At 41.5% G+C, this 70,464-nt stretch overlaps 7 protein-coding genes across 8 annotated transcripts; 4 read left to right on the forward strand and 3 right to left on the reverse strand.

Annotated features, from left to right (window-relative positions):
• The first annotated feature begins 3,830 nt into the window (after positions 1–3,830).
• adgre5a (adhesion G protein-coupled receptor E5a) lies at positions 3,831–22,405 on the forward strand. Of its 2 annotated transcripts, XM_080044177.1 has the most exons (19): positions 3,831–4,114; positions 7,586–7,666; positions 7,958–8,128; positions 8,244–8,396; positions 8,722–8,868; positions 9,699–9,821; positions 9,945–9,988; positions 10,083–10,187; positions 10,414–10,567; positions 10,829–10,951; positions 11,063–11,253; positions 11,345–11,509; positions 11,619–11,813; positions 19,864–20,081; positions 20,190–20,250; positions 20,343–20,434; positions 20,831–20,999; positions 21,084–21,173; positions 21,493–22,405. In XM_080044177.1, the coding sequence occupies exons 1-19, from the start codon at positions 4,084–4,086 to the stop codon at positions 21,532–21,534; spliced, it is 2,355 nt and encodes a 784-aa protein (XP_079900303.1). In that variant the 5' UTR covers positions 3,831–4,083; the 3' UTR covers positions 21,535–22,405. The 2 variants fall into 2 exon arrangements, with proteins under 2 accessions (XP_079900303.1, XP_079900304.1); XM_080044178.1 differs by lacking the exon at positions 3,831–4,114 and having other exon boundaries at positions 7,611–7,666; positions 8,046–8,128.
• Positions 22,406–25,061: 2,656 nt separating this feature from the next.
• Positions 25,062–26,421, forward strand: ptger1c (prostaglandin E receptor 1c (subtype EP1); the record flags this gene model as incomplete). The annotated part of the gene is made up of 3 exons (XM_080044635.1): positions 25,062–25,940; positions 26,052–26,234; positions 26,365–26,421. The coding sequence occupies 3 exons, from the start codon at positions 25,062–25,064 to the stop codon at positions 26,419–26,421; spliced, it is 1,119 nt and encodes a 372-aa protein (XP_079900761.1).
• A 249-nt stretch (positions 26,422–26,670) lies between these two features.
• On the forward strand, positions 26,671–40,294 carry slc27a1a (solute carrier family 27 member 1a). The gene is made up of 14 exons (XM_080043744.1): positions 26,671–26,719; positions 26,904–27,056; positions 27,383–27,550; positions 27,649–28,043; positions 28,685–28,852; positions 29,156–29,225; positions 29,319–29,410; positions 29,502–29,611; positions 29,732–29,941; positions 30,021–30,147; positions 30,251–30,388; positions 32,293–32,457; positions 32,583–32,729; positions 39,351–40,294. The coding sequence occupies exons 3-14, from the start codon at positions 27,384–27,386 to the stop codon at positions 39,506–39,508; spliced, it is 1,947 nt and encodes a 648-aa protein (XP_079899870.1). The 5' UTR covers positions 26,671–26,719; positions 26,904–27,056; position 27,383; the 3' UTR covers positions 39,509–40,294.
• Positions 40,295–40,402: 108 nt separating this feature from the next.
• On the reverse strand, positions 40,403–43,481 carry trim35-13 (tripartite motif containing 35-13; the record flags this gene model as incomplete). The annotated part of the gene is made up of 6 exons (XM_080043745.1): positions 40,403–41,011; positions 41,101–41,219; positions 41,321–41,343; positions 41,420–41,650; positions 41,740–41,835; positions 43,080–43,481. 6 exons carry the CDS (start codon positions 43,479–43,481, stop codon positions 40,473–40,475), a joined length of 1,410 nt encoding a protein of 469 aa, XP_079899871.1. The 3' UTR covers positions 40,403–40,472.
• Positions 43,482–49,038: 5,557 nt separating this feature from the next.
• On the reverse strand, positions 49,039–52,366 carry vac14 (vac14 homolog). Its single transcript, XM_080044154.1, has one exon. The coding sequence runs from the start codon at positions 52,181–52,183 to the stop codon at positions 49,820–49,822; it is 2,364 nt and encodes a 787-aa protein (XP_079900280.1). The 5' UTR covers positions 52,184–52,366; the 3' UTR covers positions 49,039–49,819.
• A 9-nt stretch (positions 52,367–52,375) lies between these two features.
• On the forward strand, positions 52,376–55,750 carry LOC307263101 (uncharacterized protein). Its single transcript, XM_080044155.1, has 4 exons — positions 52,376–52,791; positions 52,895–53,010; positions 53,554–53,656; positions 53,748–55,750. The coding sequence occupies exons 1-4, from the start codon at positions 52,521–52,523 to the stop codon at positions 54,557–54,559; spliced, it is 1,302 nt and encodes a 433-aa protein (XP_079900281.1). The 5' UTR covers positions 52,376–52,520; the 3' UTR covers positions 54,560–55,750.
• An 11-nt stretch (positions 55,751–55,761) lies between these two features.
• On the reverse strand, positions 55,762–62,151 carry LOC307263489 (uncharacterized protein; the record flags this gene model as incomplete). The annotated part of the gene is made up of 4 exons (XM_080044636.1): positions 55,762–56,462; positions 56,560–56,662; positions 56,774–56,910; positions 61,890–62,151. 4 exons carry the CDS (start codon positions 62,149–62,151, stop codon positions 55,843–55,845), a joined length of 1,122 nt encoding a protein of 373 aa, XP_079900762.1. The 3' UTR covers positions 55,762–55,842.
• Positions 62,152–70,464: the final 8,313 nt, after the last annotated feature.

The raw sequence follows: 70,464 nt of genomic DNA on the forward strand, positions 1-70,464 counted from the left end.
ACTCTTGGGGTTAATGGCAGCCACGGTGCACATCGTGCCCCTGGTCCTTCTGAACATGCACCCGGTGCAGCATTGCCTCCTGAGCCTGGGACTTTGTCCACAGAGAGATCTGCATGCCAGGTGTCACGCATACTGCGCATAGCTCTCCACAGGTGGGAGGAACCAGCCTATTTGGCACAGTGGCCAATGGCACGGACCCTGGTTGACACGGCACAGCAATCAGTCGGAATTGCAGGCTATCCATTAGCTCTTTTGCACTTCCTGCCAGAGCTGGGAAACCGCCATGTACTGGTAAGACAGACAGTACAGCAGCAGCGGCATACATAAACAGGCAGGGGGGCCTGGGTTCCCCGCGCCTTTGCAGATTGGCTCAGATAATATGGGAGTGGGCGTATCCGCGGGCAAGTCCCTCGGGGCGAGGTACGTGCCAGGTCAGGGAAGAGCACGGTCCCCTCTTTTTTCTCGCAAGAGTGAAAAGGGACGATCCTCCCTTGGGCACGGATGCCATGGCACACCAGTGGCCACAGGGCCTCCTGTATGCCTTCCCTCCCTTCACCCTCCTTCATCCACTTCTACAGAGAGTTCAGGTGGAAGAGGTGAGCCTCATCCTGGTGGCCCCCAAAGAGGCTGGCCCCAGATGATCTGGTTCTCAGTGATTGGGAAAAAGAAGAAGAGAGGCACGGATGCCATGGCACACCAGTGGCCACTGGGCCTCCTGTATGCCTTCCCTCCCTTCACCCTCCTTCATCCACTTCTACAGAGAGTTCAGGTGGAAGAGGTGAGCCTCATCCTGGTGGCCCCCAAGAAGGCTGGCCCCAGATGATCTGGTTCTCAGCGATTGGGAAAAAGAAGAAGAGAGGCACGGATGCCATGGCACACCAGTGGCCACTGGGCCTCCTGTATGCCTTCCCTCCCTTCACCCTCCTTCATCCACTTCTACAGAGAGTTCAGGTGGAAGAGGTGAGCCTCATCCTGGTGGCCCCCAAGAAGGCTGGCCCCAGATGATCTGGTTCTCAGCGATTGCACCCCTCCTTCAGGGACACCCGTGGGAGTGCCCCAGTCGGTGGTTAGCGCTCTACAAGGAGCCCGGGCTCCATCAACGAGGGCGGCATACGCTTATCGTTGGGGAGTGTTTCAATCATGGTGCAATTCGAGACAGGTGGATCCCCTCGCCTGCACGGCCCATAACATTTTCCAGTTCCTCCAGGAAATGTTGGAGGTGGGCAAATCTCCCTCGACATTGAGGGAATAGGGGCAGCCATAAGGCAGCCCGTGTTGGACCTTGGGAGCTGGCAGAAGGCTGTTGCTACCTTATTGCTCAGTTTCTTAGAGGTGCTCGTAGGGTTACTCCACATCGCAGAAGGCCAGCTGTCCCCCCATGGGATTTGGAGGTGGTGCTGTTGGCCTTGCAGAATGAGCCATTCGAGCCCCTGGATACAGCTAGGCTACAATGGTTTTCTCTCAAGACAGCGTTTTTGAGCTCGCAATTGTGTCTGAGAATGGGAGAGCGGCATGCTCTTTCAGTGCATGAGGGCTGCAGCCGCTCTTGTCAGGTGGTACTGGGGGGGTGTTGCGCCCGAACCCTACATTCCACCCTAAAGTCTGGTCTGAGTCCCACACCGGTCGATCTATTGAGCTGCACCCCTTCCACCCTCCAGGGAGGTGAAGCAGGGTGGAGTAGGCGGTCACTACTGTGCCCAGACAGGGCCCTAGCAGTGTATCTGCATCGGACATGTGGCCGTAGGGCAACGGACCAGCTCTTTGTCTGTTACAAGCCTAACCGTCTTGGACAGCCAGTCTCCAAGGCCAGGCTTTCCCACTGGGAAGGATGCTATCCAGCAGGCATATGAGAGGGCAGGCAAGCCAACCCTAGTAGGGGTGCGGGCGCACTCCACACGGGCATGGCTACGTCAGGGGCCCTATGGCGAGGTGCCCCTCTATCGGAGATTTGTACGGCGGCCTCTTGGTCGATCCCGTCCATTTTTATCCGGTTCTACTGCATGAATGTGGCAGCCAGCACCCCATTCTCGGAGCGAGTGCTGGGCTCAATGCAGCAGGACGGTGCGCGTTTGGGCTAGGCCATCTACCCATTCAGGGCTGGCCTTGGCATCTTGCAGGGCCAGCTTAGCCTTGGTAGCGTCTGGCGCCTGGCGATAAGTGTGTACATAATGTATAATTGTAAATAGTTCCTTTATACTGGGCACATGGGTGAACACTCTGGTGGTGGTGACGTTTCATTCGAACTCAACTGCCTTTTTTTATTTAGGCTCCCGCAGGAGCAGCTACGTCTGCTTGGTTTCCTCGCGGTGTGTCTTACAGAAGTCCCCGTACATATGGAATATGTAGGGTGGAGAGATAGTCTTGACACGATAGAGAATGGTTGGTTACGTTGTAACCTAGGTTCTCTGAGTGGAGAGACTATCTCTCCAGCCAAGATGCCGCTCAGAAACGCGTTCCAATCAAGGTTAACCGAAGAGGCCACGCATGCGCGTGGCTTATATAGCCAGGCTGGCCAATCATGCGTGGCCGCCACAAGTGGTGTGTCTTAAAGAGTATCCACGTCAACTGCCCCTGTGGGGGTCAGTCCCCGTACATATGGAATATGTAGGGTGGAGAGATAGTCTCTCCACTCAGAGAACCTAGGTTACAACGTAACCAACCGTTCCCAGGCCCACAAAGCCCAAAGCCCACCTCATTGTTTCCAAATATTGAATAAAACACCCTGTCTGTCAGCGAGTCGTGGGACAGCGAGGTCAGACCTAAAAATGCCCTTGCCACTGTGAGCTCAAAGCCATAAAAAGTTGCTGAGAATTGAACAATTTGTTTTGTTCATAAGGTTGCTGCTCTTAAAAAAGCTAACAGAATTTTGGTATTTCCTCCGATCAAGTCAGCTCAAACCACAGAAAAACCCATATCCGTAAACAAAAGTATAGTCATGTATGAAGAGATGGCACCTTGGCCTATAGTGCACATGAAAAATGTGTGCTGTGTCAAGGATATGATGTCATACAACAAGGCCTCTCACAATTGAATTTCCGTTTTACTGACACTGCATTCATTTGACACACACACTTTCTTATACACATTATAAGGAACTTGCTTCTAGATTACAGTTTGAACTTGTTTTTGTTCTTCAGTGAACATTAACCCATGACTAAAGTCATTTGCTTTATCTGCCCTTTTTTTATTTTCTTTAAAAAGTACAGTCTGCCCTAACGGAAAGGGGAATGACATACATTCTACTCTGTTCTTTGTTCACTTTTTTCCAAATAAAGCTCAAACATTGTTACTATTGTTGCATTGTCTCAAGCAGATGCACTCAGATTCATAAGCTATATATGTGTCATCGCCATAGTTTGAAGGCTGCGTGCTGAAACTCCTATGTGAGAGTATGCCCACCAGCTGGACTTTGGGAAACAATGGCTAGTCCCATAGTTTAAACTCCACTTGACCCTCTGCAGGCCCCTGATCAACGCAGTGGAAATACTGCAGATATACGGCAGATGAGAAAAGGCAGGAAGAGGAGAAAGAATGGTGAAAACCTGTACACAACACACTGTTCATCTATACATTCTGTTTTGGAAGACTATCGAGATAGTCGAGAGATCTGGGTTAGCAACTTCCTCTAAATATCAACCTGTTTCATCAACCGCAGAAGTTCCTGGTAAGTCACTCTTGGCTAAACGCCCCTGAAAACTACAGTGTCAGAGGCATGATTCAGAAGGGGAGAGAGAGAGAGGGAGAGAGAGAGAGAGAGAGAGAGAGAGAGAGAGAGACCCCACCCTAGAAAATCTAGTGTTACCTCAGTAGTGAGAGCACATGAAAATAAAAAGGGCAGAAAGGCAGGACGAGTGAGTAAAATATTAGAATGAGATGAGGGTTTACTGATTTTATATAGATTTGATTTGCCGGTATCACCATATACTGTAGCTACTTTTTTTTCCTGTGCATCCACTTGGATGCAGAACAGAGGAGAAAATATTCTTTGAAGAAGGGCTCGTGTCTCAATGTGGAGAGTTCCCTGCTTTATGTTTTGGTTTTAGCTTTCCTTCTACAGACCCGGACAGTGTTTCCCTCTTCACCATGGCGGGCAGGTGGAACCTCCTGATACTGGGTGAGTCACATACTGTATGTCATCCATTAGCTGGGATGGAAAATCATATGTTGAGAAAGTTTAAAAAGATCTCTGTGCTCTAAGGATGAGAACTAATGTAGTATTGGCCTAAAACATTTTTTAGAGGAGTCAATAACTGTCTTATAATAATTCAGTCAAGTCAGGTGTTGACCAAAGTGCTTTACAGAGGAATATTAAATACAACTCCATTAAATAAAACTTAAATAAATGTATACATTGAAACATCATTTTATACAATTGTTATTCCTAAATTCCATGTTTTATTTTTTTAACAACTTTCAAATCTCACTGAAATCTCACTAATGAGAAACTAAACTGTCCCAGGCAAGTGATGCCAGACACAGCAACTTTTGTTTCAAACAAAACACTATCTAGGCCCCACTGCACATAGGACATCTGTTCTTCTGCTTTTAAAGGGATATTTATACATTATGACATCACCACACAGCACCCACATTACTTCTCGCCTCATATTGACCACAGTATTTGCCTTCAGAAAAAGTAAAGAGTTGCCTTGAGTATTTCTTACATCATGATGGCAATCTTAGCATGCCTCACACTAATTTAATGTTATCCTGTCCCCAGATATTAAGACAATCTTAATGTACATGGTGTCAGCTGACCAGAAAAAGAGGAACTGCTTAAAACCTTTAAGACGGATATTTCTATCATAAGTTCCCTCTTAAGTCCCTAATGGTGTATTCACACTGGGAAAGTCCGCTAGTTCACTTGCTTTGGTCCAGACCAAATAGAATATAGATTTTTTTTTTTTTTGGTGGGGTCCACTTTCATATTGCCCCTTTTGCAAGTGAACCAGCATTAAGAAGTAAAACCACACGTCATCTGAGGTCATTCATTCACAATGTGAAAACTGCGAAATATATAATTGATATAATATGGGGTTAAAAATAATAAATAAATAGGCCTACATCTAGCCTATAAATAAATTAGAAAAACATAAAATTATTGTTGTTTCATATGGTTATAATATGTAGCCTACGTCAAGGCTACGTTAAGTGGCTTGTAGCCTACGATGTGAAACATAATTTTTACTGTATTTTTGCTGCTGGACGTGCAGCAAAAAGAATTTGCTCAAGCTGAAACAGCTGATTTGTGTGTTGGCTGTGTGTTGGCTGTGTGTCGGCGCAGCTCAGCTCCAAACTGACACGGGGTAGTATTGACGGTTCTTGCAAAGCGCAGCGTGAATCTGTTGGCACTGTGCGGGAGACATTCACCTTTCCTCAGTGGCGAACTTAGCCATTGTGGGGCTCCAGGCGAACAGTCATTTGGGGGCCCTTGCATCTAATGTACCTTATATCGCGCACACTGAGATACTCGATACAAGGGATGAACAAAAGTCACTAGCTTTTTTAAATTTTGGATGAGACTACTCAGGTACGTGTCAGAGGCTTTCTTAGCTTGGATTGGTCTAAGAGGATCCCACATCACAGGGTCAAACTGAGCCATTAACTGAACCTGACCCATGACATGTCCATTGCCTAGTCCTAGTTCATTAAGTGTGTCAGAGGGGCCACACAGAGGAAGCTTTCTCTCTGACAGGAAGTTGATGATTGCCACTAACCTGGATAAAATTCTAGAGACCAATATGACTTTGCTTTCAATTAAATGTGTTGTTTTATTTTTTAAATACACAGTGAATTACAAAATAGCCTGTGTCCACAGAGTCTAGGCCTATTTGAAATAAAATCTTCAAATATAAAAAAAATAAATTAGGTTATAACCCTGCCTTCTTTAAGCATGGATAGTAGTGACTAAATGTGCAGGGGAGAGAGAAATATACACAGATAGAGGGAGGAAGAGATAGCTTTATTTTGCTTTTTTACTTAAATTGATCATTGATGGCTTTAGACTGGCAAGCCTATCAGCTGTTGTTCTGAACAGCTGTTACACACGGAGGTGAAAACGAAATTGAAACTTAACTATCGCCTGGCTGGGCTGACTTAAAGTGGAGCAGCCAAATATAGCCTAAACTAATAGGCCTAAATATTGTTACAAAAATACAGGCAATGTGTTGTGTGATTTTTGTCAGTAGCCTACAGTAGACCTAGAGGCTGGCCCCGATCGCCACTAACTGTTCTGTAATACACGATCGCCGATCACGTGAACACACAGGCGTCTTATATGCATCCAATCCGCGGTTCACGTGGGTCCCAAACCGTGAGGGTTGGTCCGAATGGACCACGGATCAACCGTGATCCGTTGCACCATTAATTATCTCCATCAGTTTGTTGACACACATTCACGTCATTAGCATAGCTGCTGGCTGAGCCACCTGTTGGATTGACAGTAGGAGCTGGAACGTTACCGGTTAATGATGTAGACAGCTGTTCTTCCGTCTAAGGTCCCGCTGCCACCGCGCTGGGTGCTGTAAAAAAGCTTAATAGCTTCGGCAGCTTTGATATTATTTTTATAAAAAAAAAATAGATATGGGGCAAAATATAAAGAGGGCATTTTGGGGGCCCCAAAGGGGCCGGGGCTCCAGGCAATTGCCTGGTTTGCCTCAATGGACGGCCCGCCCCTGCCTTTCCTTCATGTGATCGCTGAACACATCAGCATTTTTACGCGTCCTCTCTATCAAATGTAATACATTCGCACGGGGCTCCCGGTCAAACCACAAATAATCTTCCTAACAATGGCGACAACAACACTTTACCATAGCGATTTATTTAAAAAGAAAATAATGAAAAGGTGCAGTGCTTCCTGCAAGGTCGGATCGAGTCCGGCCAAATTCACACCTCAAACGAAAGCCAGCAGAGTGCGTTTGGAGGCGCACGCGCACCTAGACCATCTCTTCAGCTGGGTCTCGGATCGCTTGTTTGGTCCGCCCCATTTAATAAAAATACACACACAAACATAGCCTACGTGCCCCGAACAACCGAACAAATTATTTATATAATTATGCTATTAATATTGTTATGTTTATTAGTGTTTATGTTTCACGGTCTTGGTTGGTATTATCTAGTTCATGTCATGCGTTCTCCCTTTATTTCGAAAGATAAAAATAATGAATAATAAAACATACACAGTCACAAAAAAAGGAAAAAAATAATGTCACTGGACTCTTTGTCCTGTTCCTCTATTCTGTATGTTACACCCATGTGTTGGTTTCTAGGGCAACCACGGAAGGCTGACTCTGCACCCTGACAGCTTGAGGATTTAATGCTTTTGTGTGCCTGTGCCATGCTCCCTCATGTTTCCTCCTTCATAGGAAGCAGAGTTCTGTCCATTTTGAATTATGTTGCAGATGTTGTGAAGAAAAAAAATCCTAGGAAATGAGGGTATTTACCATTTCTGCCTAGCCTATTTTAAAATGAATTTCATGTCTTGAAATATAGGAGATAGTGTAGATTATGCATGGGCTCCAGTGTAGTGGACATTGCATCAGTGTTCAGAGGGTCCTGAACTGATTGTCACCTTCTTGATTTTCAGCTCTGTACCTCTCCTTCGTCATGGTCCTGTCCAATACATCCTGCACTAAAGGCTTTTATCTTCGGAAGAAAATATGCATTGGTATGAAAAGCAAAACGACCTTCTCACATAACCAACATAGCAAAGAACAAGGATGTATCTTTGCATTTATCAATTAGAAACTAAGCATATACTTATGGAATGGTTTTCTAATCAATTTATGTGAATCTGACATGGATTATCACCTTACTTTCTTTTTTGTCGGCCTAAAAAGATATATTCAAATTTGCAAAAACACAAGACATAGTACTTAGTTTATTAATCAATTTCAAATATGTATTCTTTCGAGTGCTTATTAATGTGATATCCATCTTTTTTGTTTCCGTAATCAAGATGAGAATGAATGTGCTGATGATGAGAATGATCCTGATTACATTGGACCATGTGGAGACAATGCAATCTGTTTAAACACTATTGGCAGCTTCTACTGTCGGTGTGTAGATGGTTTCAGATCAACATCATTGACTACCAATTTTACCGCTGGAACATCTGCAACATGCAAAGGTATGTTCTCTTTGATATTGAATCAATGCAGTGGAAAGGGGGTAATCTGATTCACCTTTTACTGCTGCATCCGTCATCTAAAAATTGAAGTCATGTGTCTGCCCTTTGGTTTAAGATATCAACGAATGTGTGGAAGCCCAAGACATCTGTGGACCAAATGCAGAGTGTTTTAACACAATTCCAAATTATTCCTGCATTTGTGTTGTGGGATTCATTTCCACTACTGGAGTGGAAAGTTTCCACCACAGTGACGGTATAACATGTAGAGGTGAGATGCTTTTCAGTACCTTCACTATATGTAAAACCTTTGTTTATATATTGGCTATATTCAGTATGTGCTCCATGCTCTCTCTCTCTCTCTCTCTCTCTCTCTCTCTCTCTCTCTCTCTCTCTCTCTCTCTCTCTCTCTCTCTCTCTCTCTCTCTCTCTCTCTCTCTCTCTCTGTGTGTCTGTCTGTCTGTCTCACTCTCTCTCTCTCTGCTTAGTAATGTGATGTAAATGTGTTCTTTTCATATTTTTAAGGTGTGAAAATGGATGCCAAGTGACGGTTTCCTTTCTCTGCTATTGTGTGTGTCTTCACCCTGCTCATGTAGATATTGACGAATGTCAAGAGGACAAGGTTTGCGGACAGGATGCAACATGCCTCAACACTCCAGGCAGTTATCAATGTGTCTGTAATGCTGGCTATGGACTGAAATCTGGCAAATCTAACTCATCAGGGAATCAGGAGCAATGTGAAGGTGAGAGCCGTGGCAGGATCCAGCAAAATGCTGTGTAAAGGTCATTACAGTGAATGTTCTTTTCTTCTAGAAAATTGTCACACAAAAGTAATAAATTGATTGTATTTCTTGTGTGGTAATGGGTTAATACTATATTCTCGATATTAAGACTAGAATAAAGTAGTTGATTTTGTAGTATAGTTTATTTATCATGCACTTGGAAGTTTTAAAGGTGCCGTAAACGGAATGGTTCTTTTAGCTAACTCCCTGTCAGTTACTGCAGTTAGCGGTCCCCTCCCTCGTCCCTACGTCACCACATTAATGCACTGCGTTATCTAACATCATCTCAGATCCATAAGTCTGATAAAACATGATAAAAACCATCAAAACTGACATTGGAAAGGATTTTTACCTGCTCCGCCATTGTAGGCCCATAAACATTCACCCATCTATCGCTCTGGCGTGCATCGGCAGTGAGACCATGAGTGAGACGGGTGTCGCTTTGTAGCGTTCTCTCTTGTGATTGGATATTAATTTCGGGATCCCCCGAAAAGTTTATTTGCCGATTACATGCAAAGCAGCTGACTGAGAGATCGGCTTTATGAAACGTGCACATTATGTAAGTGATCACTGTATGAAAAAAGAGCGATTTAACACAAGTAGTCGGCTGGTTTAGACCTGTTGGTTTAGTGAATGGATGTGCTGTGTTTCAGTTCTGTCCGGTCCACTTTATGTTTGTGATGCATTATCTAGCAAATCCTATGGCGGGAAAAGGATATTTTACTGTTCCATGTGCGCTGCCTTAAACACACTGTAGCCATTGTCCCGTTCTTGATTTGTTTCCATTTTAGACATATGTCTGATTGATAAAACAATCTGCGGAAATGGAACCTGCCACCGTGGAGCCAGCGGTCATTACTGTGCATGCCACGCAGGCTTCACTGACTATGGCAACAAAGGCTCTCTCTGCACTGGTAGGAACACAACACAACTCATCTTTTTCCAACATCCATTGCTGAAGTAATATTTGTTCAGTAAATATATAAACAGAACGTTAAAAGGTATCCCCATAATATACTTGCTTCCTGTTTCCTCAGCGTTAAACTGTGATGTTTTCAAAGATTTGAACAATCTGAAAGAGGTAACGCTAAACCAGAAACAGTCTCATCACAGTTCAACATACACTCATAATGACTGTTGCCTCATACTTTGGTTTTATTCTCCCCAAATCCTAGCACTTCCTCGTTGCACACGATCTAGTGATGCAGTTGAAAAACAGCTGCCTGGCACTGACAGAAAGTGAGAATCCAACAGAGCTGGATGGAGAGGACATGCTAAAGGTATTTATTCACATAATTTAACTGAAATGGAAAAAAAAGGCTTCAGTCATTCACAACGGGCACAGAGAAAAAGGAAGTTCCACCCCCCTTCTAGCTCACATGGTGTTCAGATGTCTGTTTATGTCGGCCTGAGGTGGTATGCAGCCTGAAAGTCTGTCTCGGCCCTGACTGTGTCTGCTGTTTGTCCCTGCTCATGCTTATGTTGCTCCCTCTGCTTTGGCTGCAGAGACTGTTGGCTCTCATTGATGACATCTTGTCCGGTGGAGCCTTCAAGGATAACAGGAAAGTCTCCACCTTTCTGCACGTAGTGGAGAGCGCTCTGAGGCTCATAGGACCGTTCACTAAGCCCCCAGGGACAGCAAGGTCCTCCACTCACACAGGTTCAATAAAAATTATTTGATATATCGCAATCACAGCGATGCTGCTGAATAGGCTTTCCTTGATTTGTTTAATCGTTCAAAAAGATATGTATGATTCAGTCTTTGTTAATTTACTGAATGTGTTCCTTTAAGATTATTTACACTTATTTAGATGTATGTTTATTTTCAACAGCTGGTGAATTTATCTTTTGCTGAATTCATCTAAAGTATTAACAGTTACTGTTTGTTTTCTAAAAGACTTCTCTTTTTATCCACATCCAGAGCTGCAGCATCTGATACATAAGGAGGCCGACCTTCCCCAGGGACCTGTGACTGTAGAATCTACACAAGCTGACATGGCCATCCAGTGGGAGACTGCTGCTGGAGACCCTTCCTATTACCCTGGTAATGATGTTGTCTAACACGTTATAATAACCACTTTCTTTGAGACATACAGTAGGGGACTTACAAATGTAATGAATGTCCACTTAATCCAGTGTTGTACTATTGTGAAAGGCTTTACAACAGTGTCCTTGCTGAGCTATGAAAACCTGGAAGACTCAGCAGATGGCTTCTTTAATGGGATGGAATCACAAGAAGACCAAAGCTTCAAGATCAATTCTAAAGTCGTGACTGCCGTCGTCAGTAACAGAAACACAAGCCGCCTCAAAGAGCCAGTCAGGTTAACTTTCAAACACCTGAAACAGGTAGCATAACGTTTGCTATTAAAGATCATTACCGAACGCCACAGGAAAATGTTACCTCTATAATGGTCGTCATCTCTACTTGGTTTCACAGTCAAATGAGTCTAACCACACCTGTGTGTTCTGGGATTCTTCAATGTACGGAGGAACATGGTCTTCCCGTGGCTGCAGTGTGCTGCGGTCCAACCCTGAATACACTGTGTGTTCCTGCAACCATCTGAGCAGCTTCGCTGTGCTCATGGCGCTGTATGAGACGGAGGTTAGAACTCTGTTAAATGTTTGATGATACATGAAACAAAATTCAGATTTAATACTTTAAAGAGTGTTTGTGTTCTGTAAGGAAACCTTCTCCCTCTGTCTCCCAACAGGACAGATTTGAGTTGCAGCTGATCACCTGGGTTGGACTGTCGCTGTCACTCATTTGTCTGTTTATCTGCATCCTGACGTTCTCATTGATCCGATCCATACGCAGCACAAGAACCACCATCCATTTGCACCTCTGCATCAGCCTCTTCATTGCCACCATTATCTTCCTTGCAGGCATCTCTCATACAGGGAACCGGGTAAATACTACTGCAACAGCATGCACAGTCAAAATGCCTGCGTTTACATTAGTTATGAGTGTGTTGTTTTTACCAGTGTGTCCCTTAACATGAACAATGACGAGGCATGAATTGGTGCCAAAATATATCTTATTCATTGAAGATGACTAGATTAAAACCATTTTAAAAGAGGGATGCAATAGTAGCAGTCCCGGATTAACAGTTTACTCTCCTTGTGGTATAAAAAGGTCTGGTCCACACGTGCACGCTGAATAGCCACTGTGGAAGACAAAAGAAACGAAAGAACCTAAAGCCAACACCAAACAAAAGGGAAAACGCATGCAGTATCTACTAAATATGTAACACAAGAAGTAAATAATAAAATGTGCATTTAGCAATACATAAAGTGTCAAACCGTGCAGTCCCACCACAGAAAGCTTAGACATGTGTCGCCACGGGCCCAGCCTTGTACAGAGATCCCTGAAATGTAGAAGGAGATTAATCTGAGTTACACAATTCTAGTCATACCAAGAGCTAGTAAAATAGGCCTACAAAATAAAACAAACAAACATAAAGAAAATATAAAACAGTAGAAAACAGTGGCTGAACTGGGCCCAGTTCCCTCCGTTAAGAATGGGAATCTTGTATCTGTCTATCGCTGTGCAGAGGGGGAGAGACGAAGGGCACACAGAGAAATAGCAAGAGACAGTGTGTTAGCACAGATAGTATATAAACACTGGCAAACTTTTATGGCTTCCTGCCTATGCTTCCTGCCTAACTACGTGACATCATGGGCCGGTTTCACAGACAGGGCCTAGATTAAGCCAGGAGTAGGCCTTAATGTGGACTAGTTAAACTGGGACGTTTAAGTCACTTTCATGGATATGGTTTAAGTTTGGCTTAGTTAGTCTGAGACTATGAAGTCCAGGGGCCTATTGCATAAAACTAGGATAAGGGATTAACCTAGGATATTTCGGTTATCCTGGCTTGCGTTAGCCATGATCCGGTTGCATAAAAGCGGAGGGACAGAAGTTACCATGGAGATTTATCCTTTACATTTAGCCTGGTCCCGACCAGGCTAAACGTAAAGGATAAACTTATTCTGTTGCCTGATTGGCTCAGTCAGCTGTCACTCCGATCTGAAATCAAGGTGTTTAACAGTTATTCCATGATCTTCTGTGTACTGCTTTATTTTCATTAGCCTGTTTTAAGGTACCACATAAAAGACTGCATTGTCATTTAGTGAAATAGTTCTTCCTTTTTATTTATTTAACCTGAACCATTTATAATTAACTTAATTATAATTAGATTAAGATGCAATGATATAAATTATAATAATTGATGTTCAATATTGCAGGCTATATTTATACAATTGATTATCGATGGCAGATGACGTTGCAAGTGTGGGTCAAATAAATTCACTTTGTACTTATAACTATATCGAGGTGCATCTAAAACAAAATTCAATATCAATGAAAAATTCCTTTTTTCTGTAATTGAATTCAAAAAGTGAAACTTAAATATATTCTAGATTCATTACACATGAAGTGAAATTAATCTAGAATAAACATACTTTTCAGGAGGTCGACAGTTCTGTATTATAAATCCTTTTTCTGATTGGTTGTATGTAACATTCTAATATTTTGAGATACTGGATTTTTTATTCCATGATCTATCAATCATCCAAAAAAAGGCCTGACATATTTCACTTTGTGTAATGAATCTATGAAAGTTGCACTTTTTGAATGGACTTTCCATGATATAACATTTTTTAGATGCACCTGCAGACTGCTCACTGTCAACTATTTTATCATAAAACAATGCAGGGACATCAAGATCAGATGGCAGAGAATACATCTACTGTATGAAATGAACTGCCCCCTCACTTACGGTTTAAACTACTAGGCATTGTGGGAAAATGGGCCGTCTTTTCCATTTTTCCATCAGTAAATCTGTGTTCGATCTCTGGGTCTACTTCTGAAAGCTGTGGGCTGGCACTTAACAGAATAGGCTCGTTCGACCTAACTTTCAGCTCGTCTGGAAAGTAGACGAGAGTAGCCGAGTGCAGTCGGGGGAGTGACGAAAAAGCCTGACTGAAGCCGGACAGCTCCGAGTCGGAAGTAGCGTCCTTGTTGCGGATGCAGTTTGTTTTCTAGTTTTATTTTGAAGGCCTATTAGAAACATATTCGCAGGAGAGTCACACATGCTACAACCGATTAGAAGCAGAACACAACACAAAGACGAGTAAACACTTTAAAAGCGAGGGGCATTTTCAAAACAAGAAACGAGATATAATATCCCCATTCCCCACACATCTTTATCTTTCTTGTTACTTTACTAGAAAACCTAATTTTAAGTGATAAAGAATAATTTACTAATCCAAATAAAGGAGGTTTAGTATTTCTCCCTTCACATAACGAAGATGATCGGCCTAAATAAAGTTAAAGAAGGTCTAAGAAAAGATCCCTTATTATTATTGTAGAGATGGATATGATGAACTGTATTATGATGTGTAACAAACAACTACTTGTTGTAGTTTTGGTCTGGCTTTGCGACACTACATGTAAAATACAATTCCCAGACCATTTAGATCACTTGAAATAAGCCTATGATTTAATCTTAATGGTATAAAAATCACTTCACCAAGATCTTATGTGACTCAAGTTTGTGTTCACTTTTAAATCTATACAGGAGAGTTACACATCCAAATTATTTCTATGTCAAGGGTTCAGATCAGTGGAGGTTTAACTCTGATTAAGTAGGCTACATTTCTGCTTAAATGCATATTGTGGCGGCCTAATGATTAAACATAAATTAAAATCAAAAAGAATGGATCGTAATTTAATTTTGAGCGGTGATGTCAGACTTTTGCCTAACCAATTGGGGAAACGCATCGAAGGCACGGGGTTTAAACTCCCAATTAGCGCTCAGCTCCGCCTGTCAGCAAGACGTTTCCCATCAGACATTTCGCTCCCGCAGCCCGTGGGGAGCAACTGCAGCGACTTGCTCCAGTGTCTGTGTCCGTCTTGATACCGCGGGACTTCAAAGTCTCAAGCAGCCGAGCCGCAGCCAGCCGCGGGTGCAAGTGGGACAAAAAGTCTAACCATAATGCAGTGCGCTCAGCAAGACGAGCGTCATAATTGCGCAGGTCTTAGCAAGACGGCGATAGGTCGAACGAGCCTAATTACTTACACCTGGCTTGACAAAGCGGCCCCTTTACATCCTGGATTGGCGTTTATGCAACTGACTAATCCAAAGTGCCCAGGCTAGACTTTGTCAAGGCTGGCTTTATCAATCATCCTGGATGTCTTTATTCCACTTTTATGCAATAGGCCCCAGGGGCCTATTGCATAAAACTAGGATAAGGGATTAACCTAGGATATTTCGGTTATCCTGGCTTGCCATGATCCGGTTGCATAAAAGCGGAGGGACATAAATTACCATGGAGATTTATCCTTTACGTTTAGCCTGGTCCCGACCAGGCTAAACGTAAAGGATAAACTTATTCTGTTGCCTGATTGGCTCAGTCAGCTGTCACTCCGATCTGAAATCAAGGTGTTTAACAGTTATTCCATGATCTTCTGTGTATTGCTTTATTTTCATTAGCCTGTTTTAAGGTACCACATAAAAGACTGCATTGTCATTTAGTTAAATAGTTATTTTTTAAAATGTATTTAACCTGAACCATTTATAATTAGATTAAGATGCAATGATATAAATTATAATAATTTATGTTCAATATTGCAGGCTATATTTATACAATTGATTATCGATGGCAGATGACGTTGCAAGTGTGGGTCAAATAAATTCACTTTGCACTTATAACTATATCGAGGTGCATCTAAAAAAAAATTCAATATCAATGAAAAATTCCTTTTTTCTGTAATTGAATTCAAAAAGTGAAATTTAAATATATTCTAGAAATTCATTACACATAAAGTGAAATTAATCTAGAATAAACATACTTTTCAGAAGGTCGACATTTCTGTATTATAAATCCTTTTTCTGATTGGTTGTATGTAACATTCTAATATTTTGAGATACTGGATTTTTTTATTCCATGATCTATCAATCATCCAAAAAAAGGCCTGACATATTTCACTTTGTGTAATGAATCTATGAAAGTTTCACTTTTTGAATGGACTTTCCATGATATTCAATTTTTTAGATGCACCTGCAGACTGCTCACTGTCAACTATTTTATCATAAAACAATGCAGGGACATCAAGTGCAGTCTGTATGAAATGAACTGCCCCCTCACTTACGGTTTAAACTAGCAAGGCATTGTGGGAAAATGGGCCGTCTTTTTCATTTTTCCATCAGTAAATCTGTGTTCGATCTTTGGGTCTACTTCTGAAAGCTGTGGGCTGGCACTTAACAGAATTACTTACACCTGGCTTGACAAAGCAGCCCCTTTACATCCTGGATTGGCGTTTATGCAATTGACTAATCCAAAGTGCCCAGGCTAGACTTTGTCAAGGCTGGCTTTATCAATCATCCTGGATGTCTTTATTCCACTTTTATGCAATAGGCCCCTGGAGTAAGGTAAGTAAGCCTGATTGTAAACACCTGCCCATGAGCACATGCTGCTGTTCCAACAGTGATCATAAAAACCTGGAGTGGAGCAGAAACACCATTGCTTGTGAGAAAAAACAATAACAGAGGCTAAAAAAATCCTGTCAATAAACTTTAATGAATTTGAAAAAAATCTCTTAAAAAAATTAGTTTGAAACCATCCGGTTATAGAATCTAAACGCCATACTGCTGGGACTGAGCAAATACATAGTTGGGCCACAATTTGAAACAAATTCAATTCTAATGAAAATGTTACTAAGACAACAATACACCAACTTCAGGTTATCTTCATTATTATCCGTATTTCACAACTTTCTCATTTATAATTTTGACATTATATTTAATGATATCTGCACTGATAGACTGTAGAAAAACCTGAATCTTTAAAGAAGAGCTTGCCACAACCTTTCAACAAAGGACAAAAAAGATGACGTTACATGAAAGTTAGCCTGAGAATTCCATGAACAGAAAATGCAATATCTGAAGGAAGTATGACGTGAAAATTAAAATTCTACAGGTGGAATTGGACATGAAGTTGGAAGAGAGAGCTATGATTCAAACAAGATACAGTACTGAGACAATTGAGATTACTAATCACAGTGAAGATATAAGTAGAAATAAAAGGTGTTCATGTTGTGTTGTCATTTTGTTATTCATGTGTGTCAGTGTTTTAAATCACAACAACCACATTTGAAAACAGAATTGTTTTAGACACTCATTTTATTATGCTGAAATACATCGCCCTTAGCTCAGTTGGTAGGGTGCCCCCCCCCCCCCAGCAGCAGACCCGGGTTTGATTCCCGCCCGCGGTTGTTCTCTGCATGTCACTCCCCTCTCTGCCCCATTTCACCTCTGTCTCTCTGCACTGTCAATAAAGCATAAAAATGCCAAAAAAAAATCTTAAAAAAAAAAAAAAAAAGTTGTTATTTTCAGTGCATTTTCCATATTGAAAGTGGCCTCGAAATGTAAGTTCATCAAATAAATGTTTTGGATAAGACCTTTCCACAAGTACTCTTCTGGCTGGCCTCTGCAGTGGGATTTGGTCTTCATTTAGATATTCCAAATAGTCCATGGGCCAATCCGAATAGTCCAATCTCCTAACCTATAAGCCTCCTTTCCTATACCTTAACCCCTAAACGTCATCGGGGTTAAGGAGATATGAAAGGTGTTTCCTATCGAACATAGGAAAAGACAGCACTGTTTCAAATGAATTCGACTCCACTTTTCCTAACCGACGTCATTGCGCGACGGCGAGTATTGCTGACGTGAGTCACAAGCGTGAAACTACACTAGCCTATTCTCCGAAAATTGACTACAACAAGCGCTCGTTTGATCCATGCGTTCTTTTCATATTGATTTTAATCAGTTTGTCGCTAACAGAGTGAGAATCACTCGCATATATCCCAATTCACATGTGGAATAAAAAGAGCTACACTTATGTTGATGTTGAAATGAACTGCCCCCAGTAACTTCATTAAATGTGAAGTTGGTATTTAATTTTCTTATGGTGTAAATGATGTGCTACGAAAATAACTATTATGATGTTGGTCTTTTATGAGTTCTTTATTATCTTTATGGGGGAGGGGGGGGGGGTATTTTGTTTTAGCCGAGTTAAATATTCCTCTCTTCTCCTCTCTTCTGTTTTACCTCTCGTTCGTATTCGTGTAGAGTCGGTAAACTCCGGCGGTGGCCTGTTGCTTTAAATCTTGCCGCCGTAAAGGATTATGGGATACCACTATCTCCTTTCCTTTCGCATAGGTTGGTCCGGAGTAACCTATGCTAAAGGAGGGTTAAAGGATGAATCGAGGCTCCTTTCCTATGCCTTTCCTAAGCATTTTGAGAATTCGAATCACCTATCCGCCGAGTACTTCCGGGTCACCTCGATAGAAAAGGAAATTTCCTATGCAAAAAAGACTATTCGGATTGGCCCCATGCTCTCTCACAAACACCACTAAACTGAAGTTAAACCTGCCTCTTTGGAGGATTAATTTAAGATCAAATTTAGACCTAGAGTAGCTCTAGTCGTCCGTCTTGCAATTGGCTTTGTTTAATCCAGAATAGCTTTACAGTTTTTTTCGATCGCTAAACCACAGTGGGCACAACTGTAGCTCAATGTGCAAAACTCTAACTACAGTCTGCACTACCAACAGTCGTTGGAGCTGAACAGTTCACTTCACCTGCAAAACAGGTTCAGTGCAGCAAACACTATGAACCAGCCTCATTGAGATAACACACACTGTCACTCAGAACCTGCTCAGAGTATAAACACTAGCATCAAACCCCAATACACAAATTACAAACTTTTAATCTTTACAGTGTGAATAATATGAGTTATTTCACACAAATTACATAATATTTCTTTGATGAAAGGGTGAAATTCTTTCACATGAAATTGTTTATTTTATAACATACCATTTTTTTTAGGAAAACAAAAATAAATGAAAATCAGAAGTTTGCTTCAATAGATACACATTTTGTATACTTTATTGAAAACATTTCCAAATGTAGTATTTATCTGTTTAAATATTCTATAATTGTAATACAGAAATCAATTCCTGTAATGTTGTCATTTACTGTAAGGATGCAACTCTAAGCTGTTTGTTTGCTGGAAAATTCGTATTACAGATGCAACTTTAGATTTTTGAATGTGTGGTTTACAGTTGTGGCAGCAGTGTGTTAGCATTTGAAAAAAGTGCTGGAAATCCACATTGTTGTGCAGGCTGTGGTTAAGCCATGAGATAGGTGTGTAGAGTTTTGAAAATTGTGTTTAAGCAATGAAAAACTAGCTACAGTTTGGTCCGAATGAACCGCTGCTCTGCATACTGTTGTTAGAGTTTTGCACTTGTCGTTTCAGTTGTGCCCACTGTGGTTTAGCAATCGTAAAAAACTGTAGGTTCTGAGTGAATTTATTTCTGTATTACAATTATAGAATATTTAAACAGATAAATACTACATTTGGAAATGTTACCAATAAAGTATAAAATAAAAAGATGTACCTATTGAAGCAAACTTCTTATTTTAATTTATTTTTGTTTACCTAAACATAACTGGTATGTTATAAAATAAACAATTTCATGTGAATTATTATTTGTGTGAAGTAACTCAAATTATTCAAAACTATAAAGATTAAAAGTTTGTAATTTGTGTATTGGGGTTTGATGCTAGTGTTTATACTCTGAGTGTGTTCTGAGTGACAGTGTGTGTTATTTCAATGAGGGTGGTTCATAGTGTTTGCAGCACTGAGCCTATTTTGCAGGTGAAGTGAACTGTTCAGCTCCAGTGACTGTTGGTAGTGCAGACTGTAGTTAGAGTTTTGCACATTGAGCTACAGTTGTGCCCACTGTGGGTTAGCGATCGAAAAAAACTGTAAGTAAAACACAGCTGAATGATTTATGTGTGCCTGAAGATAGACAACAATTCTACAAGTACTTTCTCCCCATATATCAGGATGTTTGGTCCTTTTATTACTCAACTCATCCTAATGTCTCTCCTTTAGGTTGGCTGTGCAGTGATAGCAGGACTACTGCATTTCTTCTACCTGGCAGCATTTTGCTGGATGTGTCTGGAGGGCATACAACTCTTCAGGATGGTAGTTCTGGTCTTCAATACCAACTTCAAAACCCTCTACATGATGGCAGGTGGCTATGGAGTCCCAGCTGTGATTGTCGCTATCTCTGCCTTAGCTAATGCCCAGGGATATGGCTCTAAGAGGCAGTAAGTTCTCCATGTTGATGCTGATCTTGCTGTGTTTTTACTTAATACCAGAATCGCACGTTATGTTGACATACAGTCTGCTCAATCAGCTCTCAATTTGCATTGTAGTTGTTGGTTAAACCTGGAATCCATTTGGAGTTTCTTTGGCCCTGCTTGTGTCATCATATTGGTGAGTAAGGCTAAATAAAAATGATTGAGATGAATAAACCCTTAATTTGAACTTGCTGGTTTTTTTTTAATCCTCGTCTTTGTTTCCTACAGGCGAACGTTTTCTTCTTTCTCATCACTGTGTGGAAGTTGGCACAGAAGTTCTCAAGTTTAAACCCTGACTTGGATAAACTGCAGAAAATAAAGTGAGTCAGCACTAACCCACAAGCTGCCTGCAACAATCACACACACATACAGTAGCCTATGCTATATATGTGAGCATATACAGCTCCGTAAAAAATTAAGAGACCACTCCAAATGTTCAGTGTCTCTTGTTTTACTCTTCATATGTATATGTTTGAGTAAAATGAACATTTAGATTTTATAATATAAACTACTGACAACATTTCTACCAAAATTACAATAAAAATATTGTCATTTAGAGCATTTTCAATAAGTAATGTAGCGATAAAGATTTAGGAAAAATCCAGACTGGTCTCTTAATTTTTTCCGGGGCTGTATTTGCGATTCATGTTTTTTACTCAAGTGTGAAAGTGCCTCACTCAGATTTGACCTGTGTGTGTCTCTGTTGCCTCCTGCAGGGCATTCACCATTACTGCAGTGGCTCAGCTCTGTGTGTTGGGCACCATGTGGATCTTTGGTTGTTTCCAGTTTGGGAAGGGCACAACAGCCATGTCTTACCTGTTCACCATCTTAAACTGCCTTCAGGGGGTTATGCTCTTTGTCATGCACTGTCTGTTCTCTAAACAGGTCGGTCACACTCCTCTCTGAAATAAATAAAGGACATCTGCTGCTTTTTCTGGTGTCAAAAGTTAATTTGTATTGTGTTTGTAGGTGAGGGAAGAGTATGGAAATATCAGATCCAAATGCTGTGCACCAAGGAAGAAGCGCTACTCAGAGTTCAGTGACTCCAGCAAAGCTCAGGTAAACCATTCTTTATATTTCACCAAAATGTCTTATGGTGAGGGTAAACTGAATAATCAAATGATTTTCCATCCACATACACTTCATCAGAATATGACATAGCAGTGTGCTGAACTAAATGCAATACAGCATAATATGTATTTCCTTGTTGATTTGGCTCCCATTTTTATTTTCATTTGACACATATAATCGAAAGGAGGTTGGGAAACATGTGGATTTAGCCTACTCCTTGTTAAATAAAGGATGTCTGCTCAGCAAGCAACAGTGAAGTAATGGAGAAGTGTCTGTCATAAAATGTGCTTGTCTCTCCCCTCTTCAGGCATCCAAGAGCAACCAGGACACAGGAGAGTCTCGCATCTGAAGAACAAAACATCATGTGTCTTTTTATTTACGTGTATAGGCTGCCATTTCAGCCATAACTTACTGCTATTTGTAACCAATGCACCAGTTTGCTTTACTGTAAAATGTAACTAGTATCTTTCTTTATCATTTCTCTATTGAGTTTTTTTTCTTTGCATTTTAAGCTATTGAAATAGAACAGTTGATTGTTATAATTGAATACAAATTAAGGATTTCCTTTGAAATAAAAAAATCTAATTCGACATTGAATATTACAATACCACAGACGATCTTCAAAAATGTAATGTGTTGCTGTTTAATTGCAAAGCTGTTAATGTGAACCATGATTTAAGCACTTACTGTGTTTTAATCTCATGTCCACATCTATTTTATTTGAGTATTTATCAAATGTTAAATAATGTTGCTCACAGTGGGAAAATAAATCTCTTAATGTTTAGATTGTTTGTATGTGGAAAATCTTTTAGACCAAAATACCCAAATGAATGATGATATTATGAAAAGCTGTAATCAGGTCCATCTGATAATGCTTGTTATATAATCCAGGTACTTTACTCAACCAGGAAAAAACCTATCAAAGATACTTCTGGTGCACTTTGTTATCCACCATATTTAAATTGATATTATCTTAACACAACCAATAAAAAGGAGACGGAAATGTTTTTTTAAATATATGTGTGTGTATATATTGCTGGTCAACTGCTGTGCAGTACGTTAGTGACTGCATTCCTGCTCAATTTTGCATTCTGTAATATCTTAAATGTGTTGTATCAAAATATTTGATAAGATTTGTGTTATTTACCAAGTTTAGATGATACATATTTTTAAAGAAGACTTTTTTTATAATAGTATATTAGTTTTGAAAACTGTTTTAGCACAAGTTTGGACTTTGGTCAAAATATGTATCCCTTGTTTTGTATTTTCAATTTCTGTTTTAAAAGTTGTTTTAATAAAATGTTCAAGTGATTTTATACTTCTTATGCAAATGCTGGAAACATTGTATTAAACAGATGTTTTGATGCAGCTCATGCTTAAAGGACGTTAGAAGGGCGTCTCACCACTATTCGGAAATGATTGTATTCCAAATAGAATAAATGTGTTTTTAAATAGCTGAAAGGCAAAAACACTTTTTCTTTAAAGTTATTTAGGTAAAGCCCAGAATAATCAGAAATAGCAACAAAATATTAACAAAATAAGAGTGAAGTTAAGAATTTTGAGCTTTGCACCTTCCAGTCTGATATGCATATATTCATAGTTACATAACTAGCTGGCTGACTTCAAAGATACTAACTGTTAAACATACAGAGGAAATGGAACTTCCTCTCCACTTCTGTCCTGTTTACACAATGCTCTCAAAAAACAACTCTGGAGTCTCAAAGTTGGTACTTGAATTTTGATGAGCAGTTAGTTTAGCTGGTTTTAGGAGTCCTGAAAAAACATGTTTTTCCCTCTAACGAATAGGATTCCAAAAATGTACAAGAATCCCCTGAGGCACCTACTCATCAAGCTCTTTAAAACTCTTTTAATGTCTGTCTCTGTGGCAATGGGTGGTATTCATCATGGTACCAGGTGAATAGCAGAGTCAAATCCCTTTTTGTTTTGAGGGAATCAGACTTATCATTGCAATTTTGATATTGTAAAGCAATAGCTGCCTTTTTTACCTATTCAACTTTTACTGATGAATCCTACAAAATGAAGAGATTTTTGAGATCCCCTCAGGATCAGTCGGGGAGATAAAGAGATGGAAGGAGACTATCTAAAGGGGGAAACAAGGATGCAAAATGCAGGTCCAGCATGTGCAGATAACGTAGCCTTCAAGCCTCTGGAGAGGGAGACAGTAGGACCGGGGAGAAAGAGACACTTGAAGGCAAGCAGGAAAAGAGAATGAGAGGAGAAGGAGAACAACTGAATATGAAGAATATAGTGATAACTGAATGTGGCTAATCAGGCAGCTCTACAAACAAGAGAAACACATTGGCACTCTCTTTTTTTGTTAAACCATCCCAAACAATCCAGTCTTAATCTGGAGTCAACTAAAGGTAAGCCTCATTTATTGTGCATTAACATTTAATGGTTATAAAGATAAGATAAGACACCTTATTTTCTACAGTAGCAAATAAGTCAAAGTGAAGACAAGATACGCATTATGCACAATGTAAGGGATAAGAATAGCACATGATACTAAATGGTTGGAGCTCTAGAAAATTTGGATTCTTCCTCATTTAAATAAATCAGAGAAAAACTATAGGCGTTGCTTTATGATGTCTGAGTTGATGAAAAATGTTTGGTTTTGTTTAAAGAACACAGTGTTCAGTAAAAGAAGAATTAAACAGGAGATTAGGAGTAACATAAATGATACAGTATCCTATCCAACATGTGTCTGATGAATTCCCATGGTAGATTATATCATGACAAATTAATGTTGTTACTGATAACAGCCTCCCCAACCAGAATATAACCCCTGAATTCATTTTAACCATACAGTTCCTCTGTTATTTTACTCACACTCTCGGGGGAGATTGCTTTTCTCTGTCTCGGTACAATGACCATAGATGAATTAAGAGGGAGGAAACAGAAAGAAAAGCAAAAAGAAAATAATCTGTATTAAAAAAAGAAAAGAAAAAGACGATGGTAAAACAAATGGACTGCTTGATCAGCATCAACACAAGTTAAAGCAGTTTGTGTGGAGGTTACCAACCAAGCAGACAGTTAATGTTAATCAAAGGAGTCTAATGGTCGTACTTTACATTATCAAAAGATGCAAAAGAAGTAGAACAAATTTGGCTGAAGTTTTGACTACATTCTTCTAATATAAAGATGTGGAACTTTTTGCAAATCAAATCAAATCATTTTATTTGTATAGCCCAATATCACAAATAGACATTTGCCTCAGTGGGCTTTACATTCCATACAGTATGACACCCTGCCCTTAGACCCTTAGCTCGGCTGAGAAGAAACTCCCAGTAAAAACCCTTTATCGGGATTTTTTTTTTTTAAATAGAAATCTCAGGGAGAGTCGACAAAGAAAGGGATCCCTCTCCCAGGACGGACATACTGCAATAGATGTCATGAGTAGAGAAAAATCACGAAGGAGTGCAATGGAGGACTCTTCTAAGATGTCCATGTATATGTGACATAAAATCTATTGACATAATATTGCTATATTTCTATAAATGTTTTGGCTGTATGACTGTTTGATACAATCACAGAATTCAATCTGAATTTCAACCTGCTTTGGGACCGTTGTCATGTGCCTCATGAGTCATGACACATCTCTCCTCCACACTGGAGAAAGGCTCTGACAGGGGTTCATCCACTTCTCTGATTGGGCAGTACCGTAATAGCTTTTCTAATCAAGGTCTAAATCTTGTGGCTCAGTGAGGCATGTATCATAACATTCATTAGTAGGCCTATATCATTTTGCATTTAAGTATTTTTATTTTATTATTTTTTAACAAATGTTAAACTTTGTTGTTTAACTTTGCCTGTCATTTTCAGCAGATGACACTGAAGATGAGGACAGCATCTATAATGACTACTTTGTATTCTACGCCATCCATCCTCCACCCCAAGACCAACTCCTCTGAACTACTGAGTCCATGGCTGAACAGCAGCACCTGGTCAGCTGTCAGATGGTCAGGTTTAGGGATGTCCTGCTTCACTATGACATGTGGTGCTATCTCCAACCTCACAGCTCTGGTCATCCTGGCCAAGTCCTATGTCAGACTCCGCCGCCAATCCAAAGCAACCTTTCTGCTCCTAGCAATGGCTTTGCTTCTGGCTGACCTGGGAGGTCATGTGATCCCAGGGGCCTTTGCTTTGTATCTGCACATAGAGCAGATGTTTGAAGTAAAGACTGAGAAGCCCCACAAGTATTTCTGTCAGATCTTTGGTGCAAGTATGGTGTTTTTTGGCTTGTGCCCATTGCTGCTGGGTTGTGCCATGGCAGTAGAGCGCTGTATGGCCATCATCCAGCCCTTTTTCCATGCTGCTAGGATCACAATGGCTCATGTTCAGAGAGTTGTATTATTTTTGTCCTCTCTTGCACTTGTGCTGGCAGTTCTACCTTTATTTGATGTGGGGACTTACACTTCCCAGTCTCCTGGGACATGGTGTTTCTTGCCTATCCATAGTCCACAGTCAACAGCTGACACCAATCTGGCTTTGGCCTTCTCATGTCTGGGCCTCACTGCACTTACTCTTTCCCTACTCTGCAACATTGTCAGCTGTCTGGCATTGCTACAGGCCAGAAAGAAGTCCCACAGTGTTAACACAAAATCAGCAGCTCAATGTACTCGTCTTGCATCACCCGCATCCTCTACCTCCTTGTTTTGTTCGTTGGATGTGGAAATGATGGCTCAACTGGCAGTGATAACTGTGATTTCCTGTGTGTGCTGGAGTCCCTTTCTTGTGAGTAACATACCACTCGTTTAGATTGTAGAATTTGTTTGGTTAGGTACTTTTAAACTAGCCTATTGTAGGCTAATAGCTATCTGAGTGATTCTGTGCCTCTGATTACAGATTCACATTCTTGTGATGCAGTTCAACCAAAGCCCCAGGGACTCAATGAATGACGAGGATGGGTTCATTCTTCTGGGCTTACGGTTGGCCTCCTGGAATCAGATCCTGGACCCTTGGGTTTACATCTTACTGAGGAGGGCCGTGCTGAGAGTGTGCTGTTCTTTCTACAGACAGAGATCCACAGTGACAGACAACAGATACAGGCCTGCCTTCATTCTGCAATGACCATTTTGCTCTGACTGAAATAAATAATTTATTTGTGTGTGTTGTGACAAGTGTAAGAATGTAAACTGTGCTGTGGAACTTTCATCAGGCCTTTGTCGTGTTCATATTCAGCAAGCCAGGGTTTGTGGAGCAGCAGTGTGAATAGGGGGATGGGGAGAGACTTTCACTACATTTCTAAAGCTTTAGTTAGTAGTCTGTGCCGGCTCTATGATGAGTAGCAGCCACTTGCATCTCTAGTGGTTGGGCTATTGGGCGGGGCTTATCATTGGCCTATCACAATTGAGAAAAGTTTGACAAGCACCCAGTTTAACAAATGGCTTCGCTACTGGAGGAAGCTCATACCCGGGGTGGGCGGTACTTGTTTGGCAACGGTTCTGTCCAACATGGAGTACAGAAAATAGCCTGATTCACCCTGCGTTTCCCAGCTTTCTTTCACATTTTTGGTAACTTTTGAATGACGGGCACACATTATGAATTCTCCTCCGTAGATGATGACCTAGGCTACAGGACTCGCTCACGTAGGCCTACGTTTTATACTTGAATGTAAACTGTAAACTAGCTTAATCAACAATGACCGACATGACGAAGTTTTAAATGTAAAATAGTTAAAATAGTTGCTTTCCTCAGAAGTGCTACTTTTGTATTGCTTCTCGACGCTCTCAGCATCCAGAGGGAGATTTGAAAACTCAAGAGTTTCTGTTACCAAGTAGCCTAACAAGTTGTGCCCACGTCGGGGTTATCGGGTGAAAGGTGACATCGCTCCAGTCCATTGACTCGTAGGTAAGTTGTTAGCATTGCATAGCATGTCAGGCTAATGATAAGGTGTCGCGTTTAAGTTAACGACGATAGCCTGTAATGTGGAGTAATGTCTGTTTATGTTCACTGCTTAAATGTGATCAAATGAATGTGTAACAACTGCAATGCTAACTTTATCCGTGCTCAGGGGCTTGTATATGCTACAATTGTTTAAGGCCTATTTGTTTATTTATGTATGTATTTTAAGTAGGCCTGGTTCAAATGTCATTAAGAGAAAATCGAGAGGTAGCCTATTCTTGGACGTATGCCCGTTCTATCATCAAACCCATCTGCATTTCCTCCATGACAAGAATGCACAATGCGGCCAGTGTGTCAGCCTCTCTGGGGTCCTTGGGACTGTTGCGTCTCTTCGAAGTGTCCTGGTCCTGGAGCCTGGCTGCAGGCTTTGGGGTATATCTGGGCACAAGAAGCTGGAAGTACTTCTACATTGCAGCGCGCACTGCCAAGAGAGACCTCATGTAAGTTAAAGGATATCCATATTAAAAAACATGTTATGGGTCTTCATCTACTTGTAGGCCTACCTCATGTCTGCTTGTCTTCCTTCTCTCCTCACCAGTGGCCTGTATGTGCTGTTGAGAGTGAAGATGGCGTTGTGGCGCTACATGCGCAATGGGAGTAACATACCTTCCATATTCGCCCAGACAGTAAAACGCTACCCCAATAAACCAGCACTGATCTATGAGGCCACGGGGGAAACGTGGACCTTCACACAGCTGGACGAGCTGTCTAATGCCGTGGCCCACTGGGCAAGGGCTCAGGGCTGGGTGGCAGGGGATGTGGTGGCCCTGTTCATGGAAAGCAGGCCGTCACAGGTGGCGCTTTGGCTAGGCTTGGCCAAGGTTGGGGTGGAAGCTGCACTCATCAACTTCAACCTCCGCAATGATTCCCTCCTGCACTGTATTGGGGTGTCAGGGTCACGAGCTATTGTCTTTGGAGCTGAGCTTGCTGATGGTAATGATGTGTTTAACAGTATAGGACAAGCCCATTGAGATGTTAGCATGTAGCTTTTCATTCTGAATCTGCAGAGGGTTGTATTCTAAAGTGCCATAATTGGATAAAAGCTTGCCCCATATTTGGCAAATGAATAAGCCACGTTGGCATTGTAGGCAAAAGTCTTGGCATACTGATCAACCTCAGCAACATATTTCATGTTTAATTTTTTGTCTGGTGTGTTGGATTTTAATCTTTATTTTTGTGGTATCTCTTTTTTTAGTTTGTTAATGGTTTATTTGTTTTATTTTCTATTACAATATTAATAATTCAATCCTTTGGTTTCTGTGATAAGCTACGTACATGTGTGGGTGTTTTTTACCAAATGTTCTCATTCTTTGTTACATAATCCATGTTCCTCAGATGCTAGTTTTAACTGCTTTTGTCTTAGTGTTGTTGAATGACAGTTGGATAGGCAATGTGGGTTCATAAATAAGTAGTATTGGCCTGACCTAATATAAGAAAATGTCATAGTGGCAGTATATATTTTATGTTGCTCACCATATAAGACATGCATTTACAGTAATGTGTTATTAAAAATGGAGGGTTTGAACTGACCTGACTGTTCCCTTCTCCCTTTTGTTCCTCTTACTGAATGTCAGCCATGTTGGAAGTCAGTTCTTCCTTCAGCCAGTCCATGGTACGGTTCTGTAGCGGAGACCTCAGTGCAGAACATCTGGCCTCTCTGTGTGCTCGACCGCTGGACCCCATGTTAGCGTCTACATCTAGACATCCTCCTTCGCCTTGTGTTCCCCCCAAAGGCATGAATGGTGAGTACCTAATCTATCACTCAACTCAACTCTGATGCTATGTAAGGATAAAGGTGTGTGTTAATGAGTAGTTTGCTATTTTTAAGTCAGCGTGAGTGCAAGATATATTCTACATGACAAACTAGAGGTCTGTATTCTCAAGGAAAACATGTAGCAGAATGAAGCAGCAGCTATATTTTCGGTTTTATCATTCTTTTGGTTCCCGTCTCACATTCCAGCACTGATGGATGACTGCTGTGAAGAAACCTTAATGGACAGAACTGTTACTGTGTTATTGCTATGCTCTATTATTCTCTCCTGCAGACCGCCTATTTTATATTTACACCTCCGGCACCACAGGGATGCCCAAGGCTGCCATTGTGGTTCACAGTCGGTATGTTATTCACTAAAAAGGATCCGGAGTTGTTACAGTTGCTGCACAGCTACTGATAGATGTCTGACCATCTCTCCTGTGTCTCCACAACAGTTACTACAGAATCGCTGCTTTTGGGTATTTTGCCTTTCGCATGCACCCTGCAGACATCATTTATGACTGTCTGCCTCTCTATCACTCTGCAGGTAATGTGATGGTAGCCTCCATCTCTTGAATGAATACAGTTTATGGCTTTTTATTTGCATAACAGAATTGTTAGCTGCCTTTTATTACCAGGTAATATCATGGGAGTTGGTCAGTGTCTCATCCATGGTCTCACTGTGGTAGTGAAGAAGAAATTTTCAGCCAGCCGCTTCTGGGAAGATTGCATTAAGCACAACTGCACTGTAAGAGCTCCTGCTTAGAAAATATTGTAATGTGTCATATTTTATGAAAACTCTTCCCACAAAAAACATACATTTTGGAACAAATGCCAGCGCAATAACAAGACTGATTTGCCTTCGTAGGTGGTGCAGTACATCGGGGAAATCTGCCGCTACCTCCTGTCTCAGCCAATACGGCCATCGGAAAAAGGCCACAGAGTTCGGCTGGCAGTGGGAAACGGGTTGCGCCCCAGTGTGTGGGAGGCCTTCACACAGCGCTTTGGAGTGGCGCAGATTGGAGAGTTCTACGGAGCGACTGAGTGCAACTGTAGCATCGCCAACATGGATGGAAAGGTCAGCAATCATTGTCACCTGTATCTTCACTGAATACATGTGAATTTGATCTGAGTTGAGTTAATTCTTTTCATGCCAGGTGGGAGCCTGTGGATTCAACAGTCGCATTCTCCCCAACGTGTACCCCATTCGTCTGGTAAAGGTGGACGAGGACAGCATGGAGCTGGTTCGCGACAGCAGAGGCCTCTGTGTGCCTTGCCACCCTGGTAACTTATTCTAATGCTTCATAATGTCTTTGCTGTAGAAGTAGAGTGTGGCTCTTCACTTGGCCGATCTTGTGAAAGCATTAGACTCATGTTTGTGTTGTAGGTGAGCCTGGGCTTCTTGTGGGCCGCATCAACCAGCAGGACCCATTACGGCGCTTTGATGGCTACGCTAACCAGGATGCTACAAGGAAGAAGATAGCTCACAATGTCTTCAAGAAAAATGATTCTGCATATATATCAGGTAACAGAGGCTTTTTTATTTATATTCATAATCATTCAACACAGTTTGAAGTTCTCAATTTAGATATGTGCAATGATTATTTTAAAGTGCCTATGAGGAACTTTGGCGGCTGGCGGCCCCTTTGGACAAAAGTGTTAGTATTTTTACGTATTTTTAGTATTCTAGCATGTGCAGGCCGGTGCGAGTCTCAAATGATGAAGTGTGAGGGCACGGAATCTTTTCGGCTCTGTGAGAGTGGTTAGTGACACTGCATCAACTAATGCCAGTCAGTGCCACACACACCTGATTGCAATGAGTTGATGCAGTGTCACCTCTCACGGAGCTGAAATATTCCGTGTCCTCACAGAAAGCCATCAGCCAGTTTCTGTCCATACACAGCTAACAATCAAGCAACTCGTTTTGGCTAGTCTTGGCAACCTGTGCGTTTGACTGGTGATCGGCTAACTGACTATCTTAACAAGTTGCGAGTGAAGTTTCAGATTCATCAGAGCCCCTCAGAGCTGGCTTGTGTGCCCCACATAACTTAATACAGTCCACAATCCTTGACAGCCAATGTCTGTTTTTCTTTACCTGCTTGTTGTGTCTATGTATAGAGATGCGGTGGCCGTCATCCAGTTGACAGGCAATACACCTTTGTCCAACATCGACAGCTTAACAGTTTCCGATGTGACTTGCACTGCATTCATGTTTTCTTGATTTTAGACGATACATGTTTTAAATCCATAACCCCTTGTTGGGTCCAAGCCGTGTCTCCTCCAAACAGCACGCACGGGAAACAGAGAAGTGCGCTTTTAGCTATGCTAGCCGTTAGCCAGTCCTTCCTTTCAAACCAAGACACACAAAATGAACAATTTTATCGCGTGTCCTTTTGTTTTATTTGGACATCGTTTGGGCGATGTGCCCCTAGTCTCTTTCTTTATTTATTTATCTTCTTCCAAAGGCATCAACGAAAACGGGTGAGTCGGTAGATAGTCCACCATTGGCACCGGTTAGCACTCTCCATTGTTGATCAACACTCTTATCTCCCGCCTCCAACAGTGAGAGTCACTGTCACTGTTGGAGGCGGGCCTAAAGTCACTGTAGGCTACTGTGATTGGCGGAAAGTCAATGGTCTGGGCTAGATTACTTTAGTCCAAATGGTCTCTAAATCGGGGGGGGTATGTCATAACATATGTCAATCAAGATTGGACAACACCTATTGGATGCTGATTTTGCTAAGTGTGGTCTTAGAAAAGTCAGACCAGACAGATATATGTATCCTGCGTTTTTGTGATTATTTGGTGCTGTTGCTGCTCGCGTTGCACAAAATCAACCAATTCTAAGTGTTAGTAACTATTATATTTTAATAATTTCATTCATTTAATAATGTTCTCATGTTTATTGTAAAAGATAGGGAGGGCTTAGCCCCACTAGCCCATTGATACCAGCCGTCCCTGCCTGGAGGGATAGGCTACTCAAATCACTTTGCTGCGCTACACTGAAATCTGCGACCAATACGAATATGTGACTATAGAGCCTGCATGTGCAAGCCGAAAATCGGACTGGGTTTGCCACCAGATCAAATGCATTAATAAAAACTATATAAAAACGTCTTTCTTTGCACTGATGGTCTCGTTTGCTGTTAAAGATAATTTATGATTATCAGAGGGAAAATGAGGCTGTTTAAAAGATATTTAAAAGTTCCTCGTAGCCGCTTTAAGTGTACAGGATTGAAATAGTTATAGCTCCTAAACCTTGATTCAAGGTTTAGGAGCTATAACTATTCAACACATTTTCAGCATATGAACTTCAACTTGAAGTTCATATGCTGAAAATGTGTTGAATTGCCAAGCTCCCTTTCTCAGTGCTCAGTAAGTTAAAGTTCAGCCATACTTTGACTAGCTTTCTATATGTCTACCCTATAGGTGACGTGCTGGTGATGGATGACCTGGGCTACATGTACTTCCGTGACCGCAGTGGAGACACGTTCCGCTGGAAGGGAGAAAACGTCTCAACCACAGAGGTGGAAGGCATACTCAGCAGTCTTCTGGGTCAGACTGATGTTGCTGTGTATGGCGTGACAGTACCAGGTCATGGTTAACTTCATATACTTAGTGCTCTCATCAACACATTGAACCAGTATTGTTATTTCTCTTTAGCACGTAGCTTTTGACTATACTCACTACTTTGTGTTTATCTCCATGTTTCCTACTAGGTGTGGAAGGTAAGGCAGGCATGGCTGCTATTGCAGACACTTCAGGGAGTTTTGACTCCAATGGATTCTTGCAAAAAGTCCAGCAAGGTCTACCTCCATATGCTCGCCCTGTGTTTCTGCGAATCTCCCCAAATGTAGACACCACAGGTAAACTGTCCTAATACTGTGTCTTTCTTGAGTATAATGCTTCGTTTCCATCGTGCAGAGCGGCTCAGTTCGGTGTGGCTCAGTGCGCTTATTTTGGCTCATACATATAATAGGAGCGGCTGGTTTGACCAAGCAAACATTCACCAGATCTAGTGTAAGCAAGCTGAGCCGCTCTGCTCGTTGGAAACAAGGCATAAGGGCGCACTCACACTAGGCAAAGCTGCCCTGTGCCGTACTCAAGCACGATTGCCCCCCCTCCCCCGCTGGCCTGTACTCACACTGCTCCTAAAGATCTGGGCCTGGGCATGATTGCTCCTTGCTATAGGGAGAACAGGGTTATACAGTGCTGTGTGAAAGTTTGTGAACCCCTTGAGCCTTTTGGAATTTTATTTATTTTAACCATTATTAATTATTTTTTATCAATACCAGTATTTTATATGAAATAACAGATGTTTGTTTATCAATTCAACAGTTTTCTTTTCCAGAAATCAACTGTTAAAACAGATAAAACAAATTATTTGACAAATGTTGTATGTGCAAAAGTTTGTGAACCCTGAGCTGTATTGCTTAAATCGAGCAAGGTAAACACAATCAGGTGGGCCAAACTGATTGATGAAATAGACCAATGAGAGATCTTTAGGGAAGAAATTGGGCGGCACTAGATAAAACAGAGATCAAACCAGGTCAGTTTAGGCCCACCAAACTGAACCCATACAGGTCAGACATGCTCAAAGGGGAATCTCAGGAATAGAGTTTTGATGTTGCACATTTGTCTGGGGACAGCTATAAATTCATATAATAAAGTTTGAGCTCCATCGGTCCACCATGAGGCAAATCATCTACAAATGGAGAGCTTTAAGAGTGACTTAACATCTGCCTAGAAGTGGACTTCCTTCAACAATATCCTCAAGCGCCACAAGAAAAGGGATTTTTCAGGTAAAAACCAACCCAAACATTACATCTGGAGATTTCCAGACCATTTGCCACCACCGTTCTTCACTTAGGAGAAGGTTCTCTTGGTGGTAGGCAGAGTTGCGTTTTTGCCCAAACATGACGGTTTTGTTTGTGACCAAACAGTTCAATTTTGGAAAAATCTGTCCACAGAAAAGACTTCAGGTATCTCCAGGTGCTCTCTGGCAAAGTTGTGACAAGCAGTTTTGTTCTTTCTTGAGAGTAGAGGCTTCTTCAGCAACCCTCCCTTGAAAGCCATGTTGACTTATTCTTATTTTGGAACCATGCACATCTGTCCCAGATGCTGCAAGAGAGGTCTGCAAATCACTAGATGTAATGTTTGGGTTAGCTTTTAACTGAAAAATAACTTTTCTTGTGGTGCTTATGGATATTTTTGAAGGAAGTCTACTTATAGGCAGATGTTCAGTCACCCTTAAAGCTCTCCATTTGTAGATGATCTGCCTCACGGTGGACCGATGGAGCTCAAACTTTTTTTTAATTAATTTATAGCTGTCCCCAGACAAATCTGCAGCATCACAACTCTATTCCTGAGATTTGTTTCGCTTTTAGCATGTCTGACCTGTATGGGTTCACTTTGGTGAGCCTAAAGGCCAGGACACACCGGCCCGATAATCGCCGTCGTAGAGTCGGGAGGGGGCGGGGACACAAATCTGTTTGGTGTGTGCCGAGAAATCGGTCGTCGTAGATGTCTTCGGGCTTCTTTTGAGCCGATTGAACATGTTCAGCCGATTGTGTTGATGTTCAATCGGCGGCGGGCAGTCTTTCAGTTGGAGCAATTTGATTTGTGGAGGGCTAGCGAATCAGTGAAGCCCGGAAGTGAGGCGGGTAGCACAAACAGCTAACAACAGTTAGTTGACTGCTCGATACTCTCTGCTAAAAATGGTGCTCTTTATGGTCCATAAATATAAATACGTATTTCTATCTATTTTTATGGTCTAGAGAGCCGTCCCATAATTTCCGGCTTCCGTATTTCTGGAAAAGAACATTTTTGAATTGATAAACAAACATCTGTTATTTCATATAAAAAATACTGGTATTGATAAAAATGAATTAATAATGGTTAAAATAAATAAAATTCCAAAAGGCTCAAGGGGTTCACAAACTTTCACACAGCACTGTATGTCACACGGGTTGGTTGTCACAATCGTTATATCTTGGAACCAGAAGGCGCTGTCTGTGAAATTTTGGTATGTAAATATCCAGAATTGGGATCAGAGGTCACCTACATACAGTGCCTTGCAAAAGTATTCATACCCCTTGGAATTTTCCACATTTTGTCACATTAAAACCACACGCGTACATTTATTTTATTGGGATTTCATGTGATAGACCAACACACAGTGGTGCATCATTGTGAAGTGGAATGAAAATGAAATATGGTTTAAAAAAATGTTTAGAAATAAAAAAACTGAAAAGTGTGGCGTGCAAAAGTATTCGGCCCCCTGAGTCAATACTTTGTAGAACCACCTATCGCTGCAATTACAGCTGCAAGTCTATTGGGGTATGTCTCTGCCAGCTTTGTACATCTACAGACTGACATTTTTGCCCATTCTTCTTTGAAAATAGCTCAAGCTTCAGATTCAGCATCAGATTGAATGGAGAGCATCTGTCAACAGCAATTTTCAAGTCTTTCCAGATATTCTCAATTGTATTGAGGTCTGGACTTTGACTGGGCCATTCTAACACATGACTATGCTTTGATTTGAACCATTCCATAGTAGATCTGGCGGTATGTTTAGGGTATTTAACCTTCTGGAAGGTGAACCTCCACCCCAGTCTCAAGTCTTTTGCAGACTCTAACAGGTTGTTCTGCCCTGTATTTGGCTCCATCTATCTTCCCATCAACTCTGACCAGCTTCCCTATCCCTGCTGAAGAACAGGACCCCAACAGCATGATGCTGCCACCACCATGTTTCACGGTGGGGATGGTGTGTATAGGGTGATGTGCAGTGTTAGTTTTCTGCCACACATTGCACTTTGCGTTAAGGCCAAAAACTTCAATTTTGGTCTCATCTGACCAGAGCACCTTCCTCCAACACTTGCCACAAGCCATGCGGGGGACACAGCATATTCAGATGAGACCAAACTTGAAGTTTTTGGCCTGTATGCAAAATGCAATGTGTGGCGGAAACTAACATTGCACATCACCCTATACACACCATCCTCACCGTGAAACATGGTGGTGACAGCATCATGCTATGGGGTTGCTTTTCTTCAGCAAGGAAGAGGGAAGCTGTTTAGAGTTGATGGGAAGATGGATGGAGCCAAATACAGGACAGAAAACCTGTTAAGGCCAGGACACACCAGTCCGACTAGCCAAAAATGGAGTTTGCCGATTCAGGCAACTCCAGTCTTCCCGTCGCGGCCAAAAAAGTGCAAAGAACACACCAAGCCGAGTGCTGACTTTCCGTACGCTCTGCGCTTGCGTGGGACGTAATGTCTCCATAACAGCAGGCGGCGCTAATCTGTATTGTGGCCCGAAAAAATACGGAAGCCGGAAATGATGGGACGGCTCTCTAAAACATAGATAGAAATGCGTATTTATATTTATGGACCATAAAGAGCACCATTTTTAGCAGAGAGTGTCGAGCATGGTGTCGAGCAGTCAACAAGGGTTGATGCATGTGAGTACTCGCTGAACGAAACAAACAAACACATTAAAACAATGGCTAACTGTTGTTAGCTGTTTGTGCTACCCGCCTCACTTCCGGGCTTCACTGATTCGTTAGCCCTCCACAAATCAAATTGCTCCAACTGAAAGACTGCCCACCGCCAATTGAACATGTTCAATCGGCTCAAAAGAAGCCCGACGACATCTACGACGACCGATTTCACGGCACACGGCAAACAGATTCGTGTCCCCTCCCCCTCCAGACTCTACGACGGCGATTATCGGGCCGGTGTGTGCCTTAGAGTCTGCAAAAGACTTGAGACTGGGGTGGAGGTTCACCTTCCAGAGGGACAACTAGCCTAAAAATACAGCCAGATCTACTATGGAATGGTTTAGATCAAAATGGTTCAGACCTCAATACAATTGAGAATCTCTGGAAAGACTTGAAAAATGCTGTTCACAGACGCTCTCCATCCAATCTGATGCTAAATCTGAAGCTCAAGCTATTTTTTAAAGAAGAATGGGCAAAAATGTCAGTCTGTAGATGGGCAAAGCTGGTGGAGACAAACCCAAATAGATTTGCAGCTGTAATTGCAGCGATAGGTGGTTCTACAACGTATTGACTCAGGGGGCTGAATACTTTTGCACGCCAAACTTTTCAGTTTGTAAAACCACGTTTAATTTTCATTCCACTTCACAATTATGCGTCTATCACATAAAATCCCAATAAAATGAATGTTCGTGTGTGGTTATAACGTGACTAAATGTCGAAAATTTCGAGGGTATGAATACTTTTGCAAGGCACTGTATTCTTCCTTGGAGTTAGACTGCTGAATTTGAGGTGAGAGGACTGTTTGTGTTCATGTCAAATTGACAATATTTAGCTCCTCAGTATTTTTCTTCTCGGCTTTTACACAATGGGTTTATAATAGGGCCCGACCGATATATCGGCCGATTATAGCACATCTCCGAAGATAATGCATATTGCAATTAATAAAACGTTCCTGTAAACATATCGACAGTAAAAAGTATTTATATTTAAAGTGGACCTATTATACTTTTTGACTTTTATGACCTATAAATGTTGTTATAATGATTTATAGTCATGTTTAACCATACTAGCGTATCAAATAATTACGTACCTGCATTTACACGTATTCCCTGCTGACCGTCTGGGGTGACTGTGCAGAGCACTAAACACTAGGGCAGCCGGTCGAGGAATCACGTGACAAATCGGTTCAGAATTTCCTGATAATTTTGTCGTCACGAAAAGCGGATGTTTCCATGTATGGTAATGCTGCTCAGGCAAGCTCCGGCCATGCCCCCACCTTCCTGCTCTGAAATCTCTCCGCGCGCTGCTGAAAATGTTCCGGAAGGAAGGTAACCAATCACAACGGAGTGGAGTTTGCAGGAGGAGGGGGGGGGGGGAGGGGCGGAGAAGCACAAAGCTGAGTGTAGAGAGAGACTGCTGTGCTCGCTAGGGTGAGAGGAAGAGTGTCCCGAAAATCTACATGTTTTTTTGTGATGTGATTCGTGTCGGGTTGGTCTATAGCAGTTTTTAACAAGAAATTAAGACCAGAAAAGTAGTATAATAGGAGATCTTTAAGGGTTCAAAAAAGAAAGAAAATGTAATATATATTTTGGGGATTTATAAAAAAAATAATCGGCCGATTTAATCGCTATCGTAATTTTTCTCTGAAAATAATCGGCATCGGCACTCAAAAATCTATATGGGTCGAGCCCTAGTTTCTAACAAAACAATTGTTACCCTAAAAAAGAGTGAAGGGTAAGCTATAGTTTAGATTGTTGTTAGCAAGCTAATTAGTTGTCAGATGGTTGTTGGCCTTGATGCTAGCAAGAAATTCAAGTTGGGGTTGGTCGTCACATTTTTGGGGGGGCTGTTTGTCACATGTTATCCAAAGGCCAGAAAAGGAACCCAATAACGAAAGAAATTGTCAAGCTGTATCCTCACTGACACCCCAGTGAAGGAAAGAATAGAGCAGGAGAAGGCAGCTAGCATGCAAAAGAAAAAAGGGCAACAAAATCAAAACGACCCAGTGCATCCCAAACTAGACTAGCTGCCAAGGCTACTCTACCCGAGTGCACTTCTTCACCCCAGCTGGAGAAGAAGAAACAGTAAGTTATGTAGGCCTATTTGTCAACTTGACAGTGCAATTAAACTTTAAAATGTAGTTCTGCTTTCTTGCCTTCTTTTTAAGATTATTCCCATTAAGATAACATTGTGACAAACAACCCCATAGTGTGTGACAACCGACCCCTTGATGAGGTTGGTTGTCACAATGTGTTAGGGTGTCTTTGATTAATTTCTTCTTTATTACAATAAGTTAGAAACAGTGAGGGGTACACATTCCAAGCCAACACCTTAAGCTTCAATTTAATGTAGGAATGACTATTGAAAGATGTGTAGGTGATGAGCAATTCTCACTAGAGTAAAAAGTGTGCCTACTAGCCCCGGTCTCCCCTACTTCACCAGGTCTATGTGCGCATGGGTTTGGGATTTGGATCGAGGCTACTTGTAGGCTGTACGATTTTGAATATTTTCATCCGGCCAAATTTGCAGCAAACATTCCACTTCCACATCAGACCTCTCAGAATCATTCTGCAATTTTTTTTTAAATGTAGGCCTACGTTGGACGTATTGGGTTGCGGGGTAAAGGCTCATATAATTTGTAGAGATGCCTAGTCTATTAAAAAAAACTATGAGAAAGAAAATCAAGCACAATGATTGTTAACACTTTAGGAGCCCTTCAGCCTTAACAGTCTTCTAGATAATTACCAAGCCGTTATGCTTGTGCTTGTGTCGGCTCATTAGCATCTTTACTTTGGCCTGAGAACACCTCTCCCAAGTGTGCCAAGGCCAAGGAAGTGTACCGTGCTTGAGTACGGAACGGCACACTCACACTGGTCAAACGTACTAGATTTAGTGTGAGTGCACCCTATAAATGTTTACCATCACTATTTATTTTTTTAGTAATTGAATAATAATCTTCTAAATGTATCTCCACATTCCTGCGTAGGTACATTCAAAATTCAGAAAACCAGGCTACAGAGGGAGGGATACGACCCACGTCTCACCACTGACCAGATCTACTTTTTGAACAGCAGAGCTGCACGTTATGAGGCTGTAGATGAGGAACTACACAATGCTATAGTGGAGGGAAGATTGTCTCTATGACATGGATGCTATGGCAGGGCTGAACTGAGAGAGGCTAGCCGTTCAGGGAACAAGGTTAATAGGACTACTTACATAGGTGGAGTAAAGTTACAGACAAGGTTTTAACACTGAATGAGTAACACTCCAGGACTTAATATGAGGGTATTTATTCCATTAATAACTCCTTTTATTTTTTTAAATAAACACTTCAAAAAAGCCTTTGAACATCACATGGGATCTTCAAAGACCCATTTTGAATAGGATATTTGTTACAATAATGAGTTTGAACAGAAATGGGTAGTATCAAGTCAAACTTTGTTACATGTTGTCAACCCATTTAGGATATATGCTGCAAAAATAATTCCATGTAGGTATAAGCAACACTTGAGTTTGAAGTTTATGTTTTTTTGGGTTGAAAGACCACGCTGAAACACACTGTACATGTGGCTAATAGATCAAACACTAACCATAGTCTTTTTAATGCAATGAAAAACTAATATGACTTGTCATATTTGAACCTCTGAACAACAGTGGCATGGCATTGAGAATGCACAGAAGTTGTTATATGTGCCTTATGTGAAACCTCAGATCTGTGTTTCAATTTGTTTATGCTTTCTTTCTTGGAAAGCAGTTCAAAAGATGTGTATTTGAAGTAATACTGAATTCATGTTATGGAAAGTCATTTTATATTAGACATCTTGTCAGCGTAGTAATATATGGGTGTTAAAGGATGTAAAGCTATTTACAATTTCAGTTCTCCCAGACAATTTTTTTTTTTTGTAACTCAAAATAAATATTTTAAAACGTGTTTGTTTCATATAATTCATATAAAACTGATCACATTTATTGCTGTCTTACAAATATTTTATATATTATTTTTTGCAAATGAAGCAAAAGACAAAAAAAACTCAATTCAAGCTCGAGCAGCCCTTTCTTATATAATTTTTTTAACAAACGATGTTTGACAATACATCTCCCAAGTGAATTATGCGTCGGTTGACAAGATAATCCTTGAGGGTTGGATTTTCAGTGGATGCTCTTTGCAGGCAGTGCAAAAATAGGGAAAAGCTCTTGGTGTGACGACACCTGTGAAGGTGTAGAGAGGGGTTCTTTCTCCTGGGTCGTAAAAGGTTACTTTTCCTCGATCCATGTCTAAAACTACTCTTATAACTTGTGGCTTCTTAGTCATGTTCAGCGGCTGCCATGGTGCTGTGCAGGCCTTGTGCTCTCCATTGCGGAACCTTATACACCAGAATCCCTCTGCTGGTGTGAGCACATGCTTGCCCTTTCTGTTGATGGAATCACTAGCTATTCCCATGACCCAATAGGTGTTGTCCTTCACCTCAACATCCCAGCTGTGGCGTCCAGAAGAAAAGCCATCAGCAGCCAGCATCTCAGCACTGATGTCAAAACGTTCTGGGTTGTCTGGCAGCTTGAAGATCTGGGTGGAGTTCTGCACAACTGTGAGATCCTCTGAGAGGATGAAGCAGCTAGCTGCTGTGTTTGGATCCAGAATCACAGGATCTGCAAAGAAGAATCCATGTAGCAGTTATTAGTGTTGCAGGAAGCAGAAGATCAATAGAACCTGACAAGTTGGTGTTTTAGGAGCTTACAATATTTAACTATGTTCTTCATCTTCTCCCACACTTTATATTTCAGAGAGCCCACGTGTTTGGCCACGTCAATCAGAGAATCAAACATCATTTGTGGTTCAGGGGAAGTCCGCCAGGTTCTGTAAAGATACTGGAGCAGTTAGTTGTTGAGAATTGTGTCTGGAGCTTTTTTCATCCTAACAATAAGTTGAGCTGGTATCCTAGATGTGGTAACACTTACCTCTTTATTGTTTCTTTGTAATTCTGAAACCACAAAAAAGCATTTTAAAAACTAATATTTGGTATTAGAATTGTCTGAAGCAACAATTGTCTTTTCTACCTTAAGAAACGGGATGGCTTGAGAGTTCATCTCCTGCTCCACTAATCTTACGATGTTGGAGAGGCAATGCATTTCATTGCTTATCTCCTCAATCTTCTGGTTGAACATCCGATCCTTCTGATCTTCTTCATCCTTTAGAGCTGAAAGCCTGGCGGCCTCCTGCTCTCTCAGGAAACGGTGAAGAGCTTCAAACTCGTCTTTGATCTGTGTTTCGGTGTGTTCAGCTTGGTTCTGAAAAGAGACATGATTGATGGGTAATAATCATTGCCTCCACACACCTTGTTCAGAGTAACATGCTGTACTAGTGGAAGTGACAGTACCTTGACATGTAGTGCCATTCCCTCACAGTCCATCTTCACCTTCCTGTACAGCTGCAACTTGTCTTTCAAAGGCAGCAGAGCACTCTTCAGTTCCTCCTGTAAAGTCAATCACAGGGCATCCACACTTCAAAACAAGGTCATTTTGGCAAGTGGCCAAGCTGTCAGCACAAAGTGTGGCCTTCAGCTGCCACACACTCTTCCATGGCAGTATTATCTGAAACTGCAAAGCTGTTCAATACAACAGGATCAAAGTAAAGGGACAAATCTATGGAAAAGGGTCTAATGTCCTAGTCACATAAGCAACATTGAGTTCTTGTAACGGCAGGTACACAATTTGTCAACCATTATAATAATTTCACATTATTATTACTTAAGGGTTTTCCATTCTCCAGAGAACGCGGAGCAGAATGACCATCACAGAAACCTTGTGGGAGTCGAGTTTCAGTCCTCTCTCGACCCCAATGGCAACCAAAAATATAAATCTATAATTAGCTGATGTTAATGAACTCAACAAAGTCCTTCACACATATCAGCATATTGGGCTTTGAGAAAGCTCCAAAGTAGAAAGAAAATCCAACTAAAAAATGGTGAAAAAAAACAGTAAAATCATTTTTAGAATGCTAACAAGCTGAAAACAATGTCCAGGTACAATATACTTTTATACTTTTTTAATAACTAGCTTTTAAGAATTAATCTGTTAATTCTGCCAGATAATCAATCAAGCTAATCAGTTATTGTGTGATCGTTAGATTAATTCAGTCATCTTAAATTCATATTAATTAACCTTAGTAATTTTATAAGGACATACTTCAAATTCGGCATCCAAACAATGGGACAATTGTTCATCATCCAATCCAGCTGTAATCATTGTGTTTTACAACTGACAGTAATCGGTTGTAAACTTTTATATACTATCTATGGTTGTAAAACAGAGGGGAAAGTGTTTGGTCATGCAAGATTGCCTAAGCAGGTGATGCTGAAGATAAACAGCTCAGACAATAAAAATGTGTGCTGTCACCAACACTCGTTTTTTTTTAATACTTTATTTATGATTTTTTTAATGAACATACACACATAAAAAACACTGAAAAAAGGAATACAAAAATAAAAGATAAAAAATGAAGAACAAACATGGCACAGGTTTCTATGGCAAATCTCAAACTGTAAACAAAAGTTATTTGAGGTGTCATGTACATATATATATAGTCAAGGAAAGGCTGCCAAGTTTGTTTAAACTTCTTTGCTCTCCCTGAAATATATCTAATTTTCTCAATATATAAAGTACTGGAGAACTCTATGAGCCAGATGTCTTAACAGAGGGCTAATTTGAACTTGCCTACCTTACAGTCATGAGCTCCTTCCCCGATGGGATAGAGCCTGTGCCCAGTGTGTGCATCAGCTTTTTGACACAACACACAGATTGTCTCCAAGTCGTCCAGACAGAACAATGTGAGCTTTTCTCCATGCTCCTTACAAGCCTCTGGGTCAGTCTTGCTTCTGTTCTCCTTGAAAGTCTCACATGACTTCTGAAGCACAGCGCTCACCACTATTTGATCCATGGTAGATTCACTCCAGCAAAGAGGACAATAGTGTGGATCCTCCCTGCCTTGTGTCTCCCAGCTGCCTTTCAGACAGGCTTTACAGAACCTGTGCCTACAAGTGAGCACCACTGGCTGACAGAGAATATGTCCACAAAGTGGACAGGAAAGGTCGTCCTCAAGATGAATGCGTCTGGTGGCCATTCTTTTCCACAGGGCTTTAGTGACGAGTCAGGGTGCGTGGCCCCACCCATGTCTCTGGAAGGCTACCTCGTCTTGACCTCAGGGGCTAGTGTTAATGCCTCAGCTCCCAAAGGCATATCCCATGTTATGCTGCCTGTGTTGTGTTGAGCATGCACATTGCTCCTTCTCAAATAAACACAACGTCTCAGAATAACAAAAAATTGGCTTTACATTCAAGAGACTGTTCAGATTTCAGCAATTCAGTTGACTGCTTTTCCTCATTGCTGTGAAAGAAATAAAGAAAATAAGAGGAACTACATCAAACCAACAGACTGTTTGGATCAGTATGTTGATGATGGAATATCTGCCCTCAAGGTGATCTTTTTATTGCAGTTATGTTATGAGCATGCTATGGAAGTTATGTGAGAGCCCTGTTGAAACAAAATGTCACAGTCTATTGAAAGAGTTGACAGGGAAACAATGTCCAAAATAAGCCTGGGGGAGAGGATATAAATAGAAAGTAGTACCCCATTTGGACCGAAGTTATGTGGGTAAAGAAATATCCTCCTGCTGACCATTGGAACAGTGTTTTTCCACTGTCAAGTTTGGCTTTGGGAAACAGCTCTTTTAAAAATTGACATATAGTTATCTTTTTTAAATACATTGCGGTATAAAACACAAACATGTTATTTGTTTGAGTGTTTCAGAGGGTAGCTGGCATTTTAAAGCAATGTGTGCACACAGTAGCATGGTCATCTTTAAAGTTAATGTGTTCATTTCGAAAGTATTTCAAACTAAGCTGACTGTGTTTGTGCTGTGACCTGTATGTTGTAAGAGTTAGTTTACTAGAACACTGCACCAAAAATAGTGTCAAGAGTTTGTAGGTAGAAATGGAATACGATCCTGCCATTAGAAAACACGCTTTAGATCATTCTGCTGGAAGTCTTGTCTACACTACTGTATTGTAGCCCTACATGTCACACATGATGTGCAAGGGTTCACAGTCAGCTTGAAACCATGCAGATAGGAGGGTTATTTTAGAACACAGTTATTCACAGTAAACTATATCCACAGCTAGTTAGTTAAGTGGTTAAATACTGTACATCAGGCTTCATTCTGTATATTGGCTGGGCTTTAGATATATTATTAAGCATTTAGAAATCAAGTACAGGTATACTCATTTTCTATTGTTTACAGTCCCCCAAAAGCCTCCCAACAAATCACAGTAAAGCATACGTGTGTCAGCATTACAGAAACCATAAGTAAAAAGGACAATAAGTTGTAATTCTGTATAAAATAGTAAGTGAAAACCTTTCACTAACTACCCTTAGCAAAGAGCATGAAAGTTTGGTTTGTGTCTGTGCCAGGGCAGCAGTTCAGAGCCAATGATAGTCCCAGTCAACAGATCCCCACACACACATACAGTATGTAGGCTACATAAAATGGCCAGGTTACTACTGGCTCCTGTATGTTTTAAATATGTCATGACGACAATTTCTAATAATCAACAATAATTTATGTTTGAAAAGAAGTTTGGGTTAAAGTCCAATTTAACCAAATGTTTAGGAAAACAAAAATCACAAGGGGATAGTCATTCTGCAACAGTGCTTGGCCACTGGGTCACTCCAAGCTCAAGTTTTCTTGGACACATTTTTCACTGTAAGATTGTACAGATTTTTTAAAGTTCTATTTTTTTATTCCCAACATTTTGTATTTTTGTATTCCTAATGGAAAGCAGCAGGCATACTCTAAAGTTTCATGTTGAAGTATTTCCTGAATGCTGTAATCATATTTGGACAGAAATGTTTCTCATGCTTCAGTATAGGATTACTGAACTTGTAAAGAGTACTGCTCAACACTTTAAAAACTAAAAGAAATCGTTATAAAAAAAAATTATGAATTATGAAAATATTTTTTATTCAGCTTACCTTACAATCCTTGAAGGCCTCCCTTATGGGAAACACACTGTGATTGCTATGAAGGCCTGAGCTTTGGCACACACTGCAGACAGGTTCCAGATCAGCAACACAGAGTAGAAACAGTCTTTCTCCGTGAGTGCTACATGATTTTTTAGGAAGTCCAAGTTTGTCTTCAAAGCACAGAGGACACTCTCTAGAACCATGTTGTATCCAGAACTGCTCCAAACATGAGTCACAAAAGCTGCAATTGCAACTGATGCAGCAGAGGACCACTGGGGCCAGGAAGATCTCCCCACATAGAGTACAACAGGAACCGTCCACACCCTGGCATGAGATGTCCTCCATCGCTGAAACTCAAAGCAGCACTGATGGCCCTGGCAGCAGACCTACATCCCCTCTGCATGGACAGTATGTACCATGGGTGTTATAGTTACAGTCCTGTAACATGGGGGAGAGGAGAGACCCCCAGCTCCTCCAGTTTCACCACAAATAAACATTCACGTTAACTTTCAAGGCAGGTTTTCAGTTCTATGGTAATGAAGACTTGAAAGGACCCACGCAAATTCAGTGAACATGTTCACCTGGCACAAGTATATGAAAAAGATATAGAGCTATGAAATGAGCTAATGTGATTTTTTTAAAGGGGACATATTATGCAAAAACTCGGGTTTAAATGTGTATTTCCGAGGTCTACTAGAAAAGGTTTTAATGGTCTATTGTACAAAAAGCCCATTAGTTTTCTACCAATGCCCATTTCTTCATTGCCTTTTCAGGCCTTTTTTGGCCTCTCCCTAAAAAATTTGGTTTTGACATCTACCCCCCTCCTATCTACATGGGCGTGCATGCACCGCCCTGCTCATTTACTCTATACCTACCTATATGGGCATGGCACACGCCCAGCTGTCAGTTTTGTTTACTTTTGGCCAATGCAGCATGGAGATCGATGTTACCATGTTTACCTTCATTTCTACAGCAAATATCAGCACACTTATCACTTCTAAACCAAAAGCTTTACAACTGAACCTGGTCAGGCAGGAGTCTGAGCTGAAAACTGTGAAAATTGCATCAAGATTTCTGGTTTCCCTGACATTATCCTCAGGTAAATACAGTTTAAATATGTCACAGTCAGTAACAGAATATGAGCTAAGTATTTATGAATAAACTCTCTAAACTTGTAACATACAACGTTTTATGTATGTCTCTACAGGTTAAACTGGGGAATGATCTACAACCCAGTGGAGAGAAAAAGCTTTGGTTGTGATGCCATGCTGTAAATGTACAGTAACGTGGCAGGAAAGGAATGTATCATGTCAAGATCCACTGGAAAGACATTATCTTTTGTAAAAAAAAAAATATATAGAAACAATTACAGTCAGAGCTGCAAATTATCTGACACCCTTTCAATATCTAGTAGGTAATGTATCATTTGTATTGTGATCACTCATTTATAATAAAGTTTTACTGTTAAAACATGTATTGTGTTGCTTACTGTCACTGTTTGCTTCGTGTAGTAAAGGATTACTTGAAACTCACATTTTCATAGTCAGGATGTTGGACTAGTTTTCAGACCGATCTACATGCATTGACTTAGGCCTATACGTTTTTTAATTCAACCCTTTAACTCTCTGAAGATGTTTTCTTTGAAACAGTATCATTACATTTTAAAATGACCAAAACCATACTTAAAAATAAAGCAGTTTATTCATAGCCAGTGAAATGGAAATATAAAGTGTACACAATTCAAACAGAAGCAAAGCCATATTGTATGTAACTGTCCAGTTGTTGCTGGTGGGCCCTGAAGAAGACCACCTGTTCCACCCAGTGAACAGTCCTCTGATGGAACAGATAGTGTGACGGTCCTTGTGGGTCAACGCTCCGTCAGGTCACCCAGATAGCTGTAAAACATGGCACATTCAATGTTACATCATGTGTAGCCTACATACATGATACATCTGTAGTTATGGCAAAGCTACAAACTAATGAAAATATATTTTTTCTTCCATTATTAAATAAGATGGGCCACTAATAAGTTCAGTATAGCCCTTGCTCAAGAAGAAACGAGTTCTGAGTGATACTGTGTGCTTTTTGAAATATAATGGACAGGAAACAAACAGCAGCAGAGGCAACTTACAGTAGGCTATTCCTGTCTATGACACTGGAGATGTAATAGGCCTACTGCTGCATGTACCACGACTGCTTGCATAACTACACACTGTCAACAACAAACAAATACTCTTCAGTTTCCAACACACCATACGGTTTCACCGTCTGTTTTCACACAGGGGCTGTCACGGACAGACTCACAGATCTAACCGTTAGCATAAAAGCTAACGGGCGCTAACGCTAACGCTAACTACTTAACCCAGAGACATTCTCTCGTTTCAGTCGGCGTTGGTTATTATAGGAGGGATAAATTAAAGCACATTACACACATTGAACTCATAAACGGACAGATTTGTTTTTAAATAGGACTACTTACATTTCCAGAGGAGAGATGGTGTCTCTCTGTCTTCCAGGCACAATCTCCTCCACACTCCAGTATAACGGCAGATCACACTAGATTGCCAACCTTTGCTGGGCATAGCCAAACAAAAAATCCATTCAGCCCCGGTCTGCTTCGAGGCTGGGGTGTGATGGTAGCTTGAGGATGAGCTAACACTGCAGCTTGCTTCTCCTCTGTTGTTGCATGAGCGAGTGGAGGCTCAGCTGTGTGTGATTACCAACGGGGCGTCTTGATTTGCCAATCAACTACCGAGTTTCTGGTAAGCTTTCCCGTGGGAGTATTTATGGTAATGAAAAACGACCGGTTTCGTCACCAGTCTGTGTTTTTTGGAAGAAACCTTCAAATCCCCCTTTTTTCTAAAAAAGCATCCCTGAAGAAAATGACACATTTGTTTTTTTGAAGCTTGTGTGTGCTGGTAGAGACCCCAATAACCTAAAAGGGTGCCCAAACACCTGCAATGTTTTGTTTTTCATAATATGTCCCCTTTAAGCACTGAAGCATTAATTGATATCAAAGCAGATAATCTTGTAAATATAGTATTATTAAATAGTAGATTATTTCCCCTGATCCAAATATATGAAAAATGTATAGATATATCAAATGAGCCATATATTACTGTTATACAGTATTAATAATGTTATACAATTATTGTATGTCCTTTAATGGGGAAAGTGCATTTTTGTTAAATATACTAGTCTAAAATACAATTTTAATGTTCACATTTGTGTGTCAGTACAGTTAACACTTTGTATAGTCTATCTACAGTTTAAGACGCAGATACAATTCTTATTTCTATTTAATAGAAATAAGACAAGCTATATTCCAGATGAATATTCATTCAACTTCTGTCTGTACTACAAACTCAAAATCAAATGTATTATCGCACATATGGAGCTCGATGTATAATGAGGTTAATTATTATGAATCAAAAAAATAAACTAGACCATTTTTAAAAGGCTGCATCCACTATGTAACACAGTCAGGAGGTCAGTATGTGCATTCATGTGCTGCTTTCTTATGTACCACACACACACACACACACACACACACACACACACACACACACACACACACACACATTTTAAAGCAATATGTCTATTGGCACAGGTTTTGTTTCATAGTCATAAGGAAAGAAAAAGAAAATGTAATCACGTGGTCCACTTTATTGATTTTCACACAGGAATGACAAATGTATGCACTTTTTTTAACAGACGAACAACGTACAAAGCAAAATGTGTGTTAGCTGAAGAATATATAAGAAATAAATGGAATTAAAAGCTGGAGGTGTGTAAAGTGAAGTTGCTGATCAGTTGTGAAAACAAAATGGGTGTAACAACATGGGGCCTACCCAGCCTTTATACCAGAGTTCAGTCATCCATAGTTTAAAATCTCAGTTGACTCTACACATGAGATTCCTTACTTTTCTGGCAGACAAGAGATTAAGGCAATCCTGAACACATGCTCTATTCATTTTGCTCAACAGGATACACCATGCAAATTCTGTGGTTCAAATGGACAATGAATGACAGAACTGTACTATTTAACAATGAAATGCATGTAAGATTCACTTGGAACACTGTGTATTTAATTTAGCTGGAAAGAACCTCAGCTGCTGGCAGGGCATGAATGTAACGTGCGATATGGCTGTATTATCAACACAAGTTATGAGGTATGAGATGTTACGCATCTTCTTCAAACCTTTCAAAGAGGCGTCACTTTAATTTGTATAACATGTTATCTTTAAAATTCTTTAACATTGTCCTCATTATCAGCAAAGACATTTACAAACAAATCAGTTTTTAATCATACTTACTTAATACTTTTTGGCTTCAATATAATTTTAAGAATATTTTCCAGTACAATTATATATATTGTTCGTTTTTCTTTCCCCCTGCTCTCGCTGTCCTCAGGTGCCAGTGCTCATGGAGACAATGGCTTCACATCAGCTTCCTGTCGGGGTGATCAGAGGCGCGTCCGGAGCGCTGGTGGCGGACCTCCAGGTGTTTGCTCTGAACACGGTCAAAATGCTGCAGCAGCTCATTGTAATCCATCTGAATGTGAGAGGCACGTTTGGAGACCACATGCTTAGAGTCCATATACTTGGATTCGTCCACAGTCCTCATGAGCTCTGGGTTGGGCACACAGCGCAGGCGATGGGAGAGCAACTGGAAGGCCTGGCTCTGTGGCAGCAGCATCAGCAGGCCGTACAGCGCCTTAATCAGATACGGGTTGTTCTCAACATCCAGCAGCTGCAGGCGCAGGTAGGTGAAGATGGGGCTTTCGATGAGCTGGACCAGCTTGTCCACCTCCATCAGGAAGTCCACCGTCACCTCCAGATCTCCAAACTTCTGGATGAGATCGTAGGCGTGTCTGTAGTTCTGCGTGAGGAAGCAGAGGGACACTGTGGCCACGGGGTTGTGGCACCAGGAGCGATACAGGCAGCAGAACAACGCGCAGCTCTCCTGAGTGCGCAGGTCTTTCAACTGGTTGCGTAGCTGGAAGAGCTCGGCCGAGGTGAGCAGGATGGTGTTCAGAGTCTGCACCATGGTGGAGGCAAACTTGAGGTCCTCCTCTTTCAGCAGGATGACCGCCATGGAGTGGAAGATGTTCTCAGCGTGCAACAACAGACAGAGCTGTCTGATGATGAAGGCTCCCCTGTTCTCCAGGAGCTTCCTCTCCAGACTGAAGCGTTTCAGCAGGTTGATCATGAACTTGTAGAAGTAGGAATTCATACTGGGAGTGGAGGGGGACGAGTCCCCGGCTTTGGTGGAGCCTGCCGTGCCGGGCTTGGTGCTCTCTGGGACTTTGAGCTCCAGTTTGTTGTCGGTGCTGTCACAGGCGGCGCCTTGATCACTCTGGCCGGCGGGAGAGGAGGCTATCTCAGCCAGCACCTCCAGATCTTTCAGTATCACCTCGTCGGACTCATCGGAAAGCGTTTTCAGCAGCATGGGAAACAGGCTGTCTGTGTGGCGAAACATTTTGCGTGGCGTCTTGATGTAGAGGTGGTAGAGCCATTTGAGCACAGCTATGCGGGTCATCATGCCTGTGGAGGAGTCGTGGAGGTGCCGGTCCAACACCTGGACAATTCCATCCAGGTCCAGAGTCACCTGAGGCCTGTCAGCGCTCGCTGGAGTAAAGAAGCTGATGTTACTGAAACCAACAGATTCCTGCGATGCGTTGAGCATGTCGTTGCCGTCTGCCTCCGTCTTGGGCTGGCCTTCTTCCCTGGACGGCGAGCCCATTCTTCCACTCTTCTCCTCATCTTCCTCCTCATCATCCTCGGGAGTCACCAGCTTCATCAGGCTGTGGTTGCAGGCACTGGCTGCTTCTTTGGTGTTCTTCTTTCTGTCGTCGTAGGAGAGGCAAGGCAGCACTGCAGTCAGGATGCCAGAGGAGTAGGGCAGCACCACTCTGCCCGCTAGCTGGATGAACTCTCTCATCCACGTCATGGCGGTCAGCTGGATCAGGTCGTTGGTGAGTTTGGTTTCGTCAGCGACCTGGCAGTGGATGACGAGGATGTTGGCCATGTCTGCAAACTTCACGCTGGAAGGAGTCTTCTTAATCTCCTTGAGAAACTCCCCCAGCACCACCTCGCACGTCTTACGGATCTCCTTGCTGTTGTCTCCCAGGATCTGGAAGAGCCCGTCCAGGATTTCGGGGAGGTAGTCCAGCAGGTTGATGTCAGGCACAGACTCCAGAACATGGATCCAGGAGATGATAAACTGCCGCGCATATTGATTATTGGAGTAGATTCTCTCTCTGAGCAGGGGGACAAAGGCCACCAGGTCAAACTTGTGACTTTCTGTCACAATGTCTTTCAGCAGCCGGTCCAGGAGTTCAGATCCGCTTTTCACATTGGGGTCTGGGTCTGCTGCGAGCTTGCTGAGGCCATCAAAGAGTAGGTTGAAGTGGGGCAGCACCGCTCCCCTGGCAACCTTGACTATATTATATAGGGCCTCACAGGCATAATAGCGCAAGCGGCTGTCTGAGTCATTGAAACATGTGAGTACAGGCTCAATAAGCTCCTTCAGATACAGACCAGAGTCCTTGCCAAGGGCGATGGAGCAAGCTGCCAGTCCAATGAGACCCCCCTTCCGACTGTGGGGGTGCTGGGAAAGCGCAAACTCCGAGGCCAGGATCTGGATAACATGCCTGATTTGAGTGGAGTTGTTCTGAGCCACAAACTCCCGCACCAGTTTCTCAATCTCTAGCGCGGCCACTTTTCTCTTCTCGTACAGTTTGTCATTCAGAGCCCGGACAATGTTCGGCGTCAAAGGGGAAAAGTCCTTCTCCGGGTTCATGGTCGCAGCTGCGGTGTAAACGAGTCCCGTCTACTAAAATCTATGTCGATACGTGACAAAGCCGTCTGCATTTATGATAGAAAGCACATAAAGCACACCAGGAAACCAGGAAATCTTGTAATACAGCGCAGCTGACCGGTTACATCCGCCGGAAACACGTGACGGTTGCTACATTTGTTTGGGTCCCGCTTGTGCGAGCACCGTTAGCTCAAATGTGGCTATGTTTACAGTTGATCCGCCTGTTGTACTCATTAACTTACAGTTTTGCTTGCTAAATTTGATCCAGTCTTTTTTTTCCTTCAGCTGGTGGAGAAAGTGGTAACCGCCTGAATAAGCGATGGAGAGCCGCCGCTTGTTTCACTACCAGCTCTCCTCCATGATGGAGACGATGACCAGGAGCGTCCTGAGGGAAGTGTGCAAACTGGTGGATGATGACTCGGCTGAGCTGCGGTCGGAGTTGTCTCGGCTCCTCGAGGATAACTCAGCCCTGGCAGAGAAGGTGAACAGCTTGGAGTGCGAGCTGACGCTTGTGAGAGGCGACGTCCCAAAGTTGTGTACAAGTCGCCGCAGCGTCGGTGTGCAAACCGTCTATGACAGAGACGAGGATGGTAAGTTAACTACATCGTTGTTTCACAGCAACAACAAACAATGTAAAGATCTTTACCGACGCATTAATTCCTTGTTTTCATTTATTGTTTGACTTTTCCTCAGGGTCTGGGCCTCCCACCATAGAGGGGATCTTTGGAAAAGAATGGTGTATGAATCTGTGGACAGGCAGAGAGCCATGTAGTCTGGAGAGAGAGGACTCACCACAGTCACTTGAGGAAGTAAAACAAAAGTTTTAAATGTTTGCTTCAAAAAATCTTTAAAATCAGCACACAACATAATGAACTAGATAACATGGATAAGCACACGTCACAGTGAAGGCTTCCTCTAACAATATGTTTTATTATCAATTCATTCAATCAATAAATCATGTAAAGTATTTCAAAATACGTTGGTCTGTAAAACATTAAATTGTTATAAAAGAAATGTACTTTCACAATTTCCCAGGGCCCAACCTTTTACATACTATCTGTGGGCCCAACATGTCAATTTGACATTTCGGGTTCGAAGCCCAAAAACATTATCAAAGCTACAATGAAAAGTGGAGAAACGAATAACTACATTTGAAAGATGGAACCAGAGAATGTTTCAGTGTTCCTACATAGCTGACTTCAAGATTTGGTCAAATTGTTGTTGCTGATTACTTTTCTGCAGATTTGATTACTCCACTAAGCCTTTTCAGCTCCATTCTGGCAAAGCATTGCTGTCACAGAAAATGTTGCTGGATTGAACTACTGTTTAACATTTTGACTCTCTCTACTTAGCTGGATGTGGCGACGCAGTCTGACCAAATGACTGTGACTGAGATCAAAGGTGAGGATTGTGTGGAGGCCAGCGTCTGCCAGCAGCAAACACTTGGTGCCGAAGGTAAGGGAGTGACGGAGGGCTGACATTCGGAAATGCAAACTGCAGATGTTGCAACTTTAGCTGCTGTTTGACTTTGTGTTTTATGAAACAGAAGGCGAAGAAGGCCTTGCTGAGGAACAACTGTCAGTGGGTTACTGGCCAGATGTCAGCTCTGGCAGACTGTCATGTGACGGGGAAGGACAGCAGGATGGGTCTGCAGCTGAAGAAGCGTCAGTGCAGCTGATACCTATGGAGGACACAGAGGCAGCCTTCAGCACACACATCATCCCCATTGAAGAGGACAATGATATGGATGATGAGGATGATGATGTACAGTTTGTTGATGAGCAGGAGCCAGCGCAGTGTGGGCCATCTGCAGACAACTCTGAAGACAGCACTGCTCTGGAGGAAGATTCACACCATGACTGTAATACGCCTAATGTAGAAACCACCAGGGATCCAAACAAAGACAAATTGACTTGTCACATATGTAGCAGGACATTCTTCCACAAGGGCGCACTAACACACCACATGAAGTCACATGCGCCAAACTTTTCTTACCAGCATTTCCCTCACAGGAACAAGTTCAATTCACACAACTCTGTGGCTCCCTCTCCAGATGTCACCAGGTCATGTCCGGTGTGCGGGAAGACCTTTGCACACCTTTCGGCTCTGAGGATCCACTACCTTGTCCACACAGGAGAGAAGCCCCACATGTGCAGCTATTGTGGGAAAGGGTTCACCCAGAAAGGCAATCTGAAATGTCACCTGCGTATCCACACTGGGGATAGACCGTTCCGCTGTTATAAATGTGGGAAGACCTTCATCCAAAAAGTCAACCTCAACCATCATTTGACGGCGCACGGAAATCATGATGGTGTGGAAAAGTCTGAAGCTGAGACAACTTATACACTCAATGGCTGAAACCTGTCAGTGACCAATTGTGGCGCACTATCAGTTAGTAGCAATGCACCAGTTTACATAGTGAGAAACCAAAAAAGATGGGTAGAGCCGGTATCATGTCATGGCAAAGTGCCAAATATACTACTTATCACATCAGTTTAACAGTAGTTCATGTCATGTTAGTAACTATTGTTTAGCACAGTACCTAAATGATTTAGGAGTGTAGGGCAAAATAAATGTCCTGTTTTTGTCAGTTGTGTATTTGCACATTCATCACTTCAGTGTGTTGGTTCTGTCTTTACTATGATGAAACAGTCATGAATGTTCACATGTTGATTCAAATTGTATTTGATTAAACTCATTAAGTTCTTCTAATCCATTGTCAACTTGAAAAAGGTTTTATACAGGGTTTCTACATATTCAACAATCCACATCTGATGGGGGTGTTGTCAGAGGCATGCAGGTGTGAGTTGAGGTAGGGGGAACAGCATTCATTCAACTCGGGGTCAGTTTAATCTGTTGAGGGGAATCATGACAGACACAATAGGAGCATAGTATAGGTACTTGCTCTGTTTACAGCTGTGATGACAGTTCAGTACAGAATAAAAAATAAAAAAGAAGGTATTTCTTGAACAGAGAGGATTAACATTTTTATAAAACTAGTTTGGCTTAACTGCACACACTCATCTACAACCAGACATAATACATTTACATTTCAGAAGAGTAACATTTAGATCTGAAGCATTTTTTTTTCAGAGGTTTTTCTTCCATTTTGTGTCCAGTGAAATAACAATAAATGAGGCATGACATGAGTCTAAAAGCATTGAGTTGGTTTACTGCTACATTGTTGTGAAGAGGTAGTTTAAGGTTTATGTTACATGTGGGTGCAAAGGCTTGTCCAAAGTCATTATTGTGGCATATTTGACACAAGCCTTTCTGAGGTCTGAAATATGACACTGAGGTATGTGGAACATGTTACACCAACATGCAGTGAATGAAATACGTAAAATAAGTGCTGAAATATTGTTGTCATAGTTTGGAGAAAGGTTCTCTGTACCCTTGTTTGACTGCTGTGACATTTCTCTGTATTGAAGCTAAAAACACATCCAGACAAACTAAGATTGTAAAAAAGCACTGTTAAACCATTTGAGCCAACATATTTGCCTTTCTTTAAAATAGAGTATTTCAGACAGACATTTTAGCACATGTTGAGCCACTGATACAATACCAAGACCAAGAGCCCAACAGTAGTAGTAGCAGTTGTCAGAGTTCAACTTTCTACCAATTATCATGATGTGCTTTGATCAGTGGAAACACTGGTGGTGATTTAAACCATACTTGTATGCGTAACATTTGCCACAGTCCACACAGCCATAAGGCTTTTCGCCGGTGTGGGTTCGAAGATGGATGTTCAGAGAGCTTTTCTGTGAGAAGCTTTTGCCACAGTCTGGACAGCTGTACGGCTTCTCCCCAGAGTGCACGCGCTGGTGCAGCTTCAGGTAGGTCTTCTGAGCAAAGCGCTTTCCACACACCGAGCAGCTGAACGGCTTCTCGCCCGAGTGTCGCCTGATGTGGACTTTTAAACTGCTCAGATAGTTGAAGACTTTCCCACAGAATAAGCACTCAAACTGTTTGGTTGGCTTCCCAGGTTTGGGCTGAATGGTGAGGTCTTTGGTTGCATTGGTGTGGATGTTGTTTGTACAGTCAGAGTAATGGGCAGAGGCGGATGGGGGATGTGTGTGGTGGTGATCAATCAGGCTGCTCATTGTTGCGTCATCTATCAACTTGTCCATAATGGTTGACTGTGTGCGTTGTTGTGTTTGACTGTCCGCCACCATGGAGAAGTTGTTTAATCCCCCTGAGTGGAGCTGCAGCTCGTCAACAGATCTGTGGAGCATGCCATCCTCCTCCAACAGGCCAACAACTGTCAAATGAGAAGAAAAACAGTTCAATCATAGACACTTTTGGGGTTATAGGCATTTTTATATATAGGCCCTATGCAGTTTAGAATCCAAACTTACTTTTTCTGTTATCTGTGAGCCTCATTTGGCCAATGGGATGATCATCATATATCTCCTCTTTGACAAAGATCAGATCAGGTTCTCTCTCCATTAAGTCGATCGCCTATTAAGAAAACTTTGTTTTATTAAACAGCTTTGAACACGAGGCATCTCAGCTCACTAAGGGAATGATTCATTAAACAAACTGAAACCAGCAGGACAATGATCCACTGACCTGTGTGCCCATGCTTGTCATAGCAGCAGGATCCACTGTCTGTTTCCTTTGAGGGGGGAGTTTCTCTTCTCTCCACAGATCCATACACCAGTCTTTACCAAACACTCCATCAATGGCTGGAGCAGGCTGCTGCTCTTCTGGAAGGAGAGGCAGATATGAAATTGTGTGACCTTTCATACAAATTATAATCAAATATACACCAAGATCAAATACAATTTGGAAAAGGTTTGATGTTATTCTGACCAAATGTGAAGAGCTGTCAATGCAGATCGTTTTTTTAAGACATGATTGAGTTGAAGTGGCTTAACTGTTGCTACTGACAGTAGCATATAGGCCTACTGCTGCTCCTGTCCAATGGAATACCTTTTCAACATTACTTTGAACATCTGGAGAGCAGAAAAACGTTGTGGACTTATCTGAAAAGACTTTCTGAAAGACTTGAGGAAGTTTGGCCAGAGTTAGAACCATAGGTCAATGACGTGACGCCCATTTTTTTGTGTCCCTAAGGTTAAATTAAATTTGAAAATGTGGAAACAAAAAAAAAGCTAACACATTACTGTAACACATTCATTTCTAGAGACCCTATTAGAAAGTTTTTGGTTTTATTCAATTTTGAGAGAATATTTGGAGATAAAAGGCAAAAATGTCTAAGTGGTGTAACCGTCAAAACTTCGTACCACAAAATGTAACTTGCTTAAATACAGTGAATTTCTCAATATAACATCCTATAAACTATTTTGGCATTATCCTAAAATGGAGGTCATTGAGAGTATATAAATTATATTTAAATACAACTTTCATATTTGTTCTAATAATTTGGGGAGCGAGCGAATGTCCTGAATTGTCAAGTGGTGTAACCATCATTCAAGGTGCCATTTTGTTCAAATCTTTAAGAACAGTAAAGGACCCCTGATGAACATGACTGCTGCATTCCAAAGTTAAGAGCTCTCCAAGAATTATAAGATATTTGCACTTTTAGGGTATGTCAAGTATCATTTGGGTTACATGTCAAATGGTGTAACCCAAATAAAACGTTGAAAAAATGTTTTTTACATAAATAGTATTATTTGTTTTAAGAATTATATTTGATTTATTCACACCAAGAACATGTCCTCAGATATGAGTCCATGATAATGCCTGTCAAAATCGATTTTTAGTCGAAATGTCAAATGGTGTAACCGGTTACACCATTTGACTAATTTGACAAACATCTCGGTTTTTGTAAAAAATTTTCAAAATTCACTAGTTTATGATACTGGTTTAAAATGAAATATGAGCTCAATTACTTTTTTAAACCAGTTTTAGGTTATTATTGTTTGTATCTTCTAAAATAGTTGGTATTTCCACAACTTTATCACCAAAGCTAGGTACGGCTAGGATGAAATCATTAAGTGGCATGATTTTGTGATTTTTTAATTCATGCTTAGCTTCAATGCATATTTTTATATAATTCCTTTTCATTTTAATGTCACATAATTTCATAATACATGAATAAATTATATAAATGAAGCATATGAACAGTGACACCTAATGTGGAAGGATGAACAGCAGCTTTAAATACCTAGAACTCCAACAATTTGTGAATAATAGAAAATGTTAATCAAATTTAGGCTTCAGAATTGAGCAACTTTCTCTACAATAGATGACACATTCAAAAGAGGAAACAAGCCAATTACCTTGCAAAAAGAGGACAGGAAAGGTAGTTTTCATGAACAGAAACAAGCGTGCACTCACACTCACATGTGCTGCTGCAAGCTTTTTTCTTAAATGTAATCAGATCACAAGGCATAACGTCAACCAAATAATACCTTGCTTTCAGATTGATATAACTAGATATGAATTCACTGTTTAAAAGTGCATGTAGGAGCAGGACCCTTAACATACATGAATCTCCTAGTCTCTTCTACCCATCCACCTAGCTCTTTCTCACAAACAAACATAGACACACTTAAACGCACAAATACACAATTTGTTAAGACTTTTTGTTGTTGATTGAATTTTTTCCATAAATACAATCAAATGAGTTTGACCCTAGAACATTTTTGTCATCCATGGAGATCTTTATTTAAGAGTGTTTTTCTTTAGGTTTAAGAGCATATAATTACAAAATCTGAATGTGAAAACAGTAAGTCATGCTCTTGAACCAGAAGACCACGCTCGTGAATAAAGATAGATAATTACTCCATAGTCACCTTAATGGTATTTGTTGACCAATGTTTTAAGTACATGAAAACAAAATCCAATGGCAAGTCCAAACACAGTAACTATCTTGACTGTAGTGCCTGATTTCAGTGTTGTTTATTAAACTTTTTGGCTGTAGAAGCAACACCGTCAAGTGGTGTAACTGGTTTGTGTCAAATGGTGTAACCAGTATTTTTCCTAAAAAAATCTAAATGTACATGTAAATTGATGTAGGCCAGAATTGATTACTCTTCTTAAATGTATTAAATCATTTTTAACACTTTTAACACGATTGGTCAACAATTATTTGGAAAACAAGATGTTTCCAGCTAACGGCCTGCTCAAAATTGCAAAAACGCATAAGATTTAGATTTAGGGGTTATCCAAATAAAATCTTTTTTCATGTGATATTTTGAAATGGAAGTTATTATTCTTATGAGTTACACTCATATTACACTATGGTGGACAAAATAATGAATATTTCTTATTCTTTTGTGGTTACACCATTTGACATTGTCAGGTCCATTTGGGCCTACTTTTAGTAGAAAATTGTGTAAATCCCATTTCCCATGAAATAAAACTAACAGAAACACAAAATGTATATTTTAAATTGATTCAAGGATGCTTTTAAAATATATTTTTGAAAGATTTTCAAAAAACCATCATGACAACCCTTATTCGTCATTGACAACAGTGCTGCTTGAAAGTATGTGAACCCCTTGAGCATTTTGGAATTTTATTCAGATTTACCATTATAAATTCATTTTCATCAATACCAGCATTTTCTATTTGAAATAACAGATGTTTGTTTATCAATTCAACATTTTTCTTTTCTGGAAATCAACTGTTAAAACAGGTAAAACAAATTATTTGCCAAATGTTGTACGTGCAGAAGTTTGTGAACCCTGAGCTGCATTGCTTAAATCAAGCAGGTAAACACAATCAGGTGGGCCAAATTGAGTGATGAAATGGACCAATGTAATGAGAGCTCTTTAGGGAAGAAATTGGGCGGCACTAGATAAAACAGAGATAAAACCAGGTCAGTTTAGGCTCACCAATGTGAACCCATACAGATCAGACTAGCCAAAAGGGAAATTAAATCTCAGAGGATCTCAGGAAGAGAGTTGTGATGTTGCACATTTGTCTGGGGACAGCTATCAATTAATATAAAAAAAAGTTTGAGTTCCATCGGTCCACCGTGAGGCAAATCATCTACAAATGGAGAGCTTTAAAGCTCCCATATTATACACTTTTCGGTTCTATTATACACCATATTTTATGGTCTTAGTGGTCCCTAATACGTTTTTCTTTAATTGTTTGCTGAAAAAAACTTTCAGATAATTTATTGTACTATGCTGATGTTCAGCTAATCTCACAATGGCCTATTTTTTAAAAAAGAGTTGCAGGTCCCCTCGTAAATATACAATCTTTGAGCTCCCCCCGCCCCCTGTCCGGAAGCGAAGCCAGATACGCCTCGCCCTCTGTCTGTCAGGGCCGTGGACCAATAAGAAATAGGGGTGTGGGCTGCACAGTGGAAGCTTCTGGCTTTACGGTTTGTGAGGTCAGAAAAGGGGATAATTCTGACTGGAGTGTTTTTTGGGGGAGGGGTGGGGGTTTCAGAAAAGGGGAGAGTGAGAAAAGGAGAGATTGTTATTTTTTTTGATATTTTGGCAGTCTCTAGGCACACCGTGGACGCATGGATATGTTGGAACACATTTAAAAAGTGCATTTAGCATAATATGGGACCTTTAAGGGCGCACTCACAATAGGGCCGCTGTTCCGTGCCCGAGCTCATTTGCATACTAAAGTCTAGAACGTTTGGCTAGTGTGACCACGCCATCCATATTCCAGCACGGAACACCCCCTTGGCCACGGCACACTTGGGGGAGGTCGGGAGAGGTGTGCCAGAGAGAACGGCACAGATGCTAATGAGATGACACGCGCACACGCACGGATACGCAACCTGAGCTGGATGACTTAGTCCATGCTAACACAATAATTGTAAACAATGGCGCCAAGAGGTTCACGGGTGGGTTCCGGTGCGATCGCGAAGTGGAGAGTTTGCTAGAAATTTGGGCAGGCGACCGTATTCAGTCGCAGCCATGGTCGCAGCTGGATAATACCCACAAAAATTTGGAGGTGTTTGGGGCAATCCGCGTGCCCAAACATGGCGGTTTTGGTTATGACCAAAAAGTTAAATTTTGGACTAATCTGTCCACAGAATAGACTTCCAGAAGACTTCAGATATCTCCATCTGATCTCTGGTAAAGTTGTGATAGGCAGTTTTGTTCTTTTTTGAGAGCAGAGGCTTCTTCAGCAACCCTCCCATGAAAGCCATGTTGACTGAGTTTTGTTCTTATTGTGGAACCATGCACATCTGTCCAGATGCTGCAAGAGAGGTCTTCAAATCACTAGATGTAATGTTTGGGTTGGCTTTTAACTGAAATTACTTTTCTTTTGGCGCTTGTGGATATTTTTGAAGGAAGTCCAGGCAGATGTTCAGTCACTCTTAAAGCTCTCCATTTGTATATAGGGTTAGCTAACCCTAACCCTAGGTATAATAATGGTTAAAATAAATACAATTCCAAAAGGCTCAAGGGGTTCACATAGGCTACTTTCAAGCAGCAATGTATAGAACATAATTCTATATATCTAGGTTATCATCACCCTCCCGTTGCTATGAAGTTCCGACTGTTCCCATTTTTAGTAGGCTAGGTTAGGCTACTGTAGGCAATAGAAGCAATTCGAAATCAATAAAACTAGCCTACATTAAAAAAAATTAATCAGTTAATCAGGCTAATGTATTTATTCAGCCTATAATAGCCGTGTCATTTAAAGCGTCGGGCTCGTGTTCACCTTGTCTATCTTTATTTACAGTGACCCCCTCGCTATCCTAGGCTAGGCTGCTACTTTACAGGTTTGTGACCGCGCTGACCTGCAGGCTGCCGACGGCTGACACTGTTGACATGTGCAGGATGTGTCTGCGGCTCCCTCGCTGCTCTCAGCTGGACCTCCAGGGAGTAACACCTCTTCTTCAGCGCCTCGTTCTCCGTCTTGTGGAGGGATATCTCGGTGTGAAGGATGGAGGAGCACTGGTCAGCCAGGTCTCCTAGCTCAACAAAAGCCGCTTTTGTTAGCTTGTCCAGGATAACAGCTAACTGCGTCCGGAAACTTCGGTTAGCGGTGTCGCACATCATCTCGACAGGGAGGCTGATTATTTCGATATGTTGGCAAGATTCCCAGCGCAGCGAGCGACGTTGTCACCGAATCAAATAGGCCTATGTGGTAGCCGTAGCCTACAGCTGTGCCGCAAGGGCTTGTGGGAAAATGGGATGCTCGCGTACCGAACTGTAGGCCACCCCTTTTATAATAGGTCCATATTCCACCCTATAGTCCAGGCAAAATAGCATTTTTCGACAGACAAATTGTAAAATAATTTTTTTCAGCTCAGATAATTTCTATGAGGTGTCCAGAACAACATACTAAAAGTCCTAAGAAATCCTAGTTCAGGAAATATGTTTAATTCTCATCAATCCGAGATGTGTGCCAATAAGGCGAGACACCAATAAATCCCAATAGGGCTATTTTTTTCCTTTAGTCCTATCAAAATTAAACTTTACACAATGAAAGTATTCATGAAAATTAAAACATTTTGTATTACAAGTTTCTTTGAAAATTAATTTTAATATGCAAATGAGTTAAACATTAATCGTATGCCCAAAATAAACCCAAATAGGCTTAATTTTTTCCTTTACTCCTACCACAATAACACTTTACATAATAAAAGTATACTAGAAAAGTAACTTTTTTTGTATTACAAGTTTCTTTTTAAATGAATTTGAATATGCACATGAGCTCCACACTTATTGAATATCCAATCATCCTACTGCCAATGGGTGATGATGGCAATGCTGCTTTTAGACTGGTGCAGTATATTTTCTTGGTCCTTTACTCAGAAAGCCGCGTTGGTAGTTAGTTGATGGAAGAAGACACAGTTGAATGCAGATGAGGAGGTCTCAGGAAACTTCTCTTTATTATACAACAAAACTCATCCTGCAGTCAAAACGAAGCCAATAAGAATTTAAAGTGTTTGTAGCCAAATCTATGAAGAAGTTCCTTTGCTATAGAGACCCCACTTTTCCCAGAATTGTGGCCGGTTTTAACCGCCACTCTAAGTGATCTGATTGGTTCTTCAGGACAGTACGCCCTGCTCCTCCTAACACCTAATTGGTGTACCCTAACTAGCTCCACCCTAATAAGTCAGGGGACATCTGGGTTGCCCTCTGGCCCCCAGAGGACATCCTGAGTCTAGTCATCACCTAGAGGCAATATGTCACATTGGCCAAGAAGTCTGATTCAGCAACTTTTAAGACAATGCTGATGATGATGATGATGATGACCAGGATCAATAAACTACTGTTAACTCTTAGCCAGACTGTCTGTGATTAACTCACAAGACAGTCACCTTTGTGTGAAATTTGAATGATCTACAGGTCAGCCTTGAGGGTTTCCTCCTCAAGCAGCTGACATCCCTGACTTTGCCCCCTGCCTGATGAGGCATTGTCGCTGTCCTACTCTGTAGCAGTAGACCTTAATATAAAATGTATAATAACATAATACACTACAGTAATCTTAGAATGTGTCATAACAAAATACACTACACTGGCCTCTAACCTGAAAAACAGGAATTAGAGATTACCCCTCCCCTAGCTAGTGTAATTTTCTACTTTTTTCAGTGCCTTTCCTATGCCAAATAGACGAGACTGAAATGGCATGGATAAAGAGGAGATTGTCACACACCTTGGGACCAAGTAACTCCTTTGTCTACTTTATGCACCATACAGTGCTGCTTGAAAGTATGTGAACCCCTTGAGCCTTTATGAATTTTATTTATCAATACCAGTATTTTTATATGAAATAACAGATTTTTGTTTATCAATTCAACATTTTTGTTTTCCAGAAATCAATTGTTAAAACAGATTTAAAAAAAATGATTTGCCAACTTTTGTATGTGCAAAAGTTTGTGAACCCTGAGCTGCATTGGTTAACAATTTAACCAATGCAGCTCAGGGTTATGTTTACCTGCTCAATAGCACCTGCTCAATATACTAGATAAAACAGAGATCAAACCAGGTAAGTGTAGGCCCACCAAAGTGAACCCATACAGATCAGACTTGCCACAGATCAGACTTGCAACAAGAGTACTAACAAGTCTGTGTCATCACCTACTGAGACTGTGTCTTTTGTTCTGGCAGAGGTAATGGCAGTTTGGACAATGAGCACATCTGCATCGTGCTTTGCATGGTTTGTGATACACAATTTTTTTGTCTTACAAGTTTCTTTGAAAATGAATTTTAATATGCAAATGAGCTATACACTTATCAAATATAGGCTACCCAAAATATGTCCGCATAGGCTTCATTTGAACCTTTACTCCTACCACATTAAAACTTTACACAATGAAAGTCTAAATGAAAAGTAAGACATTTGTATTAGAAGTTAACTTATAATGGTCAAGGCTTTCCAGAAGGGGTTGGTCGAACGTCAGAACAGGGGTCACATCATACTGCAGAGCTTGAGTTGCCACAAACCTCAATGTTGAGTATATGCAGGATTCATCACTGGGATCAAGATCAATCATTGGAAGGAATGTCACTGAAGCTCTCCCAGGGTGTTCATCTAGAAGATGCAGGATCTGCATCATACCAGACCATGATGGCCTTTGAGAGTGAAGGAGTAGGGATGTCTTCCAGAAAACATCCAGCTTTAATGTTTTGTTATCTGCTGGCAACGGAGCCAGTGGCTGATACACAATAGGTTCACGTATCGGAGGAATCATAAAGTACTGAATGTGTATGCGACCAACCGCAGCAATATCTGCAGCAGTCACTTGGATCTTTAAAGGAAAAAATGAAGCCTATGCGGATATATTTTGGGTAGCCTATATTTGATTAGTGTATAGCTAATTTGCATATTAAAATACATTTTCAAAGAAACTTGTAAGATAAAAATGGTATATCACAAACCATGCAAAGCACGATGCAGATGTGCTCATTGTCCAAATTGCCATTGCCTCTGCCAGAACAAAAGACACAGTTTCAGTAGGTGATGACACAGACTTGTTAGTACTCTTGTTGCATCATGCTGATCTGAATGCACACGAGCTGTTTATGGCACAAGAACCAAAGAAAGCAACAAAAACAAGACGGATATGGTGCATAAAGTAGACAAAGGAGTTACTTGGTCCCAAGGTGTGTGACAATCTCTTCTTTCTCCATGCCATTTCAGGCTGTGATTCTACATCTCGTCTATTTGGCATAGGAAAGGGAATGGCACTAGCCTGGAAATCCAGACCTGCCACTAGGCGCTGGCAAATTAAATGTGCTGCGCCTGTTGGTCTGGGCACTCTCCATTGAAGCTCATTAAATATGTCAAGAAATCCTGAGCTACGTTTCAATTGGTTCTATCTGATATGGGCGGGTCTGGGGCGGACGTAAACGGATGACGACAGTGCGCCGTCGAAGCCGTGATAGTAAACATCAAAGATGGCTGCGGATATGTTGTTTGAGTTTGAGACTGCTTTGGCCTCGACCCTTTACAATTTGGAAGACGGCACTCAAATCTTTCATTAGCAAGTAAGTGGAATGTTCGGTTTTGCAGACCAACCACGGCAAAAGTTAAATTTAACAGTTAATCCCGCTGTTCGCTAAACGAACGGGGCTTAATACGTCACATTGTTCATTGCTCTGATTGGTTGTAGTGCTATCAAATTGCGTGCAGTGGCATTTGAAGAGACAAATCTAATTCATGAGAGGCATCTGTTATACCCCTGGCAGGTAAGCCAGGCAGTTTTTCAGGTTTGAGGCCAGTCTAAAAGCAGCATTGCCATCACCCATTGGCAGTAGGATGATTAGATATTCAATACGTGTGGAGCTCATGTGCATATTCAAATGCATTAAAAAAGAAACTTGTAATACAAAAAAAGTTACTTTTCAAGTATACTTTTACTATGTAAAGTTTTATTGTGGTAGGAGTAAAGGAAAAAAATAAGCCTATATGGGTTTATTTTGGGCATGTACGATTAGTGTTTAACTCATTTGCATATTAAAATTAATTTTCAAAGAAACTTGTAATACAAAATGTTTTCATTTTCATGAATACTTTCATTGTGTAAAGTTTCATTTTGATAGGACTAAAGGAAAAAAATAGCCCTATTGGGATTTATTGGTGTCTCGCCTATTGGCACACATCTCGGATTGATGAGAATTAAACATATTTCCTGAACTAGGATTTCTTAGGACTTTTAGTATGTTGTTCTGGACACCTCATAGAAATTATCTGAGCTGAAAAAAATTATTTTACAATTTGTCGGTTTTTTGGCCCAAAAATTGGTTACTTTGCCTGGCCTACTACCACTCCACTTACAGGTCAGGATTAGATTGCACTTTGGTGTGAGTAGTAGCATAGGTCTCTACTTGAATATTTCTAATTAGTTTTTCAGCAGGTTACACAGTCCATTCTCATGTTTGTCTTTTCATTGCCAGGCCCATTATCCAGTGTCCCACTCTAAGTCTAGCCAAACACACGTGTTCATTTACATTCTACACAATTTTGAGAAACAACTTTCAATTTGAATTTCCCTGCTTTTTCAGCCGTTATGTTTTTCTCAATAATAAATGTGTTCTCTGATGTCCCAATAGGCCTATACAACTCTCACGTGTAGGCCTCTCTATCTCTAGGCTATCTGTTCCTTTTTTAGCGTCCATATCTGCATCCTCATTCCCTTCCACTCCAACATATGGGCTAGGAGCCCTGGCTGCTCAACCCCTGCCCAGATTAAGCAGAGCCAAGTCCTCCACCAAAAGGTCTGACCAGGGCCCTAATTTACTTTCCCCAACCATCATCACAGCTAAAGCCCAACCTGTATGCACGTGACTGCCTTCCTCTGTCTCTTCAGCCAACTGTCACGCCCATAGGCCTATTACTATTAGTATTAGTTCTGACCTGTTCATCCAAAAGTGTCTTTATTTTGAATTATTTTATTTAACCAGGCAGGTCATTAAGAACAAAATTCTTATTTGCAAAGATGGCCTGGCAAAAGACAAAAGCCTTTTGAGGGGAGGGGGTGGGGCCAAATGAAGATCAAGTTCATGTTGTAGTTTCATCATAACCATAGCATTAGATATTCATGATCAATATTGAGAAACATCTCCACTACACCCTCTTTATTTGGCTTTTTGATATATTCCAGGGAAAGCACAGAGTCCATGTCTCCACGCCTAGCATTCTCTAATACTGTATCTCCTCCAGCACTCCTGTGCAGGCTGCATCACTTCATAGCTCTCAACCTTTTATATTCTATGTCTTTGTTCTCTGTTGGCCACTTTGCCTTGTATGCACGTTTCTTATCGCTGGCTGTTTTGTCATTTGCTTTATTCCAACATAATGCACTTCTTCTCCTTTGTAGGAGTTTTCTTTAGGGAGCCATTCATGTGCACACTGTTATTCCAGTCATTGTTCCTTCCACATTTACACTCTCACAGACGTTATCACAAATATCAGAAAAGTGTTTCCTGTTTGCTTGGCTGTATTCAAAGTTACTCTGTGTGTTTTTTTTCGCTTTTCCCATTTTCCCAAACTCTTCAAGTCCCATTCTCATAACTTTGCCAAATAGCTGGATGCTTAAGGATCCATCCTTCTATTCATCTTCTATTCCATCCGTCTATCTGTCTGGAACTGCATCAGTTCTTATATGAAACAATATGTCATTCACAATGACAATGGCTTTCATGTTTAAATACATTCACAAACCTTTCCAATTCCTGCATGTTTGCAACTTTACTCTTGTGTTCCACTGCAAGAAACCCAGCTGCTTAATAATTCTGTTGATCTATTTCCATGTTTCCTGCTTCAATTGTGATCGTGTCTGTAAACTTCCTTTCTTTTTACTTTCCCTCTCTCAAGAATGTCCACCTCCTGCGTTGTGAAGGTGTGGAGCTCCACCTTTTGCTTTATTTTCTTGCAAACCCATGGAACAGAGTTTTTCCATCATTTGTCTTTCTCTTCAATCCCTGTCCACATGAGGTTCCATATCATATTTCTTTTTTCTCAATGCATCTGCGTATGATACATTCTACTTTTCCAGTGATGTTAACAACTTCTGGAGGAAGCCACATGGTTTCCACCACAGTTAGAGTGATTTCCACGGCATGACATTTTACTTCATTATTTTGTTAAATAATGGTTTCCTCCACATGGTCCACATCGTCTAGCTCCTCTACACGCTGACTCGCTACAGCTAAGTGGAGAGCGTATGTCTTCACTTGAAAACTCACAGATGTACTCATGTTAGCATTGTTTCTTGTGTAATGTTAGCAAGCTGTATAAATACTTTTTTGTTACCTCAGGAAGTATTTAAATGACTGCTTTCACATTTTGAGCTTGACTTGGTATAAAGTATTCAACAGGCTTGTTAAGCAGATGCCAAATGTTCATGGCCTTTGTTCTCTGGGCTTTGGTATTCTTTTGGACATGTTTGATGGGTTTGCTCTTTACAGCTTTATGTGATGCGGTATCACACTTATCATTAAAGATCTCCTATTATACTACTTTTCTGGTCTCAATTTCTTGTTAAAAACTGCTATATACCAACCTGACACGAATCACATCACAAAAAACACTCTTCCTCTCACCCTAGCGAGCACAGCAATCTGCTACCCCCCCCCCCCCCCCCCCATGGAAACATCCGGGGACGTGACGACACGATACCCAGAAATTTGAACAAGTGAATTCTCGACCAGCTGCCCTAGTGTTTAGTGCTCTGCATAACCACCCCAGACGGTCAGCAGGGAATACGTCTAAATGCATGTACGTAATTATTTGATATGCTAGTATGGTTAAACATGACTATAAATCATTATAACAACGTTTATAGGTCATAAAAGTCGAAAAGTATCATAGGTGTCATGACTCACGGCTCGGCAGTCTCTCCTCCTCCTCTTCTGTGTGTTTTCCCTCGTCTCTCTCTTTTTTTTTTGTTGTTCCATGTGTCGGCCTCCCTGTTGGCATGTGGGCGTGGTGGCACTCCAGGGCAGGCTGTTTCCAGGTGTGGATCGTTGGGCTAATCAGGGCTCTCTATTTAAACCTGTGGACTCCAGTCATTCAGCGCCAGAGTATACTACGTATCAGAGCGTTGCCTCCGCTGTTCACCTGTCCTGCTCGCCTGCCTGAGGTTTCCCGGATTACCCACCTGCCTATGCTCGCGGCGCCGCCCTGCCGTCCAGTGTCCTGCCAGCCTGAAAATAAACTTTGTTCTAAAACTGACTACCTGGGTATCTGTTCTGCTTTTGGGTCCTACCTCGAGCTATCATAACAGAATACTCTGGCCAACATGGACCCAGCAGATACTGACAAGCTACACCAAGCGTTGGTAGCGCAAGGCACTCTTGTGGGACAACATGAAGTGGCTCTCCGAGACATTATCTCCTCGCTGGGGGAACTCACCGCGAACGTGGCGGCGTTGGGAGGACAGCTCCACGGAGTCATCACGCACCTAGCTCCTGCAGTTCCTTCCATTCCTGCTCAACGCGACCCAGTTCCAGCACCTGTCCTTCCGCATGCCCGAGAGCCTCGTGCACCCGCACCGGAGCGCTATGCCGGGAGTTTTGGGGTATGCAAGTCGTTTCTCCTCCAGTGCTCTTTAGTTTTTGAGCAGCAACCCAGCTCTTATGTCTCGGACCGAGCCAAGATTAGTTACGTCATAGGCTTACTCTCTGGACATGCTTTGACTTGGGCGTCGGACGTCGGCAACAGAGTTGCTAGCTGTTAAGCTGGCTCTGGAGGAATGGCGCCACTGGTTGGAGGGTGCGGCGTCTCCGTTTACGGTATGGACAGATCACAAGAACCTGGCTTACATTCAGACTGCTAAACGGTTAAACTCCCGCCAAGCACGTTGGGCTCTGTTTTTTGGTCGGTTTAACTTTAACACCTGGTAGCAAGAACATTAAACCTGATGCCCTCTCCAGACAGTTTAACCCTGATAACGGCAGTTCCTCAGTCCCGGATACTATTCTTCCCCAGTCCTGCCAGGTGGGCTCTCTGACATGGGAGATTGAGTCCGTGGTTAAGGTGGCTCTCCAAGGGGACCCCGGTCCTGGAGGTGGGCCTCCGGGTTGTCTGTTTGTGCCTGTTTCTGTCCGTCCTCAGGTGCTGAAGTGGGGTCACACTTCACGTTTCGCCTGTCATCCTGGAGTTTCCCGTACCCTAGGCCTGATTCAACGTCATTTCTGGTGGCCGTCCATCGCTGCCGACACGCGCGAGTATGTGAAGGCTTGTACCATCTGCGCTCATGGCAAGTCGACTCATCGCCCTCAAGCCGGGCTCCTGCATCCGCTCCCTGTGCCTGGTCGCCCATGGTCGCACATAGCTCTGGACTTTGTAACTGGGTTACCACCGTCCGAAGGTAATGACACCATCCTAACCATTGTGGATCGTTTTTCCAAGGCGGTGCA

Source organism: Ammodytes marinus, assembly GCF_949987685.1.
Source record: "Ammodytes marinus genome assembly, chromosome: 16".
Taxonomy (NCBI): Eukaryota; Metazoa; Chordata; class Actinopteri; order Uranoscopiformes; family Ammodytidae; genus Ammodytes; species Ammodytes marinus.

What these genes read in the sequence shown, in the direction of transcription:
- adgre5a (XM_080044177.1), top strand. Translation starts at nt 4,084, where the DNA reads ATGGCGGGCAGGTGGAACCTCCTGATACTGG. An exon ending in TGACGGTATAACATGTAGAG is followed by an intron (nt 8,397 to 8,721) that starts GTGAGATGCTTT and finishes CTGCTCATGTAG; the next exon opens with ATATTGACGAATGTCAAGAG. An exon ending in ACTGTCTGTTCTCTAAACAG is followed by an intron (nt 21,000 to 21,083) that starts GTCGGTCACACT and finishes TTGTGTTTGTAG; the next exon opens with GTGAGGGAAGAGTATGGAAA.
- slc27a1a (XM_080043744.1), top strand. Translation starts at nt 27,384, where the DNA reads ATGCACAATGCGGCCAGTGTGTCAGCCTCTCTGGGGTCCTTGGGACTG. An exon ending in ACTGCCAAGAGAGACCTCAT is followed by an intron (nt 27,551 to 27,648) that starts GTAAGTTAAAGG and finishes TCTCCTCACCAG; the next exon opens with TGGCCTGTATGTGCTGTTGA. An exon ending in CTGTGTGCCTTGCCACCCTG is followed by an intron (nt 30,148 to 30,250) that starts GTAACTTATTCT and finishes TTTGTGTTGTAG; the next exon opens with GTGAGCCTGGGCTTCTTGTG.
- vac14 (XM_080044154.1), bottom strand. Translation starts at nt 52,183, where the DNA reads ATGAACCCGGAGAAGGACTTTTCCCCTTTGACGCCGAACATTGTCCGG.
- LOC307263101 (XM_080044155.1), top strand. Translation starts at nt 52,521, where the DNA reads ATGGAGAGCCGCCGCTTGTTTCACTACCAGCTCTCCTCCATGATGGAG. An exon ending in CACCACAGTCACTTGAGGAA is followed by an intron (nt 53,011 to 53,553) that starts GTAAAACAAAAG and finishes CTCTCTACTTAG; the next exon opens with CTGGATGTGGCGACGCAGTC. An exon ending in GCAAACACTTGGTGCCGAAG is followed by an intron (nt 53,657 to 53,747) that starts GTAAGGGAGTGA and finishes TTTATGAAACAG; the next exon opens with AAGGCGAAGAAGGCCTTGCT.